Consider the following 65,101-nt stretch of genomic DNA (forward strand, 5'->3'; position numbering starts at 1 on the left):
ACATCTTCCCAGCTTTCTCCCCCAAACATATCTCCCTATACATCTATAATTCCTAATCTTCTAGGGGTTGTGGATTCTTTTACAGTTTTTATAAAAAGCTGTGGCTACTTTCCCCAGAAAAGCACACATATGCACATGTACACTAAACCTCACAACTTCCCCTACCTTCTTTATACATAGGCTCCACCCCCAGACCCCAGAGTAAAAACTGTGTATGCTGTGCTTTTCCAATTCGTCTTCAGCTCCCCAAAACCATAAGCTGGAAACTATTCACCCAGAATCCCTTTGTTGAAAGAGACTACAGAGCAATAGGGTTTTTTGTTTGTTTGTTTTTAAGAAAGGAAAGTTGAAGCCAGGTGTTGGTGGCTCATGCCTGTAATCTTAGATATTCAGGAGGCTGCAATTTGAGGATTAGAGTTTGAAGCCAGCCCAGGCAGGAAAATCTATGAGATTCTTATCTCTAATTAACCACCAGAAAACTGGAAGTGGCACTGTGGCTCAAAGTGGTAGAGTGCTAGCCCTGAGCAAAAAGGTTCAGGGACAGTGCCCAGGCCCTGAGATCAAGCCCCATGACCAATGACAAAAAAAAGAAAGAAAGAAAGAAAGATAGAAAGAAAGAAAGAAAGAAAGATAGAAAGAAAGAAAGAAAGAAAAAAGGAAAGGATATGAAAATAGTTTGTCATGACAACTATTAATGGTTATCTCCCAAAGGCCCATGTTGTGTTCAATACTTGGTCCCCAGACTGTGACACTACTGGAAAGTTGTAGACCCTTTAGGACATAAGGGTAGAAACATTGTTTTTCATTGTTGTTGCTGTTTAAGAGAGAAGAAAATTATAATTTAGCACAATGATGTTATGCTCTGGATTTTAGTGTCCCTCAAAGGCCATGTGTTAAAAGTGTGGTTGCCAACCATTGGGGAAAAAGACTGAGGATCATAAATGTACTGATCTCATCAAGGGTTTGACCCATTAATGGGTTCATAACTTGATGGGCTGTTGGAAGGTGACAAAAACTCTAGGCAATGGGGCCTCATTGGCAGAAATAGGTCACTGGAGACCTTTTGTGTTAGCCAGACATTTCATTGCTATGATGAATATCTGAAAGAAACAACTGGAAGCAGGAAGATTTGTTCTGGTTCATGTTTTCAGAACCCATGTTGGAATCTGGAAGCCGAATGGGACAGGAAGGGGCTGGGGACAAAGTATACCTTTCCAGGACAGGACATGTCTACAGTGAGTGGCTTATTTCCTCTAACCAGGCACTATCTTCCACAAATCCACCATCTCTCAATAGTCATTCCAATTTGGAATTCATGCGGATTAATCTATTCATGTAGTCAGAGTCCTCAAGATCAAATCACTTCCCAAGAGCCTCTCTTCTGAACATTTACTTGCTTGAGGGACCAAGCTGCCAAATGCCCAAGCCTTCTGGAGCATACTTTATATCCAAACCATAATACTTTTTTTTTTTTTTTGTCAGTCATGGGGCCTGCACTCTGGGCCTGGGCACTGTCCCTCAGCTCTTCAGCTCTAGGCTAGCACTCTACTACTTGAGCCACAGCGCCACTTCCAGCTTTTCATGCTTATGTGATGCTGAGGAGTCAAACCTAGGGTTTCATGCATGTGAGGCAAGCACTCTACCACTGAGCCAACTTCCCAGCCCCCAAACTATAATACTTTTGAAGGGCAGATTTTTGTCCCTAACTCCTGGCTAGACTATTTTCTCTCTCTCTCCCTCTCTGCTTCCTTGTTATGATATAAGATGACCATTCTCCACCACACATACTGGCTATCATCTCACCCTATACCCAGATCAATGGAGCTAGCTGACCATAGACTGAATCATCAGAAACTCTGAGCCAAAATAGATCTTTTTTTTTCCTCTAACTTGTTTTCTCTGTGATTTTTTTTCCTGCCACAGCAACAGAAAACACACACACACACACACACACACACACACACACACACACACACACACACACACACACACACACACACACACACACACACACACACACGTACCTGGCATCTGAGTACTTTCTGTGAATAAAAATAAATACCCAGCAGAGATGGAGAACATGGAAAAATGTTGTATAACATAAAGTCCTTTTTGTTTTATTTTTGGTGGTATTGGTGTTTAAACTGAGGACTTTGAGCCATGCTACCATTTGAGTCAGGCTTCAAGGCCAGTAGACAACTTTTAAAAGGAGAATGTAATCTCTTGAGTAGAGTAAATGCCTTCAATTCAGAGAAGGCAAAAGATGTTAGGGTGTCAGCATTTTCTCAATTTCAATACTATCATCAGGAAAACGAATACTTTTCCAATTAGGTGGTGAGATTGGGTGGATAGAGCAGAGAGGAGCTTAGGGAAGGAATCCCTTTAATTTTATGCTTTTGAGAGTACCAGGGTTTGAACTTGACCCTTTGATTGCTTGGCTTGCTTGCTTGGCTGGAATTCTACCACTTGAGCAATGCCTGTAGCCTGGCTTTGTACTGGTTATTTTGGAGCTACAGTCTCAACAACTTTTCTACCCAGGCTGACTTTGAATATCAGTCCTCCCTATCTTAGACTCCTGAATTGTTACTATTACAGATATAAGCCACCAACCAGGTGCAGAAGAATCCCTTCTTATGGACTAGGGCTTGAACTCAGGACCTCTTCACTATCCCTTAGGATTTTTGCTCAAGGCTGCACTGTGCCACTTGAACCATAACTCCAGTTCTGGCTTTTTGGTGGTTAATTGAAGAGAAGAGTCTCACAAACTTTCTTGCTGGGGCTGGCTTCAAACTGTGATCCTCAGATCTCAGCCTCAACTCGTAGCTGACAAGCATGAACCACTGGTGCCTGGTTCTCATGTTCATTCTTCATTTATCTTTTAATTAAAACCAGTTTGATCATTAGAAGTATAAGGAACTCAACTTTTCTAATCTCAAAAAACTCTTGACTGGGCTGGGAAGGTGGCTCAGTGGTAGAGTGCTTGCCTTACATGCATGAGGCCCTGGGTTCAATTCCTCAGCACCACAGAAGCAGAAAAGGCCGGAAGTGGTGCTGTGGCTCAAGTGGTAGAGCGCTAGCCTAGAGCTGAAGAGCTGAAGGTCAGTGCCCAGGCCCAGAGTTCTGGCTCCATGACTGACAACAAAACAAAGCAAAAAAGATCTTGACTACTTTCCACCAAAACATTAAGACCTCAGAATTAGCTATGACCAGTTGGGCAATAGTGTTCTTTTTTTCCATGATTTGTCTCCACATTGTTTTCCAGATACTCAGCACTCATTCTTGTCTCAGCCTCTTTGTTGAAATGATCTCCCCTCTGTGAATTCCCTCCCACTTTGGTTTCAACTTTCCCATCCCACCAGTATGCTTGGGACTCAGCATTATTCTTGCTTACAATGAAGATGACACACAGACTCCAGCAGGAACAAAATACTCTGGGAATAATACAAGTGAAGAAGTGCTCTAACAACTACAGGATGTTCTGAAATAGGAAGTATTATCATTTGAAACAATTAACTGGAAATTAGGTTTGGTCCATTGCTATATCTTCAAGTGTTTCTTGTGTTGTTAATATCACATTACAAAACCACATGAAGCTCATTAAGACAAAAGTCACCTCTTATTTTTTATGTATCTTCATCGTTTCTACTAGTGCACAGCTACATTTGACATTCAATTCTAATGCAATGAATTAATCAAAACAATGGCTTTCTTAACCACAGAGCACCTCACTGGGCCAACTAAGGTCAAGTTTTTAAACACATAAGAAAATTATTGGTTCGTTTATAGAACTGCAAATGAAGTCATGATGGTAGAATAAACTTGATTTCTGCAGTCAATAAAATCCAACCATCTTCTTCCATTTCATTCATAAAGCTCTGAATTAGAACCTAATTGCTCTAAATCAGAGATTCAGACTGAGTACTTTGCTTCATGATATATCCGTATTTTGTCTAAAGGCAAAAGTTCAAGTCCCTGTTCAATGTGGTATTATTTGATTTTTTTCTTTTTCTTAATTTTAATTTTATTTTTAATTTAATTAATTAACTTTTGGCTAGTCCTGGAGCTTGACTGAACTCTGGTCCTGGGCTTTGCCACTCAGCTTCTTTTGCTCAAGGCTAGTGCTCTACAACTTGAATCACAGAGACACTTCTGGTTTTTTTCTGCGTAGTTTATTGGAGATAAGAGTCTCATGGACTTTCCTGCCTAGGCTGGCTTCGAACCACGATCCTCAGATCTCAGCCTCCTGAGTAGCTAGGATTATAGGTGAGCCACCAACGATTGGCTATTGTCTGTTTTCCTATGCTGCCTCTGCAATGAGGTATGCAGCCTTTGTCCTCCGCTCTTTGTTGGACTGATTGATGGATTTTGTTGTTGTTCAAGATCCTAGAAGCGCTGGCACAAAATCTTGGCCAATTCTGGTCACAGCAATCTGCAAAAGGGGAACAGCTCCAGTTCTAGCTGCCTGGTGAATGTGGTTTATTTGATCGATCTGGAGCCTCTTTCCCAGTCTGTTCCTTGGTTAGAATGATCATTACCTCAGTTTATCACAAAGGCTAAGATAATGATGCTAAGTGAAATGATAACGCTAAATAAAATAAGGGAGGATAAATGAAACGCAATGTTATTACAACTGTTGCTTTGGACTCTTCAATCCTGGGACTGATCCGACTAGCCTCCAAAATCCTGCCTCTACAGAACCTGGGAACAGGCACTAAGGTATAGATACCCCCCCCCCCCTCCCGCGCAATCTCCAGGGTGATAGCCAGGAAAGGAGAAGCGGCTCCTCGCAGCCCAGCAACCCAGCAACGCGCCCTCAGGCTACCCTGACCAATGGTCCCCTGGGTTAAGGAGGAAAGGGTGATTGACACTGAGGTAGGGGAGTGGCGAAGCACCATTATCCAATGGAAATCGAGTCTAATCCCAGGACGCACAAGCGCTGACCAATTGGAGGGCATAATGGAGGACGGCGTACCCACCGACTGTACTCGGCGTAGCCTAGAGCCGCGGCAAACATAAACTAATAAGGAGGAAGTTGGACATTGAAAGAGATATGCTGATTGGAGAATCTGAAATAGCTTGAATAAAAGCCCACTTGTGATTTGTCGTAAGTACACGGAAGCCCGTGTGAGTTGGAGCAGGCCAGATTCAGATGTGAGTAGGGGCCGAGGTAACTTGGGGAGCCAGGAGGAGTGGAGCGGGGAGGGGCGGAAGCGAGGGTCCCCGAGCGCTGGTGGAGATCGCAAAAGGGGAGCCTCGGGTTGCGGGGCCTGCAAAGAAGGAGGGAGTTGAAGGCACGAGGGAGGACCCCCCCAGACCCCTGAACATGCTGGACCTAAAGCCTGGCGGCTGATACCTAACAGGGTGCCCAGAAGGAAGGGCTGTTGTGTTTCTGGCCCTTGAGAAAGTAAAATGTCTGCGCCAGATTCAAATGCCTGTTGTCTGACACTTTAACCCATGTCCAACTTCTAAAGAGTAGCCGAGTGAGTGTCCCAGGGAGACGGGCTGCGCCTGCTGTCACCCCTTGGAACGTGCAGCAGGCGGGGAGAGGAGCTCAGGTCCTGGTTGCTAAGGTGTCCCTGGGCCTCAGTACTGAGCTGTGCTCGGTGATGGAGACAGGAGGCCCAGGCCCTGTTCCTTACTAATAATAAAACCAAGAGGTTTTCTCATATTTTCACATTTAGATTACAGGGAAGTGTTTAACATAGAAAAACAAACGTGTGACACTCCCCTCACCCCGGTTTTTGGATGTTTGTTTTTGTTTTTGTTTTGTAAGGATTGAAACAATCTAGAAAGGAAATTGAGAAGGATTTCTGCAGAAGGGCAAATGTCTCCTGTAACCTGTTGTTTTTGTTTTCAAGGGCTTTTGAGTTCGAGTGAAGATCAGCAAATGGCTAAGGTTTCACCCACTACCAGCACCACTTAAGCCACGGTATCCCCTTCTCCGAGTCTACATTTGTTCTGGGCAGTAAGTAAAGTCATCTTAGTATTCTTTGTGAGCCTGTTTGTGAACGGTGTGTTTAATCCCATAAACTTTGGTTGAGGTGTCAATCTTCTCAGTTTGTGCTTTTCTCAATTTTCTCTGTAACTTTTAGCAGGAAGAATGCAAGTCATTTTTGACATTGAACACAGAGGGAGAAAATCAACCCTATAGTTGTTAGCTAGTAAATTGTGCATTCAAATTCAGCTTATTCTTTCCTGAGTTAGGGTACTTCTTTAAATGTCATGGTATCACATAAATGGACTTACTCTTGAAATGAAGTCGGCTAAACCATCAGTTTTCAAAGGTTCTCAATCTGTCAAAACACTTTTTGTGTTGTTTAAATCATACCCAGTTCAAATAATTTAGCTATTCCATAGGGTACATAATCACAAGTATTTTCTCACAGTGAACTAAAAAAGTAAAAATGATTAAGCATTTCTTCTACAGCAGCATTCTATACTATAACCAGCATCTCTTTGTCATGCTTAGTAAGAAAATGTGTGTTTAGGTTATGAAGTGAAGGGCTTCATTATTAGAAGAGCTTGGGTCTATTTAATCATAAAGCCCTACCACCTATACAGATCAATGTCTCTAGTTTTTAAGCTTCTATAGGGTTATTGAGAACAATGTTTTCTTTTTTTCTTTCTTTCTTTTTTTTTTTTTTTTTGGTCGGTTGTGGGGCTTGAACTCTGGGCCTGGGCGCTGTCCCTCAGCTCTTCCGCTCAAGGCGAGCGCTCTACCACTTGAGCTACAGCGCCACTTCCGGTTTTCTAGTGGTTTATTGGAGATAAGAGTCTCACAGACTTTCCTACCTGACTGGCTTTGAACCATGATCCTCAGATCTCAGCCTCCTGAGTAGCTAGGATTACAGGTGTGAGCCACCAGCACCCTGCTGAGAGCAATGTTTTCTTAATCAGCTTCAGTACCATTGCCCTGTATCCTAGGTATTAAAGAATTGGTGTAGGTTTTACAGGTTATGTGTGTGATACCCAAAACCGCACCGAAGTATCCTTAAATCATTTTCTTGAACTTGGCACTGATGACTCACACCTATAATCCTGACTATTTGGTAGGCTTTGAATGGGAGGATCACACTTTGAAGCCAGTCCTGACAAAGACCCACCCCCCTTTCAATGCGCAGCTGTTGATTGCACCTGTCACCCTCAACTCCACAGGGGAATGAGCTTGGGAGGATCATGGGTCTAGGCCAGCATGAGCAGACAACTCTGTGAGACTGTCTCCACAGTGGGAAGCTAGATGATGGTGGGAACTAGATGAGGTAGTAGTGGGACTATCATCCAATAGCAGGAAGCCTAAAATGGACAGACTACAATACCTATGCCACTAGGCAGAAAGTGACAAGCGTAGTCGGGGGCATGGCTCAGTGGTTGAGTGTCTCCCTAACAAATTTGAGGCCTTGAGTTCAGTGCTATGACCAAAAGAAATAGAAAAGTGATTTTTTTCTTTTTCCAGAAGGACCAGTACTGTCAGCTCAGCTAACCAAACTGGAAACCTTTGTCCTCTCTAACACTTTCTCTCTTCTGCAGTTCAGACTCTTACCATTCCCTGTCTGGAGGACTACCATAGTCTAAATGGTGACCTCTGGTCTCTGATCCCAGTACGTATGTGTGCCCTGTCATCACATACCTCTTTACAAATGAATAATTATCCCAAATCCTTAAAAATAAGAGACCATTATTGGGTAGTAGGACAAATATCAATACCCCCGTAAGCCAGATTAGTGAATGTTAGCATACTAGCCATCTGCTTAAATTTTGTCTTGTTTATCATTCTGGGGATCAGACCAAGACCTCACAATGGTCGACAAGCAGTCTTACCATTGACCTACTATTCCAGCCGATGCTTTTTATTGTAAAGAACTGAAAATATCACAGATTCCGTTCAGATCCCTTCTTTTCTCTTTGCTGGCCCCATTCTGCTCCCCTCCTCTCAGAAGTACTCCTGAAATTATCCTATCATCCCTGCACATATTTTTATACTTTTGCTGTATATGTCTATCATCATAAACAATATATGTTATGTAAATTTTTTTCCTTTTTAAAATATAACTATACTGTGGGTTTCATTTTTGCAGCATTTATGTTCATGTGTGTATGTCTTCAAATGAAGAATTGCCTGCATCCTGAACAACCTTTGCATGTCCCACAGAATATTTATTTATAATTCTCCTAGACCCTAACTCCACTTTGTGTATTAACATAATGGTACTCTTTGGGGCACAATTTAATATGGTGAAATTTCCAGGAATGTAACTCAACTGAGGAATGTAAATGAAAGAGAAATTATACAAATTTGTGGTTTGGAACTTTAACAAGAGTTATTCGTTACTCTAGAAAAACCATAGACGTGAAGGCAGGCAGCACAGCTCGTGGTATTTGAGTTGCCAATACAACACACCTGCGGAGTCTGCCTTTGTAGCTTCTGTGCTCGGTGGTGATGCTAAGTTTAGGTGCAAGCATCTGACTACCGTACTTCATTATGTATTCTAGCCCAGTCAGCCTGAACATTCACATATTTAAACATATGCCATTTCATTATGAATTATTTCCATTTAAAACTGGCTCCTGTATATGATACAAAGTAGAGGTCGAGTTTTTATTATTTTCCGGTTGGGTAATCGTTCTTGCTGTCACCCGTCTGTGACATTCTTTGCCCCCGACTCAGCCAGCGCCTCCCTGTGCCAGATCCTCACAAATGCACGACTCGCTCTCTCTCCCTGGCTCTCGGACCATGTGTCTTTGTACCACTCTCACACTGTTTTAATTACCTTGGTTTTATAATATGTCTGCAGCAGTTGGTAACAAGAAGGGCAGGTTGCCATCCTAGTTCTCAAAATTGTTTCAGCTATTCTTGGGTCTTTACTCTTCCGTATGAATTTAGGATTTGTTTTCAAGTTCCACAAGAAATTATTTTTAGGCTTTGGTTAGAATGCACTGAATTGATAGATTAAGAAAAATCGAGGTCTTTTTACTTAACTACCTCATCTAGGAACATGGATTATCTATTTTTCTACTCAGGGTTGCTTTAGTTCTCTCTCCAGGTACTTAAAAAGAAAAGACCTTGAAGTTTTATAATTTTGGCTATAAGACTCTTAGAAATCATTTGTTTATTCATATTTATGTGTATACATACAAACTTATATATGTATACATACACACATCTCTTTGCTCTGAAAGTTTCAGATACTCAAAAGTTTAGAAGCCGGGTGCTGGTGGCTCACACCTGTAATCCTAGTTGCTCAGGAGGTTGAGAGTCCATGACAGTCTTTATCTCCAATGAACCACCAAAAAGCCAGAAGTGGAACCGTGGCTCAGGTGGTGGTGGTGGCTGTCCCCTCAGCTCAAGCCCCACAACTGACCAAAAAAAAAAAAAAAGTTTAGGAAACTATATAACCAACATCCACTCACATATTGTCTAGTTTTCACATCCTCTCCCCAAATAATATGAAATACCCAGAATCATAATTTTTGTTGTTTTCTTTGTGTGTGTGTGTATTATACAGTCTTCAGTTCCGTGTGTGTGTGTGTGTGTGTGTGTGTGTGTGTGTGTGTGTGTGTGTGTGTGTGTGTGTGTGTGTGTGTGTGTGTGTGTGTGTGTGTGTGTGTGTGTGTGTGTGTGTGTGTGTGTGTGTGTGTGTGTACACTCTGGTACTCTGGTACTGGGGCTTGAATTCAGGACCCGTGTGCTGTTCCTTAGCTTTTTTGCTCAAGGCTGGAGCTCTACCACTTAAGCCACAGCTCTACTTCAGGCTTTTTGGTGGTTGATTGCAGATAAGAGTCTTAAGGGCTTTCCTGCCTAGGCTGGCTTCAAAGCTTGGATCCTCAAGTCTGAGGATTCTCCTGAGGATTATAGGTATGAGCCACCAGCACCTGGCTGACACAATGCTTAAAAAAAACTTTTTTTCATTGAAAAAAATAATTCCTTAATATCAAATACCCAGATACTGTTCAGATTTTCCTAGTCATCTTAAAAGGAGTTTTTATAGTTAGTTTGAATCAGGACCCAAATAGTACATGTATTGCATTTGGTCAATAAATTTCTTAAGATTACTACTAAAACAAAGTTTTAGTCAAGTATAATACACATAAAACAAAGTGTATAAATTCTAAAGGCATAGCTAGATACAGCTGACCCAAATAAAGCCAGATGAAGAAACAGTTTAACAGTACCCCAGAACACTCTCCAGTGAAGGTGTTCTACAAGGAAAACATACTCTTGCTTCTAGCCCCCCCAAATTAGTTTGACCTATTTTTGAACATTGTTCATGGCATGCAGTGTGAACTTTTTGATGTTGTTTGAGATAAGATTTCACTCTAAAGACTAGGCTGACCTATAATTCTCTTCTTTTAGCCTTTCCTGGTGGCTTGTGCCACCATACCTGGCTTAGTGTAACTTATGCCCGTATCTTTTAACTTGGTATTTGTAAAATTATCCAGATTATTGGGTATAGTTGTAGTTAGTTTATTTTCATTGCTTTATAATAGTGCATTGTATGAGTGAATAGATTGTTGTACTTTATTCTATTGGTAAATATGTGGATTGTTTCTACTTGGGGCTGCAGTGACCTTTTTGTACATGTCTTTTGTGTGTGTGTGTGAAAATACCATACAGAGGGGTTACTGTACATGTCTTTTGGTGAACTTATGTACACATTTGTGTTGGGAATACATCTAGAAATAGAAGAATAATATTCCATTTACTGTACATTTTTGCTAATCACTACTATTACTATTTTCCTTTTTGCTTTGCTGGTGGATATATAGAGGGTACTACATTTTGGTTTTCACTTGTAATTTATCTGATGACTAATGAAATTTAGCTCCTTTAGCCATTCAGATATTCTCTTTGTTAAGTACTCTTTATTTTTTATTTGATGGATCTCTTAGTAAATAAGTATATTCAATCACTAAATTTGTGGGCTTATTTATTGTAGAGTTATATCAATTTTGGCCTTACATATTTTGTTGTTGTTGTTGTTGGTTGTGGGGTCTGCTGAACTCTGGGCCTGGACCTTGTCCGTCAGCTCTTCAGCTTAAGGCTAGCACTCTACCATTTGAGCCACAGCGCCACTTCTGGTTTTCTGGTGGTTTATTAAAGAGTCTCACAGACTTTTCTGCCTGGGCTGGCTTTGAACCACGATCCTCAGATCTCAGCCTCCTGAGTAGCTAGGATTACAGGTATGAGCCACTGGCACCCGGCCAGTTTTCATTTCTTTTAAATTCACTATGAGAATCTTTGAATAATCATGTGTGATCTGTTTGCATTTACTATGATTGTTGTATTTGTGCTTATATTTACAGTCTTCTATATTTTTATTTTCCTGGCTTTGTTTACCCACCATCACCCCTCTTGTTTCTTTTCTTACTTTTTTCATTCTATTCATGTGAATGTTATTTTATTTCTGTTGTATGGCATTTATATTCATCATCATCATTATTATTATTGGTATTACTTGAGGTTTGAACTCAGGGCTTTGCACTTGCTAGGCAGTTACTCTACCACTAAGCTACACCTCTGGCCTTAAAAAAGTACAAAAAGCACTGATTACTTTTGAGATAGGATCCCTTTTCCTGCCTAAGAATGAGCCTGACAGGAAACAACCCACCTATTTAGGCTTCCTATTATAGCTACAATGAAAGGTACATACTGCCATGTTCACCTTCTTTTGAAATGGAGTTTTTTGTTGTTGTTTTTGCCTGGACCAGCCTGGAACCACAACTCTTCTGATCTCAGCCTCTCAAGAAGCTAGGATTGTAGATGTGAGCCCCTCGTGCCTGGCTTCCTCTATATAGATATAGATATGCTATAACATGTATACTTCGTTTAATAAAACCTACAGGTTATCATTGACAGTTACTCTAATTTCCCTCCTCCTGGGGAAATTAGAGTCAGTCTGCTTTAACTTTGAACTGTTTCCCATCTTGCATGTAATACTGAGTAATATTTTAGTCCTTCCTCTTTTTTTTTTTTTTTTTGTGATGGTCCTGGGGCTTGAACTCAGGGCCTGGGTACTGTCCCTGAGCTTTTGTGCGCAAAGGTTAGTGCTCTACCACTTGAGCTACAGCTCCACTCCAGCTCCATTTATGGACTAGCTTCGAACCATGATGCTCAGATCTCAGCTTCCTGAGTAGCTACAATTATAGATGTGAGTCACCAGCACCTGGCTTTTTACTGAAGGTCACTGTGTGTTTGCTGTTGTATAAAAACTTTCATTGCCCAGCAAATTGACCAGAAGTTACAATCATCTTTCTTCCTTTTTTTTTTGGTTGGTCATGGGGCTTGAACTCTGGGCCTGGACGCTGTCCCGGAGCTCTTCAGCTCAGGATTAGTACTCTACCACTTGAGCCACAGCATCATTTCCGGTTTTCTGGTGGTTAATTGGAGATAAGAGTCTCTCAGACTTTCGTGCCTGGGCTAGATTTGAACCACGATCCTCAGACCTCAGGCTCCTGTGTAGCTAGGCTTACAGGCTTGAGCCATTTGTGCCCAGGACGACAGTCATCTTTCTAAACCTTCGTGTGACCACACTTGATTCTTGCAAGCTTATTCTTCTTGTTTATAATCTCTGTGCTAAGAACTAACAATACCAGAATGAGAAATCCAACGTTTCTGCTTTCCTGAGGTTGGTTGAAGGGACAGAAAATAAACTAGTAAGTGAATGAATAAAAAGGTAGCTCAGTGGTAGCACTTGCATAGCATTCATGAGGCCCTGGATTCAATCCCCAGCACTGGGAAGGAAAAACAAAATGAGTTAGCTACAACTGGTGAAGAGTGCTCTGGAAGAAAGAGAGTGATGGAGAGGAACTTTTGAAGGTTACCTGTGGGCAATGGGAGAAGATGTGAGGAAATGAATTTCTTCTCTGAGGATTGGAAACATGATGAGAGACTGCTCGTGCAGGTGGCTGGGATTAAGGCTTGAATTTAGGCAGAAGACACAACATACTAATACACAGAGGGAAAATGCCTGACATGTAAAGATACTGAGATGAGCCCATGAGGCTTTAATAAGGGGAGAGTGCTCCCCCAATGAGGCTATAGAAATGGCTGGGAAGGTTCGGCGCTGATGGCTCATGTCTGTAATCCTAGCTACTCAAGAGGCTGAGATCTGAGGATCATGATTCAAAGTCAGCCTGGGCAGGAAAGTCCCTGAGACTCTTAGCTCCAATTAACCACCAGAAAACCAGAAGTAGAGCTGTGGCTCAAAGCTCAGGGACAGTGCCCAGGCCCAAGTTCAAACCCCATGACAATCAAAAAGAAAAGGAAAAGGAACTGGTAGGAGCCAGGCCACCCCTAACTCAGCCTAGCATGCACTTGTGGCACTGACCCCCTTTCCAGGAGGGCCCAGTTCTAACAATACGTTTCTTGTCAAATTGTGGTCTCAAGAACATTGAGAAGCTAAGTGCTGGTGGCTCACACCTGTAAGCCTAGCTACTCAGGAGGCTGAGATCTGAGGATTGCTGTTCAAAGCCAGCTTGGGCAGGAAAGTCTGTGCGACTCTGATTGCCAATAAACCACCAGAAAACCAGAAGTGATGCTGTGGCTCAAGTGGTAGAGCACTAGGCTTGAGCTGAAGAGCTGAGGGACAGCGCCCAGGCCCAGAGTTCAAGCCCCATGATCAACCAAAAAAAATATAGAACAGTGAGAAACCCCAGGTGCTGGTGGCTCACGCCTGTAATCCTAGCTCCTCAAGGGGTGAGATATGAGGGTCACAGTTCAAAGCCATCCCAGGCAGCAAAGTCTTGGGTCTCTTTTTCTCCAATGAACCACCAAAAAGTCAGAAGTAGTGCTGTGGCTCAAGTGGTAGAGTGCCATCCTTGAGTGGAAAATTTAAGAGACAGAGCCCAAGCCCTGAATTCAAGCCCCATCTTGTATACACACACACACACACACACAGAAGAGAATTTCATGAGATAGAGAAGTCATGAGATAGAAGATTAAGCCACACTCCTTTGAAATTATATAGCACATACCTCCTCTGTTAATCATAGTCTAAAACCATGATCAAATGAGATAGGTCTGTGAAGTACTTAGCACATAGTAAATGTTCACAATTATTGACGGCTCCTCTTCTCTTAAGGGCCGGAAGTTTCCTCCCTTTGGTGACTAAGAACTGGACAGCAGAGTGGAGATTTGTGCCTGGTGAGTCAAAGTTCATACCATGGATTTCACCAAAACTTCAACTTCTGTTTGGCCTTGGAGCTCCCAGGCCCTGGTACCTTCTACTGGTCCTGGCCAGGGTTTTGTAATGAGGTTCAGCCTTCTTTTATGGGTTGGGGGAAGAAACTCCAGCTCAGAATGCAAACTTGGAAGATGTGTGCAGAGCTGGGAGCAATCTCAGTCAAAGAAAGGCTTTGGGTTCTACACCTCTATCTTCTACTCAGGGACTCAACCTCCAGCAAATGGAAGACCTGGAGACTTGTAGCGACATCCCAGTCATCACATCCCATATTGAGTTCAGGCTTTCTGTGTTTGTCAGAACACCAGGAGCAGGTGCAGTCAGGCCCAGCCACGGCGTGGGCTGGTGTGACCCCTCCCTCCCATCCCCGATGGCTGGCACAGTGCTGGGAGTGGGTGCCGGCGTGTTCATCCTCGCCTTGCTCTGGGTGCTGGTGCTGCTGCTGTGTGCGCTGTTATCCAGAGCCTCCGGGATAGCTAGGTAAGGCATTCTTTCCAGTTGGGAGTCCTAGGTAAAAGCAATTAGAGGCAAAATCGCTGATGCTCATTAAACATTTAGAATTCAGAAGATCATTTTTGTAATTACTGGCAGTTTGAACGAGTTGCATTTTAACCTCTTATCATAAGCACTAACTGTGTTATTTATGCTCTGAGGCAGAGGTGGGAGGAGAAAGGAAGTATATTTTTCAGTTCTTACTGTGGAGGAGATGGCGGAGAGACAAGAGATGACAAGAAAATCTGCTTTCGCTGCCTATTGAATTTCTCAGGGGGATGCACATGGGAGTTTTTCTTAATTGTTGTGATTTATGCCATGTTGCTTGGTCCAGTCTCTTAGGGCTCTAGGCGTAGGCCCAGGCAAAGTAAGAAGCATTTGGTGAGTTGAACTGTCACTCCATACCAGGCACTTGATTTTAAGATCATAAACAGACCCCCAAACACTCCACAGTTGTACTATGGAGAGGACTTGTCAGTAAAGAGCAGAGAGTTACAAATTTGCTAATTTTTCTGGCCAAAAAGCAACCAAAGTGGATATGAATAGAGTTGCCTTGATTTTGTTGTTGTTTTTTTTTCCCTTGAACATGACTTTAGGCAGAAGCACAGATGAAAACTCTGAGTTCTCATTATTAGGAGTTTGGAATAACAGGAACACGCCCAAGATGGTATCTCTAGGAAGAAAGGCCTTGTGTATAACAGGTGTCTGGACATTGTCAGGGGACTGAAACATGTTCACCCCCAGGGAAGAGCCAGGCCAGGCCCAACTAGTTGGGAGAAATTGTAAGCTGAGTTTTTAATACTTTGTCTCATTGCCCCAGGTTCTCCATCATTTTTGTCTTCCTTGGTGCTCTGGTCATCACATCAGTTCTATTGCTTTTCCCCCGAGCCACTGAACTCCCAGCCCCAGAAGTTGAAATGAAGGTAAAACTATTGGTTTCATTTGCCTCCTAATACAAACCTTCATCCTTCTCTGCCACCTGATATGTTAGCACAGCACTGTTGAAACATGTGTAGGGGAGCTCAGAGATAATTTTATATTTTATTTTATTGTTGGTAATGGGGCTTGAAATCTGGGCTTGGGCGCTGTCCCTGAGCTCTTCAGCTCAAGGCTAGTGCTATACCACTTTGAGCCACAGAGCCACTTCTGATTTTCTGGTGGTTAATTGGAGACTTTGCTGCCTGGGCTGGCTTTGAACTGCTATCTTCAGATCTCAGCCTCCTGAGTAACTAGGATTACAGGTGTGAGCCACTGGCACCCAGCTTATTTTTTTATTTTTATTATTTATTGTAAAGGTGATGAACAGGGGGATTACGGCTACATATGTATGGTATGTGCATATCTTATTGAACAATTACCCCTGCTTCCTCATTTTCTCCCGCTTTCAGAGGGAATTTTAAATCCCACGATCTTCTGGCCCCACTTGCAATACACGGTCTGAGTTGGTCTTGTCTTCAACTTAAACTTCATGACAGTGTTGAAAGACTACCTCCTACCTATTATGACGACCAAGCAAGGGAAACTGAGTGAGGAATGGATAGGCACAGGCCTGCCGAGAAGTGAAGCATTGCCATCCTGGTAGCCTCGGCTCAAAACCTCAGATTAAAGGCCAAAATTTATGTGCTCTCAGGTACTGAGCCATGTGACTTTCTCCCTGTGGTAGACTTTTTCTACTTGTGATGTGGAGAGAAGTATCTCCACAGAGAAGAGCAGTGGGGAGCGAGTAGCATTACTATGAGAAGCAGAAGGTAAAGATGCAGTTGAACTCACTAGTAATGATTCCTCTGGTCCTCATTCCTGGGACCACATCTGCCAGCTGACACCTCTGAAAGTAGATTTTGTGTGTGTGTGCGCGCGCGCCCATGTGTATACACACACGTGTGTGCATGCACATGTTGGTACTATAGCTGGAATTTTCAGGGCCTTGTACTCAAGGCATTTTTTGCTCAGGGTTGGCACTTTACTACTTGAGCTGTATCTCTTCTTCCTGCTTTTTTACTGTTTAGTTGGAGATAATCTCTCAGATCTGTCTGTGTGGACTGGTTTCAAACCTCTATCCTCAGGTCTGTCTCCAGAGTAGCTAGGATTACAATTATGAGTCATCAATGCCCAGCTTGAAAAGAGATCTCTGGGGCTGGGAAGGTGGCTCAGTGGTAGAGCCCTTGCCTTGCATGCATGAGGCCCTGGGTTCGATTCCTCAGCACCACATAAGCAGAAAAAAGCCAGAAGTGGCGCTGTGGCTCAAGTGGTAGGGTGCTAGCCTTGAGCTGAAGAACTGAGGGACAGCGCCGAGGCCCAGAGTTCAAGCCCCACGACCGACAAAAAAAAAAAAAAAAAAAGATAGCTCTCTGTCATCGTGTCCTTCTCTGGAGATGCCACTCATGCCTTACCATGATTGCTGTCACAACCATAGGATTTTGATCATTTGCCTTTGGCCATTATTCCGTCTAGTAGCCTTCTCCCTTTCTACCTACACTTTTATCCCCCATTTTTAAATTGCTATTGTTAAGGTGATGCACCGAAGGGTTACAGTTATGTAAGTTAGGTAGAGCGCATTCCTTTTTGGTCAGTGTCACCTCTTGTGTCACTCTCTCCCAGTTTTTCCCTCCTGTCCCCACCCATAAGCTGTATAGTTCATTTTCAACATAGTGTCTGGTGAGTACCACTGCTGTTTGTTCGCCCTTTGTCTTCCAATTCTGTGTCTACTTTGATTTTTAAGTGGTAGTGATAATAAAGGGTTGATAAAGTTATATAGTGATGATAAAAGATTACTGCTGTGCTAGACATGTGTGCATTACCTCATTTAAACTTCAGGACAGCTCTAAGTAGTGTATGAACCCATTTTATATGTGAGGATACGGAAGCTGTAAGAGATTAAGCTAATTTGCTCAAGATCATACACAGGAAGAGACATAGCAAGGACTTGACCTGAGATCTGTCTTTAAAATCCATATTGCTGGTGCCTCAACTGAGTATCAGGGTGAGTCTACAGAACTTTTGCTTTGGGCTGGGAAGGTGGCTCAGTGGTAGAGCGCTTGCCTTGCATGCCTCAGGCCCTGGGTTCGATTCCTCAGCATCACATAAGCAGTAAAAGCTGGAAGTGGCACTATGGCTCAAGTGGTAGAGCGCTAGCCTTGAGCTGAAGAGCTGAGGGACAGCGCCCAGATCCAGAGTTCAGGCCCCACGACCGGACCAAAAAAAAAAAAAAAAAAGAACTTTTGCTTTATTAATTTGGTAGATAGATTATTAATTTGATAGATAACAGTCCACAAATTTAAGACCTTTTGAACTAAAATGGATACACACTTCCCACTCTACCTAGAACTAACCATGGCAAAAGGAAGGAAATTAATTCAGAAAACTTGAAGGAAACCTAGACTTACCTTACAAATTCATGAAATCACTTCCATAGATGCCTGCTTTTTTGTTCACATTTGACAACCACTGTGAATGTATGGGTCCCATGTATAGAGTTAAGGGTGAGTGCCCACCCTGATACTCTTTAAAGGGGCAAGAATGATGGAGGCTGGAGATTTCTAGATTACTGCAGGTGTGACTACTGGAAGAAGGCATGGAGCAAAAACCCTGTTTCACAATCAGTCCGTTTCTGTCATAGGAGTTTCAGACTCAGGAGAGAATGGTGTTTAAGCAAAATCTGTTTGTCAGCATGGCCAGCAGAATTGGAGTTCTCATTTTCAGGATTTGAGAGCTGGCCCCTGCAGCAGTCTGGCTCAATACTGTATCAATAATACATGGGCTGGGCCTTCTGCACCCAAGGCCTGCTAATTGGCTAATTAAAAAGTGAAACAGTCGAACGAGCAAACATGTAGCCCACTAGAGACTTGTTCAGTACCAGAGCCAAGGTCAAAGTTATGTTAAAGTTGTTTTATCAAACTGACCTTTATTGTAAGTTGACTGTTGGGGTAATCTCTGGAGCAGATGGGGTGTCTGCAGCTGCCTCCTTTTTGGCGTCTTTGGATTTCACCGATCATTTGAGTCCCTGGATTTGACAGATACTTTTTGTATCGACACTGTATTTTTCTAATGCTGCTATAATGCATGACTGCAAATGTAGTGGCTCCCACACAAACTTACTATCTTATAGTTCTGTAAGTTATAAAGTCCCTCATCAATCTCACTGGCCTAAAACCCAGGGGTCGGCATGGCTGTATTCCTTGCTGGTGGCTCTAGAGGAGACCCATTTCCTCACCTTCTCCAGCTGTCCAGGATGCCCTCAGTCCTTGGCCTGCAGCCTCCCTCCTCATCTTCAAAGTCGGCACCTAACATCTCTTGGATACTGACCCTCTTTTCTGCCTCTCTTAAAGAGCACTTTTGTGATTACACTGGGTAATCCAGGCTAATGTCCCTATGTAAAGTCAGCTGATTAGCAACCTTAAGTCTCCTTTGCCATGCAATTTAACATACTTCCTAGGGATTAAGTTGTGGACATCTGTGGGCCATTATTCTATCAGAGTTAGTTAAGTATTTTGGATTCTCTCTTACATATGTGGGTTTTCAAGGCTTCTGTGAAGTTACTCGAGGTTTTTTGCTGCTCCATTAGGTCTATACATTAAATTGCTTTTACCTGCCCAATGTTGAGTACCACTGTTTGGCTCTGTGGGGAATAGATTTCTGGCAGTAAACAGCATACAAGTGGGAAGAACCCACTTAACACCAGTTACAGCTTTCTGTCAGTGAAGACTAACAGAACTATGGTATCAGTTTTGACTGGTTACCAGGCAGTCAGCTACATGATTTGAGACAAGCTACTTGTGCTATTCACATTGTAGTATCTCGGGCAAGTTTCCATTTTCCCTCTCCCTTGGTATGCTGGGTAACGAACATTAGGGTTCAGAACTCTTTCGATGAAAGCTTTGAAGAAACACATTCTTGTTTTGAAAATGAACCTTTCTGAATGGTAGTGGCTTGACGATTTTTTTTTTTTTTTGGTTGGTCACAGGGCTTGAACTCTGGGGCTTGAACTCAGCTCTTCAACTCAAGGCGAGTGCTCTGCCACTTGAGCCACAGCACCACTTCTGGTTTTCTGGTGGTTTATTGAAGAGTCTCATGCCCTTTCCTGCCTGGGCTGGCTTTGAACCATGATCCTCAGATCTCAGACTCCTGAGTAGTTAGGATTACAGGCGTGAGCCACTGGTGCCCAGCCTGGCTTGATGATTTTTAAGGTTTGGTCTTAGATACATAGAAATGTGTTGGGGTAGGGGGGTGCAGGGGTTGGGAAGGTGACTCAGTGGTAGAGTGCTTGCCTAGCATTCATGAAGCCCTGGGTTCGATTCCTCAGTACCACATAAACAGAAGAAGCCAGGAGTGGCACTGTGGCTCAAGTAGTAGAGTGCTAGTCTTGAGCAAAAGAAGCTTAAGGACAGTGCCCAGTTTCTGAGTTCAAGCCCCATGACTGGCCAGAAAAAAAAAAAGTGTGTGTGTGGGCGTGCGTGCATGTGTGCATGTATGTGTGTGTGTGTGTGTGTGTGTGTGTGTGTGTGTGTGTGTGTGTGTGTGTGTGTATGCGTGTGTGTATGTACATGTGCATGTTGGTATTAGGTCTTGAAATCAGAGCCTGGGCACTGTCCCTTAGCTTTTTCACTCAAAGCTGGTACTCTACCACAGCTCCATTTCAGGCTTTTTGGCGGTTAATTGGGGATAAAAGTCTTACTTTCCCACCCAGCTGGCTTTAAACCATGATCTTCAAATCTCAGCCTTCTAAGTAGTTCGTGAACCACTGGGACCCAGCTTGCATCCTGTTATATTTTAGTGTCATTAAAATCCTCTATAATGAAAATTGTTGTTTGGGGGTCTTTTTGGTGCCTATCCTGGAGCTTGGACTCAGATCCTAGGCACCAACCCTGAGCTTTTGTGCTCAAGGCTAGCACTCTACTACTTGATAGAGCTGTGGCTCTATTGCCAGCTTCTTTTGGTAGTTAATTGGAGATAAAAAGTCTTTCCTGACTTCCAGCTGTGCTCCTCAGATCTCAGCCTACTGAGTAGCTAGGAGCAACTGGCAATGATGAAAATGCTAACACAAATAATTCATTCTAGGATAAGCCTAGTTTCTTCTAACTCTTTCAGATAACTGATTTCAGAACAGAAAGTCCTCCAAAACATTTATGTATCTTCTAAATTGAGCCATTTGTTCCTGTACCTTATTCATCCTTTTTTTTTTTTAACCTTCTGTCTCCAACTTGGGGATTTAAGAAAAAGACTCTTTTACTCATATATATATACAAAGGGTACCCAAGGCAAGATGCTATGGAAAGATACACATATGCTCAAATAAACATATTTCATCACAGATTAGGTGTGTTCATCATAGATTTCAGATTAGCACAGGCAGGTTGCTGGAGTGGCTGTGATTTCATTTGATGCTTGCTCTCTTCCTCTAGATTGTGGATACCTTTTTCATCGGCCGCTATGTGCTGCTTACTCTGCTCAGTGTCATCTTTCTTGGAGGCCTCTCCTTGGTTCTAACCCACCATGTGCTGGAGCCAATCTATGCCAAACCACTGCGGTCCTGATGATCATTTCTGAGGAAACCAAGACTCTTCTCCTGTCCTTCTTTTTGATGTCATCCTGAAAAAGGGGCAGTTTTCATATCTTCTGACCAAAGGAATATCCACTTACCACTAAGACAAAACTGTCTTGAGTTCTGGCTTCCAGAAACAAATTGCAAAATTGACTCCGAGGCCATGGAATCTCAGCTGACTTCTTAGACCATGTACTTCAGGGTTTCCATCTGTTTTGAAAGGGAAATGGTTACGATGATCTGCTTAGAGTACACTTTCAATCAAATTGTTAGTAGTAGATTTTGGGAAAAAAAATTTTCTTCTGTTGTCCAATAAAAGATCCTGATATTTTTTGGTAGTTTGTAGAATTCTTCATTCTAAGATTGCAGTCACCTAAAAAGAAAATACACTTAAGTCAAGAAGGATGTTTTAATTTGGAAGACATGTTTAGATGTTGGTTATTGATCACTTATGCAGATAGTTCCACAAAACACTATAAAATCAGTAAACAACCACCAGTGGTCTGACTTGGACTTTAAACTCTTAGGCACAGCTTTCTGGAAGCTTGTATTTTTTTCAAGTTTACTTGGTGATTAGGAAAAAGATATAGAATGTTGATTGTCTTTCACCATGGATCTCTGGATTATTTTTCTTCCAAGATCTAATGACCTCTGTGTACCTCATTTAATTACCATAAAAAGCCATTTTAGGTTTGATCCATTTTTGTTGGTGTTTTATTGCATTTTTGGTTTAATTTTGTGACATTTTCACTGTGTTGCTCAGGCCGGCCACAAAACCCTTCATTCTTCTGCCTTAGCCTCCTGAATGTTGGGATTACAGCCCTGTGTCACCAAGGTGAGCTTTTTCTTTCCACCTTTAGTAGCCCTTCTCTAAGCCCAGTAAGGCATGTACATTCAACAGGAAACTATAACTTGACCCCTGAGTCATCTCCCAGACCAAGCAAGATTTGTCATTAGAAGGGTGCTGCTCTGACCTCTGCTTTGGAGATGTCCTCCTGAGCACCTAAAGCTGTAAGCTAAGGAGTCTTGCTTTAAGTTAACAACCATGAGAACAAATTGGGAAGATCGATTAAATTTGTTCTGTATGCCAGTAGCATGCTAATTCCCTTGAAGTTTGCTTAATTTTTATAATAGTCATTATCAGCCCGACTTTAAAGTAGAAACAAATGGAGACTTAAGGAGGTTCACTGACTTACCCGAGATTCACACAGCTGGCAAATCTAAGTGTCGCAGATGCCAGGGCCTATCTCAAACTGGAAGAAAACCACTGAGTTCTGGAACTTGAAAACGTGAAGGGGGTCAGAGTCATTTCTCTACTTTCTGTCCTGGATGCCGGAGAAGAACCCTCTCCTGCCTCCTCAGGGGGATCTCAGGCCTAACTGACTATTTGAAAGTCATTGGTCTCTGGTGAGTGCCAGGAGAAGTTGCCCCCCTCTGAAACTGCCCCCTTCATTATCTTCCTCAGTTAGGAAAAGCTTTGCAGATAAAGCTTCTTTAGAAAGGTTCAAAGGAAATAATTTCTTAAGTCTGGCCTAGAGTCTTAGGGTAAAAAAATAAAAAAGAAGAAGAAAAATCCCTTCCAAACAGATGGGAGGAAAGGGAGCATGCAGAGCCGCTGCTGGAATGGGTAGGCTGCTTACGCTCTCGAGTTTCTTTGCACACCACACTGAAGCTTCTAGGTGCCCATGAGCCTCTGTGCAGTGAACTTGAGCCAGCCCACGTAGAGCATTGTCTCCTCACAACTGCCATTTGCACCCTTCTTGCCAGAGCCTGGCTGAGAAAGCTTCCTGACCATCACCCCATCTTTTTTTTTCTTCCAAATGTCTCCAGCAACTGAGCCAGTGAATTTCAGAGGGTTCAGCATGGGGCACAGCTGTGGCTGTTTGATAGGGCATTCCTGACTCTCAGGCTTTCTTGGAGATGGCTCAGAGGTTGGCCCTCCAATACCAGCAGAAATCATCTTAGTGTTCCATTTAGCTCTTCTCCAGTGAGTTTCTTAAGGTAGATGGTACCACTCTGTTCCTATCAGAGACCTATTGTCCAGAGACTTTAGAAGTTGAGGAGGGACAGCAAAATCAGGCTTTTATATGAGAAATTGGGCTATTTCATGACTTTTTTTGTTGTTGTTGTTGGTCGTGGGGCTTGAACTCTGGGCATGGGCGCTGTCCCTCAACTCTTCAGCTCAAGGAGAGTACTCTACCACTTGAGCCACAGCACCACTTCTGGTTTTCCAGTGGTTTATTGGAGATAAGAGTCTCATGGACTTTCCTGCCCAGGCTGGCTTTGAACCGTGATCTTCAGATCTCAGTTTGCTGAGTAAGTAGGATTACAGGCATGAGCCACGAGCGCCCGGCACACTGGGTAATTTTTTATATATGTATATGTTTTTAAAACTTCTCACATCAGTAAGGAGGCTGTAGTTCAAATGGTAGACTTGCCTAGCAAGCACAAGGCCCTGAGTTCAAACCCTAGTGTCAGTCAATCAGTCAAGTAAAAAGAATTAAAACTAGCCTTTTTTATGCAGGTTTTTACATGTGCATACATGAACTAGAAGAATTGCACATAGCTGTTCATTCAACATTGATTGTGTGCCTGCTGTGGCGTGAGCCAGTTAAAACACTGGCTGAAAGGTCCATGTTGTCTTCCCAACTTCATCTTTGGATGAAGGTATACCAGTTGCCTTAAAAATTTTTTATTCTAATACTACCATTTCTCATTGTTCTTCAGGACACCTAGCCCCGCCTCCCAATGTATTCTGAACATCTCATTTCTTATTTTAAAGATCATGTTGGCTTTCAGACCACTCCTGTTTTTCACAGTAGATATCAATGTATTTTAGCTATTTGTACCCTCTGATTCCCTAACTTATCCCAAAAGGTAAAAGTTCTAATTAACATGAGAAGAACTCTAATTAACATTCTAGGACAAATAACAAAAGATTTTGTTTCAACTCCTTGGCTACAAGTATTTGGCTGTTGTTATGCAGAAACAAATTTCCAGATGTGGACTCAGAACTATAGAAACAAATCTGGAGAAGTGCTGATTATCCTCAAGGGGGCAGAAAGACTCAGGCTTGGAAAGGAGCTTATGGTTCATAGAGTTCAACTTTTAATCTCTAGGTCCACCCACAAAACTTGGAAATAAATGCACTTCACATTGCTTAAATCACAATTTGTATTATATTTAATGAATGTGCCATTTTTTCAATGTTCATTTTTTTTAATGTAAGTATTGACTCATGTTATCATACAGAGGCCCTATGAAGTAGATTATCTTGATGTCCCCATTTCACAGACCGGAACAGGCACAGCCTGCCAAGGTGGTTGGCTTGAGATCACTCAGTAAGGGGCAGGCGGGGGTCAGGATTTGAAGTTCAGTGTTTAAGCTCTTAACTCCTTTATATTTCACTGTGCTGTTCCATAAGGAAAAATGGAGATGGGGAAACCAGGTTGTTCACTTGGAGAATCAGCTACTTTTTATTAATCACCCAGAATCTTAGGAATCGGGTTCAGGTCTTGGGCAAAGCAGTTAAAAGGTTCCTATGACAACTTTACTGATCAACCCTGGGGTTGGGGCAGGGCTCTGTTCTAGTGAGCTGAGGCTTTTCCCTGGCGTAGACATACTAGATGGTGCAACCCCTAGCTGATACAGTTTTCAAGAAGCATGTAAAGGAAGCTGTACCACATGGTGCCACATGGACATCCCCTACTTGTTTTAAGTTTAAGGGATTGTGTATACTTTCCAATGCTCCTCTATGTCTTTTAATTGATCGAGTACCACTTTTACATTGGGTATGTATATTTCCTATTGCTGCTGGAAGAGATTACCACAAATATAAAGTCGTTTAGAACAATATAAACCTTACAGTTCTGGAGGTCAAAAAATGGGAAGGAGTATGAGGGGGCTGCAGTCATGGGTCAAGTGGTAGAACGCTTGCTTTTCCAGCTTCTAGAAGTCACCCATATTCTCTGGTAGGTGGACTCTGACTCTTTCTGTATTTTCAAAGGTATTGGGATAACACTAACTTCCAAACTCTCCCCCTCCTGCCTCACTGATTTCGTTTTTGTTTTTGTTTTTGTTTTTGTCAGTAATAGGGCTTGAACTCAGGGCCTGGGCACCGTCTCTGAGCTCTTTTTGCTGAAGGTCTACCACTTTGAGCCATAGCACCATTTCTGGTTTTCTGGTGGTTCATTGGAGATAAGAGTCTCACAGACTTTCCTGCCTAATCTGGCTTCAATCTGTAATCTTCAGATCTCAGCCTCATGAGTAGCTAGGATTACAAGTGTGAGCCACCAGTGCTGGCAAGCCCCTCAGTGATTTCTAAGGAGCCTGTGGTTAGCTATCAGGCCCACCTGACAAGCCAGGATCACCTCTCCATCTTGGGTTCTTTAATCACATCTCCAAAGCTGTATTTCATTGTACTGTGACCTTTTACTGTTTGGGGAATTAGGATGTGGAGATCTTTGGGAAGGCATTGTTCCTGTTATAGAATGTATAGCCCACGTTCCAGCTATGAGGACTGCCTCCTTCTACCCTTCATCCACCCTCTCCTTGCTCCCACAGCTTTGTGAAGAACAAGGTCTGCTGCTTTGTCCACCTCTCAGCGCTCCAGGCAGCAACTGTCCCCATCCCTACCCTGAACCTCCATGAGTTGAGTTCCTTCCTCATAGTGCTAAGCTTTCTTTCCCTTTCCTTTTTTTTCCCTTCCTCCTCCCACACTAGCCCAACCTCCCAATGGATCTCTAAAGAAGAAACGCAAAGAGTTATTGCTTTTTAATTACAAGTGCTATTGTAGCATCTATAAGGAAGAACATTTTAAGCTTAATTGAGACCAAATGTGAAGTTAAATTAAATGAATAACTAATTAACGTAATGCTCCTGCATTAGCCCCGTGTGAGTGCAGAGGCCCAGAGAGAAGGCAGGTACCAGGTCTCCAGTGAGCAGTCAGTGCCCAGAGCTGTACAGGGTCTGGAACCTGGCACTGGAAGGTGCTGCAGAGGGGCAGATCACCCTTCAGCCTTCGGCGTTTTCTCAAATCCCCCACTGATAGCCCAAACCAGGCTCTGAACTCCCATACATCTTTTGCATGTAATGCCACACTTACCTACTGATAATAGAACACGTGATAGTCCCTAATGCTCCTGACTTGGGAGGGCTTGAGTTGGTTGTGTTAACTTTCTGCCTCACCCCGCTTCTGTGAATTCTTCCTTCATCATCGGTTCACATTGCTTCTTCCTTTTCCCTTTGTGGCTAAAGAAGTCTCTTATCTCCATGGATTTTTTTTCTTGTATAGTTTTTCTTGTATTTTTATATTCCCTATATCATATCACTCAAGGAGACAAGGGCAGGGAGCATGTTTAATACTTATTTTTGTCCTCTCCAATTCTGAGGCAGGAAATGTGCCGTGTTCAACTTGAAGAAACTGGCGTAAGGTTCTCGAGAATGAAACTGGGAATGAAGGCAAGGATCTCTATCCATTTGCAGCAGCAGCAGGGAAGACAGTGAGTATGGGAACTTAGATTCCTGTCTCCCTTTCTAGAAGCAGGACAACACTGCAGGCCCACATGGTGGTGTACCACGGGATTGTGTTGCCACCTAGTGGCTAAGAGAAGCAATGCTGTTTCCCCTTAAGTAATGATGTCACATAAATCTATCTGGTCTTAAGTGAGATTGGTGAATGCTGAGCATCGTACTGTGTAACATAGCTCCTGCTCCTAAGGCTTCTGAAGACACAGAGGTCGCTGACAGACTGCCGCTTTCGAGCCGTGGGGCATCTTCCTTAGCTGTTCCACTGCAGTAAATGCAGTGGTGACATTTTGGATGTAGGTTGTACTCCCCATGTCACCGATGCCATGATCATGGCCTTTGGGATGCCACTTGTCGTGGGCCCCAGCACACCAACCATGCGACCTGGGCTTCCATACCCCATACCAGGCCCTACCAAAGATGAGCACAGGCACAATTGGCAAGTAAAATCTGTATTGGTGCTGATGGGCAGCTCTGGAGGTCAGGCAGAAATGCCAGGAGTCTGGTGTGTCATAACGGGACTTGGGGTAGAGGAGTACACACCACCAGAACCCTGCGTGCGGGGCAGGCTGCAGAGGGCTCTGAGCAACTGCATCTCAGCAGCTACGCCAGAGAACCAGGAAGCACTCTGATTGCTGCTGGTCTCATCACCTTGGCACCTGTGCTCAGGTCAGGGTGTAAGTCCTTCTGTATTCTGTCCATTGTCCATTCCTACAGTAGAGCTGGCATGCAGTAGGAACCCAGTCATCGTTGGTACACATACACTGGTGTTTTCAGCCACCCTCCCCCACCCCCAGCCCAGTCCGTCCAGCACTGACTTGGTATCATGGCCACTGAAACATCAGGTGGTTAAGGACCAGGGTGGGGCAAGGAGGATTCCAGTCAGGGAGCACTCACACGAGCCCAAGAGAGTGCACCTTACATTCTGTGCCTGATGCAGTTCCTTTGCCCCACCCTAGTCTTGGCCTAAAAGAGCAGCAATCCTGTTTCAAAGTGGCTAAGGGAGTTTTAGTAACGAGCAAATGGGAAGGTAGAGGAGTCTCCAACTTGGGAAAAACACAGAGAAAACTGAGGCCAGGTACCTTAGAGACAAGTAAAATATCCCCTGCTAGTATAACTGACTGCAGAAGTGAAAAACTCAACAAGGGAAAGAAAGATGTAACCTTGCCAAGCCTCGATCCTCCTTAGAGTCTGAACAAGCAGGAGTATGAGTTTCTGCCCTCGTCCCCATCCCTGCTGCTGGCAGCTCCCGGACTGCAGGCCCTCAGTCTTGCAGTTTTTCATGTCTGGTCTTTTCCCATGGAGAATCTTCTGTACCCTGAACAGCTCAGTGAGTTGGGCTGGGCTGGGCTGGTTGGTGTTGGATCAGAAGGCTTTGCCTCAGCTGTCAGTGGAAGTTTCCATTGCCTTGCCCTTAGAAAGCACTTTGGGGACCCAGGGGGGACCCTCCATGCTTCTCTTCCAATCAAGTCCTCATATTTCTTTATACCTACATGAAAAGGAGAGAGCAAATGTTAGACAACAAGCTCCTGTCTTTCAGCTCTCTGTAATTAGGGCTTCCTTTACCTCCTGGACAGGGACCAGCAAGGCAGATTAACATGAAGAACGCCGTGTTTCCGCCATGTTTCACAGCTTTACAAAGCAGCATCCATGTCCCAGCTCACCTTAGCTTCAGAGGGTGCTGTGACTCAGCCCGTCTATGCATGAGCACGAGACTCTAGGGTGTGCCCAGGTCTTAGAACTGAGTGAGCAGAGAGGCCAGGATTGTCCAGGAATCCCATTCCCAATGCCCAGCCCGGTGACAGCTCTACTCTACTAAGTCTGTTCACACCTTCCACAGGCTTTTCACGCAGGACTGACTTGGGATGGCAGCAGTGCCCGGAAAAGCAACAGCCCCACAGGTGCCCCACAGCCTCTCTACATGAGTGCCTGCCTCTCAGGGTGACCAAAAGAAAGGTGCGCTCACTAAGTACTTGTTCTTTTCCCTGTATTTTCTTCCTCTGTCAGTCTCCTCTCAACCCTGGCTGGGAGAATCCAGACAGAAGTAGCTAAATCCTGCCATCAACCCCTCACCCCCAACTCCATAGTAGGGTAAGGCAGGTGAGATACTGCAAATGCTTTTTTTTCCCCCTCTTTGTGACACTTTTCCTAAAATGGAAGTGTTTCTGTGAACCCAGAAGGTTCTTCCTCACTTTTGCCATCCAGCTCAGGTCCAGGCTCCAGCCAGCTCCTCATTAACAGTAAGGCTCCTGCTCAGGAGGAGAGCTGGGAAAGGGTCCAGGGAGTTGCCCAGCCCTGGCCCCAGCGGACAGCCTCAGCTCCTAAACCTCTTACCACCTCCATAGCCACCACCGCCAAACACCAGGCAGACAGCACACCAGGCTAGCCACCTTGATTCAGATTTTTCAGAAGCTCTAATTGCTGGCTGATTCCCATCCCCACCCCCTGCCCGCCACCCAACACGAAAGGGCAGAGGAGCCAGAACGCCTTGGTTTCTGACCTTCAGGAGACATTTGCAGCTGGGCCTGAGTTCAGAGGGAAAATGGTTCCCTTGGTCTGCCTCCTCTGCCCTACAGGCATGGCCAAAGCCATTCTGCTGTCCCTCAGGAAAGAGGCTGCCACCTCCAACCCCTTGGGAAGCACTGCCCAAGCACTATGCTCTGCCCAAGTCGAGTCTCCAAGACCTGGCTCCCAAGAAAACAGAGAAAGTTGGAAAACAAAATCACACCATGGAGGAGAAGATTTGCATGCAGCCCACAGACTTCACGACAATACTCACAAAGGTCATGGGACTTGAGGAAAATACTATCACGGGTGGGTTAGGGCCAGACTAGAGCTATGGAGACACATGAGGACAACAGAGGAAGGTTAGCAGGGCTGGGGCGGGGAGGGTGGAGGTCCACAGCTCACATTAGGAGAGAGGGTTGCTTCCACAGCCCCACGGGTCAGGGCTGGACCAGCCTTAGACTGGAGCATTGGATGGCTTCCTAAACGAAGTGAGTTGGGGAGAGGTGGGACCTGCAGAGCTGGTGGACTTACCCTCTGCTTCTGCCCAGGGCTGCCTTCCAGGCCACGATCTCTTTATACACCAGCCGGCAGAGGAGCTGCAGGAGCCCAATGCAGAGAAAAGGGTCAACCCTGGGAAGCAGTCATTCCGAGCAAAGAGCAGCTGTTCCAAAAACCCTGATGCTTTGAAACATTTGGTTCCAGCTTGCAGAGACAGAGCCCCCCCGCAGCACCTACATGGATACCCCAAGAACTCTTACCAAGCAAGCCAGGATGTCAGCAGAGATGAGCATATAGAACACGTTGTTCCAGCCCGTGGGAGAAATGAGCCCAGCCAGCAGAGGCCCCAGCGCCGCGCCTGTAGAAAACGCAACGTCATCAGAGGGGGACCTGTTCACCTTGGGCACCCAGAGGCCTGCCCAAGACCAGGCTCGACTCCAGCTGGCAACAGCCAAGATGAGAACCACAGACCTATGGAGCCGGTGCCGTCGATGATGGCTGTGACGGTGGAGAGGGCTTTGGCGTTGCCCTTGAGGCTCTTGTGAGTACCCTGTGGGGGAGAGCAGAGCGCGCACCTGAGCTGAGCAGCGCCAGGACTGGGGGAGGGCAGACTTGTGCATGGAGAGTGGCACTGAGGGGTCGGGGGAGAGGGAGAGGGTGCTCAAGGGTTTTGAGGGTCTTATCCCTAGAGGACAAGAGAGGAGAAAGGGATCCAGTGAAGTGAAGCTGGAGACAAAAGGTCCTGACTATGCTCCCAGAGTGTCCCAGACACCCTGGGGTGGCCAACTTACCAAGTCGGCGGAAACCGCTGTAGTGATGAGTGCATACGGACCGTTGACCAGGATCCCACAGATAATGAGCATCACTGGGCAAAGGCAGAGACAGCACCATTAGAGAGGAAAGGCCCCTCCCAGCCCAGGCCACGCCCCCTCATCTCCCACAGCCACCTCAGCACCTGCACCCATCCTCACCTATGGAGCTAGTAATCCCATTCTGGCCTATGTAATTGTACAGGAACATCTGTGAGAGGAGGAAGGAGAGATGAAGTCGTGGCCCACTTTCCAAACCTGGCTGGTCTGGAGCCCCCATGTCTGAAACTGTCTCCGCCAGATCTGGAAGCTCACAAATCACTTTATTCCTCCAGCCTCACAGACCGAGCCTTCAGGTATTTAAGTGTACCGCAGGTAGAAGTCCAAACTGTGGTCATCTGTTATTTCCCTATCCCCAAGAAATCTCTCCTATCTAACCTCAGTTTCTTTCCCTTTTTGTGCTCTTCCTCTTCTCCTCCAAGGCCAAATAAGCTTAATCCCTTTCCCAGATTTCTTAGGCCTAACCTTCTGCTGACTTTCACTACTCAACCAAGGTGCACACAAGGGTGTGTGTGCACATGTATAGAGACAGCAGCATGCACAACACAGAGAAGGGTACACAGCTCTCAGAGCACGCGCGCTTTGCACTGAGTTCATACGTACCATGGGGGCGGCCAGGATCAGCATGATGCAGCAAGTGGTGGCCCTGCCGTTGGTGTAGTCAGAAATGAGCCCCGCCATGATGCCGCCTGGAACACGTACGTATCACACACTTCGCAGACAGGATCGCCCCTCCATCCCCTCGCCTGCTGCCCAGTATAGGCCTGGCCTTGGGAAGACCTTCCCCTTTTTAGCCTCTCCTGCAACCCTCACTACAGGGAACCAAACAAGAGGGCCATCTTTCTTAGGCCTGCACCAAGCAGGTGCAGAAGTGAGTGTACACCAGGAGCTCTTTCTCAGGGGGCCACTGCTGAGGTTATAACCTGCTGAACAGTTTATTTCTTTCTACAGAAGGAAGAGAAGCAGCCCGCCAGGCCTTACCTATGATGCCACCAACGTCAAACAGCGTGGAAAGGTCTCCAGCCTCTTTGGCACTGAAGTGAGCTGTGGAAAAACACAGACACTCAGTGAACATCCAGAAGAAGCCCTTCAGGGCATCGGTCCCAGCACGGCCTCCTCAGAGGGTCGACTTGAAGGCATTGGTCAAGGCCACATGGTGGGTCTGCGTCAGTTTGTATGTACTGCCCACTGCCCCTGCAGAGTGGTCTTGACCTTCAGAAAGCCTTCCTGCCCTCCGGGGCCATCTTGCCCCTGGAGCACAGTCACTTCCACTGAGCCTCCGCCCATCCAGCCACTTTCCCTGCTCTACTCCTGACCTGCTAGCCCGCCTGGCTGCCTTTGGTCTCTGCTGATGCAGAGCCAGGAGGAAACCAGCAGGAAGTTGGAAACTCTGGGTCAGACTCTAGTGCTGAGTTTAGAAAAGGGAACATCTATAAGTCTAACTGTGTAGCTTCATCTGCAAGGTTGACTCATACTCTGAATTCAGCCACAAGACAAAGGGTCACAAGTGTCTACAGCACTCAATCACACAGGGCCTGTCACATACAGCCCCAGACATGCTGCAGCTACAGGTCGGGTTGTGACTAATTCCCACTCCTTTCCAGAGCAAGCACGTGTGAGGCAGGGCTAGGAGGGAGTGAGTGAGAGGTGGGGCTCTGAGGCTACTGGGGTTGGGAAGGCGGAGCAGGCTGCTCCATAGTAGACTCACCCTCCCTGTGGAAAAGCAGAGACCCAGGACCAATGGACTTCAGCCTTTATCAACCACAAAAATGATCTCGTTGCTGGGTGCTGGTGGCTCATGCCTGTAATCCTAGCTACTCAAGAGGCTGAGATCTAAGGATCATGGTTCAAAGCCAGCCTGGGCAGGAAAGTCTGTGAGATTCTTATCTACAAATAACCACCAGAAACTGGAAGTGGTGCTGTGGTTCAAGTGGTAGAGCACTCACCTTGAGCTGAAGAGCTAAGGGACAGCACTCAGGCCCAGAGTTCAAGCACCATGACAAAAAAAAAAAAGTGATCTTGTGTATGTCCCAGCTCCCCCAACCAGTGGTCACCACGAGGCTCCACATAGGCCAAGTACTACATAGCACAGGGGTGCTCCGGGCCCTTCCTCAGCCTGGAACTGAGTTCTCAAGGCAGATCCTTTTGTAACACCTTTACCTACCTCTGAACCAAACAATATGCACTCAGGCTAGAGAAAGAGCTGGAGGCCAGCCGACCAGAGCTTTAGGTTCCTAATGCCCAACTCAGCCCCAAGGAAGGTAAGGGGCAGTGCATGGGACTCAGTTTCCCACTTAACACAAGTAACTAAACGAATCCACTGAGTAGCTCCACAGAACCCCTGTGGTGTCCAGGAATCACGGTCAGCACCAGCATGGTGTCCTCCCCCTCCAGCTGCGGCCTTGGCCTCCTCAGAGCTGCTTATTCTCGTGTACTCACCCACATTGAAGATGTACAAGGGCAGCCAGTAGAGGAAGGTATAGCTGACCAGCTTGGCAAAGAGTAGACACAGTGAGAACTCGATCACACCCTGGGGAGTGCGGCAGACAGACCATGGAACGAGTGCAAACAGGATGTCGTGCACAGTACTCCCATCTCCTGATACCCAGTGGGAAAATCTAGAGGGCCCTGCCCTTCCCTCTAATCTATGGGCTTCTCACCGGAATCTTAAGGGCTCCCAGGAAGCTGATGGCAGCAGGCTCAGGGCCTGGCTCCTTGGAATAGCTGGCTGATGTCTCTGTGCTGCTGTCTCTGTGACCATAGGGACTGTTCCCAGCATCCTCAGCATTGTCCTGGTCCTTGTCTTGTTCGCTCTAAGCAGAGGAGAGGAGCTTTCGCTGTGAGCACAACCATGCACCACCTCCCCCAGCCGGAGGATGGACGGCAAAAGCGAGACATACACGCACATCTTCCTCTCGCACTCAACTGACCTTCCGGGCCCATTGGGTTATGGGTGAGCCAACCCAAGGAATACAGCTCTCCCCTCCCCTCCTCTCCCCACAAGTCTATTCCCTATGATGGAGTAGGCAGGCAGGGACAGATAGGAGGACTCACACTTACATGGTGCTGTGGAGGGGTGCAGTCCACATCTTCTGGGTCTGTGGGGGACAAAACCCATCTGAAAACCTCATCGAGCCAGGCTTTTACTTTATACTGGGCCTAAGCTGGTGCAGGAAGCCAGCCTGACACCTGCCAGCACCAGGGAGCGAGGCCTGACCCCTAGCATCCATCTGGTGTGAGGCTAGGGTAGAACCTGGTTTTGCCAACAGACAGGTCTCAGAGAATGGGAAAGACAGCGGTGCTCTGCACGGCCCTCCAGCCCCGCCGGCCCCGCTCACAGATCTCAGATCACCTGCTTTGGACCAAGTACTTTACATTTTCCCCTTAAACCTTCTGAAATCCTGGGGTTGTAGATACTACTGTTGTGGCTCAGAGTTGCACAACTGGCCTTTCAACCCCATGAATGTCCAGCTGTCTCCTCAAACCAGACCAGTGGGGCTCCCTGGTGTGGGCGTGGGGAGGGTGGGGTGTGCTCACATTCAATGAGGAAGAGGAAGGTGGTGACACCCATGATGGCCGTGATGATGCCCGGCACGATGAAGGACAGACCCCACTGGTGGTTCACCCAGACGCCAGCGATCAGCGAGCCCAGGATGTTGCCCACAGACGTGTGTGAGTTCCAGATGCCCATGATGAACCCGCGCCTGCAGGAAAGGGAGGGAAACAGGTAGCAAAGGCAACTGCAACCTCCAAAGCCGTGCCCTCGGCCTCCAGGTGGTGCCTTGGCTGGTGTTAAGCAGGAGACAGCCTGGCCCGGGGTACCCCACCGATCCCCACAGAGGGTGCAGAGCCCCACTCCTGTTTTACTATGTGATCTCAACTGTGGGGATGATTCACTCCCACCGCCCCTCTCCCTCCCCGCCAACATCTGGGAGCATCTGGAGGTTTTGTCACTGGTGTCAAGTGATAAGATGCCAGATATATACATACCCTATGGGGAGTGATACGCCCCCTACACAGGAATTTAATAGCACCCCAGAGGTCAATGCCAGGCATGAGAAATCTGCCTCGCAGGCAACTTTTGTTCCCCCCACAAAACCAGTTCAAGAAGAGCTACAGAGGCCTCTCTGTCTTCATCTATATTATGCGAAGCATAAGTACGGCTGCCAATTCACGAGCTGCCCTTCTCCAGGAGAAAACCAGTCATGCCCCTTAACCACGGAAATATCTTCATCTCCGCACGTGCAAATAACAGTAAGGGAATTTTCTCATCCTTTCCCTTGAACATGCACCAGAGGGTGGCGGGGGACCGGCAGCCCTCCCTCCCCACCTCACCCTCCCGGCTCCTCCCTCAGTACTCACTTCCCCTTCCCGAACCAGTTCCCAACACAGGTCACCACGGAGGGCCAGCCCGTGGTCTGCACAAGTCCATTGCAGATCTGCGGAGAGCAGGGGGGGGCAAGCCCGGGAGGAGGGGGTTCAGTGTCAAAGCTGAGGAGCCCTCTGCACCCCACACTGCAAACCTTGCCCGTCCCTCTCATGCACTTTCGTGCACACGCCAGTGTCACGAGCTGGCTTCTCCCCTAGTTCAAGATCATTTGAGCCAAGACCAAGCCTCTCACACAACTGAAGTAATCTATTTTTTTTTGGGGGGGGAAGGGGGCTCTGGTCATGGGGCCTGAACTCTGGGCCTGGGCGCTGTCCCTCAGCTCTTCAGCTCAAGGCTAGCGCTCTACCACTTGAGCCACAGCGCCACTTCCGGCTTTTTTCTTTTTGCTTATGTGGTGCAGAGGAATCGAACCCAGGGCCTCAGGCATGCAAGGCAAGCGCTCTACCACTGAGCCACCTTCCCAGCCCTGAAGTAATCTTGTTGAAATGCGCAAGGCAGGAATGAGCCAATGACAACGTGGCTCTGGACCTGGGAGTGCACTAGGAGCCTACGGGTGCCCAGGAAGGACCCGTGGCCTCAGGGTGCTCTCTGCAGTGAGGGCCAAGGCCTCAGTATTGGAGTTCATACCTGGATGAGCACAAAGTACCAGAGCATGTGGATGTTCCAGAAATATCCCAGGCCGAAGAGGGAGGTGAAGAGGCCACTCAGCAGCATTCCACTTGAAAGGTAGTAACGGAGGGGGAGCCGCTCCCCAAAAATCCCACTGGAGAAGAGTTGGGTTTGCACTTAAATCTGTAATGTGCACTCGGCCGCTGGTCTCCGTGCCCTGCAGCTCCGCCCACTCAGCTGCTGCTCCCGTGGGGATCGCCTCGGCCCCCCCCTTCCCATGCAGTGCTCTGTGGACTTTGCTGCCCGTGATGGTTCTCTTGCCCATCTTCCCCCCTTTGGCTGAGCATGCCCAGAGCCGCCATCTTGTGCTTCATTTTTATGATGTTAACTGCCAAAGGTATATGCCACACAGTCTCTACCTGCCCCCCCCCATTCACCCAACCTCAAGGACATCTTTATCTGGATGGCCATCAAGCATCTGAAATTGAATAAAACAATTCTAATTCCTCTTCCTACCATCCTGCCCCTCCTCCACTGCTGACCTGAGAAGAGAACCTCCCTCCACCTGAACACGGAAGCGAGGCTCAGGAGCATCCTCAGGCCTGCCTCTCCCCACCCCCCATTCAGCTCCCAAGGCCCACCCAGCCTGCCCCTTGCATCCTTGTCCAGCGTGCCAATCCCATGCATGGGAACTTCCACTCTCCTCCCTCCCTCCAGCTCAGCAGCTCAGGCTGCTGGCAGATAGGTCCTTTGGCGTGACCCAGCCTGGCCCTCCTTCACATGTGCAGTACTGCCTCAGATGATGTTTCTGACCTGTAAATCTGGGTAAAATCCTCCAGCCCCCCCCCCCCAGCATGAAGCACAGGACCTGTGCTCCATCCCTGTGAACAATGGGAAATCCTACCCCCCAGCCCATGCTGTCCCTCACTTGCCGTGCTTGGCTTGATCAGTACCTGGATCCCCTTCTCCGCTGCCATGGAGGGCATCGCTCCAAGAAGCCGTCCTCAGCCCTCTGCTCTCCCCGCAGCTGCACTGAACAAGCACCTGAGAGCTCCCGCACCCTTCTATAATGGTCACCCACTAGTCTGAGGGCCCTATGAAGCCCGCGCCTCGCCTTTTCTGTCTGTGCTTCCTGGCAATGAACTCACTGAGCTAGTCTACACGTGGAAGGTCCTCCTGGGCATTTCCGTGGCCACTAGTGCTACTCTGAGTGGACAGACTCCAGGGGAGCACGGAATACGCCTTTCTGGAAGGGGAGCTGCTATCAGTGCATGGCCACCGGGTGAATGAGCGGCCTTGGCGCCCATGGTGCCGCCGGCCCTGGGCTGATGGGCTGGGCGGAATCTTGGCCTTGTTCCCACAGCTCGGTCAGGAGCAGCAGCGGCTCTGAGCCATCTCCTCGTGGAGGGGCCGGCACGCTGCATTCTCCTTACCTGATAAACATGCCAATGGCATAGGCCACGAGGAACGCGTTGTCCACTGCCCCCAGCAGCTCCTTGTAGTCATCTTTGTCTAAAAGCAGGCAGGAGAGACAAAGTTGGTTTCTTGACTGCGCCTGTGGAAGCCCTTTCAGGCTCTCGCGTGGGGTGGAGAAGGGCAGACTCATTCTTACCAAATGGACTCCAGCTGCACCATGTGGTGTCATTCAAACTATGGGTGTCGTTGACTGGGTTGATGAGCTCCGAGCAATTCTGGTGCAGCCGGCTCTGGCCACAGGGGAAGGTGGTCACATGAACACAAAGCCCAGGCCTCCAGCACTCTCACCCCATCCACTGACTGGGCCTACTGGGCCTAGGCTACTGACTGGGCTAGGTGAGGAAACTCAAAAGGAAGGGGCACCCAAGGAAACATTGCTGGGAGGAAAAGAGCTACCAATGGTGGGTGTGGCCAGGAGGTAACCATGGTAACCCAGTGCCCAGGGTAGCAGGATGCCATCCTCGTCCCGTGCACTGATTGGATGGAGGGTGATAGCCTGAGATTCAGACCGTTCCCTGCACGTAGTGCTGTCCAATAGCCTCACCTTGACGATGCTGATGGGCTTCCTGGACATGTGGTAGCAGGTGTATATGAGAAAGGTGAGCACCAGGGTGAAGCCTCGGAACCTGCGGGAGAAGAACAGCATCCGGGTCAGCAGAAATCCAGCCCAGGCGTCTCAGCTGTGCCATCTCGGGCAGCCCAGGGCCTTGGCCCCACCACTCTTTCCCTTCAGGTTCTTTATTCAAGCTTTTGGAGGCAGAAGCCAGGGGGAGACTCAGAACCAAGGGCCTCTGAGGTTCCTGAACAGCCTACTGCTTGCTGGCTGGGTGTGACACTCTGGTATGACCTGCCTGCTAACCGGTACCTCCCATCCCTCTCCTCCTGAGTCCTCCACAGGGCAAGGGGCCTGTCTGTCTGGAGGTGTGTTGTAGAGGTAGGTGGCCACAGGGAGTTGAGGTCATTTTCTAAGTATCAGAAATGATTGGTGACTATCATCCTACCAACGTAGAGGCTGAGATCTGAGAATCTTGGCTGGAAGTCAGCTCAGGCAGGAAAATCTATGGGACTCATCTCCAATGAACCACCAACAAGCTTGAAGTGGAGCTGTGGCTAAAGTGGTAGAGTGCTAGCCATGAGAAAACAACAAGGATAATAGCATTCAGGCCCTGAGTTCAAGCCCCATCACTGGTTTTACAGAAGGAAGTAAGAGAGAAGCTGAAGGGGGAGGAGAATCTGTCTTCAAAGTGAAGCTAAAAGGCCACTTAGGCTTAGAACACAGCAGACGGAGCTCAGCCACATCTGGAGATGATCAGCTGGGGATGGAACTCAAGATGACTGCCCCATAGGTCACAGACAGAAAGATCATTCTTTCTGGTGGCTCACACATCCTGTCCTGACCCCATGCACTTGTCAGATGGAAAGAACAGCCAGGCAGCCCTCAGAGTTTCCAGGGTCTGGGGAAGGCGCTCCATGGCCTGCTTGAGTCACCATCTGCTTCCCCAAGGAAGTTCAAGGAAAATAGACCTCAGAATGGGGGCTGGGGTGCAGCTCAGTGGTCAAGCAAGTGTTCAGTCTTCCATCTCCAGCACCACCAAAAAGAAAAAGAGGCCAGAGAGACAGGGCCAGGCTTCAGAGGAAACACAGTGTCTGAGCTCTTCAGAGATCTCATGGGGAAGTGGAGGAGAAAGCTAGGAGCTTCCTGGCGCCCTTTCCTTCCCTCAGCTCCCTGAACCTGAGGGTGACACTCCATGCTCATTCTGTAACTCGTGGGAATCTGCCTCTGAACCCCTAAGTAACTTTCCTGTAATGTGACAGGCTACCTCTTGTGAAATAAATGGTATTGCAGCAAAGGCTTGAATTTGGGTTGGGCTCTTCCTCACCTCAGCCCTTCAAATGACCTTTCTACATGCACCTTAGCCTCTGTACTGTTCCCCTCAGTTAATCTTATTAAGCAAAGGAAGCTGAATGTGCTCCTTTCTTCATTGCTTACATTTCCCCCCTATGTTTTTCACTTCAGCAAGAATGAAGTTCCAAGTCAGGTGTGGTAGTGCCTGCCTGTAATTCCAGCCCTTGGGAGGCTGAGGCAGGAGGACCACTAGTTGAGACCAGCCTAGGCTGCATATTAAGACTGTCTACAGGAGAGAGAGGAGAGGGAGAAGGAGAGAGAAAAGAAGGGAGGGGAGGGGAGAGAAACAGGAGGGGAAGGAGAGGGGAAGGGAGAAAGATTCCACTCACATAGACCCAGCTACTGGCTACTAATTCCCAAAGGCTCTTGGCTGGATCACAGGTTCTCTAAGGACTTGAGTTCTACCAGGAAACTGGGGCTACCCAAAGAGCCCTCACAGTGATTGGTACCAGCAAACCTGATGACAGGAAAGTTTTCGTGCTTCTAAATGGTTGCCAAATTGCTCTGGACTCTTGAGTCCAGGGATATATGAGACGCAGAGAACTGTAAATGATGCCCAATAGGGCTTTTTGTTGTTGTGGGTTTGGGTTTTTTTGTTTCATTTTGGTTTTGGTAAGTCATAGGGCTTGAACTCCGGGCCTGGGCACTGTCCCTGAGCTCTTTTGCTCAAGGCAAGCATTCTACCACTAGCAGGTTTCTGGTGGGTAACTGGAGATGATAGTCTCACAGACTTTCCTGCCCAGGCTGGCTTTGAACTGCCATCTTCACACCTCAGCCTCCTGGGTAGCTAGGATTACAGGCGTGAGCCACTGGCACCCAGTCGGCTTTTTGCAATAAATCCAAGAACACTGCAGTCCCCCAGAGAACATCGCCCAGAGCACTGCCAAGAAAGCCGTGAGGGACACCATTCAGTTGTTTCTGCCTCAGATTTCCTTACTAGCTGGAAGTCCCCTGTCCATGGCACAGGTCATAGCACAGTGTCACTCCTAGCCCCGCCCCTAGGTCCTGGGTGGTGCCACCTGTGAGAGCCCCCAGACCTTGGCTAAGCCTACCTTGGCTGACCACGTGGCGGTGCCAGGCCCTGGCCAGGCTGTGTGGCTACTGACCATAGTGCCAAACCAGATCGTCTCTGAACCAAGACTCCTGACAGGCCAGGCAGTGAGGCCCTGGCCAGCTCTGGAGCCTGGGCTGGATTAGGAAGCCAAGCTGCACCCGAGCACACATGCTGAGCGCTTTCAGAAGCGGGGCAGAGCCAGAGTGCCCAGCCGGACAACTGGGCCGCTGGCAGCCCTTTACCGCCCATCCCGACTACCACGCAGCAGCAAGGGGGGCCTCGCTCACCCCTTCCCCTCTCCCTGCCTTTCCTTGCTTCTCCGTCTCCCAGACTTTTCCTTCTCCCTTTCATCTGGAATTTTGTCCTGCCCAACCCTGCGTAGGCATTATGTGCCACAAGACAACGCCTTATGCCCATCTCTCACATCCCATTCACTTGGCAAAAGCAAGGCTGCGCTTCCCTCTGCCTGCCGGGTACCCTGCACACGCTAGGGATCAAGAGACAGCAAAGGAAATCGTACGAGGGATCTCGGAGTCAGGTAGTGTATGCCTGTAATCCATTCAGGACACTGAGACAGGAGGATCGCAAGCTCTAGTTAGTTACAAACAAAAACAGAGGATCTCTGCCTAACTGGCGTGCACAGATCAGTGGGAAAAAAGACATACAGAACGAGTGTGACCGTGCTGTGAGAGGCCATGTGTGACGCGAAGGCAGCGAGGGACACGGGGGGCCGGTGGGATTGGAACTCAGTCAGGAGAGGATTCCCAGAGGTGTGACTTTAAAAATAAACAGGAGGCGGCCAGGCTGGACAGGGCTGAGCAGGAAGCAGTATATGGAAAGGCACAGAGGCGTGAAATAACACTACCTGTTTGGGAACATTGTATGGGTCAGGATATCTGGGGCTGCCAAGCACAGGAGGAGACATGGCTGGAGCAGGCCGGGCCCTGGGTACCACCAAGCGGTAGCAGGCTGGCATCTCTTGAGGATGATGGGAATCCTCAGAGGGCCTGGGCTTTCCTACGCCAGGGTGTTGCGTCACATGGGAGAGTTGCCAACCCCCTCCCCCGTGGTTTATTGCCAGGAGTTGTTATGTATAAGAGAGAACAGCAGGGCCCTAGCAAGCAAAGCTCATCATCTTTCCAGTGGACCAGCCGCTGGGGTCGTGAGGGCATGAAGTCACGGCCCGTGGACACCTGTCACCGGGTGGACACTTACAAATGGCCGCTGATATTCTTTCCGATTGGCTGGAGTGAAGGCAGCCTTTTGCTGCTGTATTTTAAAAACCAAGACTGGACCCAACCTTGATTGGACCAGCAGAGTTCCCTTCAACTCACCTGAAAGGTAGAGATTTGGGGATACCCTCTACTCTCCACCAACCCACGGTATATTACCCGGGCCCGCAGGGACACTGCTAGCGCGCTGGCCGGGCCTGAAGCAGGTGGAGGTCTATGATAAGGGGAAGTGGCTCTGGGGCCACCCCATGGCGCCCTCACGGAGCAGACGAGAGGATGAGGACGGGTCCACACCAGCACCCTGCCCTCCTCTCAGGGCCTGCCCCACCGCGAGATCTCAACTTCCCACAGAACCTGACTCCCACCTGGAACGGCGGCTCACGCTTGCAATCCCACCCAGGAGGCCGAGATCTGAGGATCACAGTTCAGAGCCAGCCCAAGCAGCGAAGTCTGTGAGCTTCTCATCTCCATTTGCCCACGAGAAAATTGGAAGCGGGGCTGTGGCTCAAAGTGGTAGAGCGCTCAAGGCTAGTGCTCAGGGACAGCGCCCAGGCTGTGAGTTCAAGCCCCACGACCCATTAAAACAAAAACAGAACAAAAAAACAGCTAACTCTGCCAAGATTCGCAGGAGAACATGATTCCTGGAGCTCTGTGGTGTGGTACAGGACTCCAGAGGATGGAAGGATGAGTTCAAAGTCACACCACTGCTGGGAAGGGGCTCTTAGGGGCCGGATCTCTTCCTGCTCCAGTGTTGCACTTGGTCAGGTGTTCGGAGAAGGCCCAGGTGCCATTGTTCACTGGGGACGCGGGGCCGGTTAAGGACTGAGCTCACATTCGCCCTGAGCTGGGTAGCTATGGGTTTCACTTCTCCTCTCACAAGTCCGTCCCTCGTGAATTGAGAGGCCCCAGTGGGGAGCAGGGTACAAAATGTGTAGAGCCCCTGAGCGTGCGCATGCACGGGGCTGGGCCTGGCAAGCAGGCCAGGGGCCAAGGGACACGGGGGGCATGGTGCTTGTGGTTCCAGGTGGGGCCAGATGCCCCATGACCCTCCAAGTCTTTTGTTAGTGAGAGGAGGCGCCTCTTAAGAGTCCTACCCCCCCTTGCCCAGATACTGGTTACTGAATAACCAGATGAGATAGCGAGGGGGACTGGCTATCTCTTAGCTAGGAGCTGACAGTTCTTACTCTTTGGAAGGAACACGGTAGTGGCCTCGTTGACCTTGTTAAGACTTTGCACTAAGAATGCTGCTGAGGTAGGGACAGGGAACAGTGTGTGCTAAATTAGCAATAGATTAACAACAACAACAACAACAACAACAACGTCTCCCCCTCTCCCAAGGCCTGTCAATACCACCAGAAAACAAGAACCACACAGCAGAGGGGCTCTGGCCTTGTAAGAAGTGGACACAGAGCTTTCCCTGATGCCCCGCATCATCCCTCTTCTTGGCTTGGCCAGCTGCTGACTGCGGCTGCGGGTGACTTTGGCACTTCCATTATGGAAATGAACCTGCTGACCTATGCTGGGGTCAGCAGGGGTTTTTTTTTAATTGGTTTTTTTCTGAGACAAGGTCTCATCATATAATACAGGCTGACCTTGTACTTGTAATTCTGCTTCAGCCTCCCAAGTGCCAGGATTACAAGTGTGACCTACCACATGTGGCTCTTGGGGGGTAGTAGATCTGAAAAGGGAAAGAGGTTTGGGCACAATAAGGACCAAAGCAGGGCCAATGGCTCCAGTACCATCATCCCTGCCATCCTGGCTTGGGGGGAGGGAGGTGGGCCATAGGGGAAATATCCCAGTGGAGAAAGGGTTTCCCTCAGGCAGGAGTGCTGAGCCATGTCTTCAGAGGACAGGACAGGACAGAGGCAGGCCAGGTGTGGGAAGGCCTCTGAGGACAGAAGGCACAAACTTCTCTTGGGACAGGAAATCCTGTGTGTGTTGATCCTCTTCATCTAACTGGCTGAGAGAAATCAAGTTGACTCAGAGCTTAGACCCAAGCCACTTCTTAGAGAAGCTACCAGACCACGGTAGCCACAGGAACCCAGAACTTTCTAGATGAATGTCACAGCTAAGAGGATGGTCTTTTTATTCTGATAGAGGAAAATACAGATCCTTTTGCTCTGAGAAGAGAGCTGTGTAGGGAACCCTGCGTGCTCTGACCGATGACTCAACATGGCCTTGTATTACATCATGAGGGTTTTCTTAGGCAACCAGGATGACGATGGAAGACTTAGTTCTTAGGCTTCAGAAGAAGCTGCTCAGCAGGTGTACGCCCCGCTGTCTCTGAAGGAAGGCATGCTGGGAGCGCAGTGAGCATGGCAGAGCTGTGATCCCGTCCAGGGAGCTAGGCAGATGGCCTTCTGGAGGCCTAGCCCGGCTCCAGCCTCCACGGCTCCCCAGCCGTGATTCCTCCAAACTCTCCCCTTGGTGTCTTATCTCCAGTTCCGTTCATCCTTGGGGATTGCCTGGTTTGGGTCTTGATATTCTGAGGGTACAGCTTGGCTGAAGAAAGAAGGCTTCAAGCAACCATGCAGACAATTGTAAACCCCTTGCTGCCCCCCTAGACTGGTCCAGGCAGCCTGAATCAGGCGGCTCCACCCAAGCCACACAGATGAGGGGAAAGAGGAAGCAGCTGCCCCGGAGAGGAAGTACAGGAGCCACAGTCATGAGGGGGTGGGGGCAGGGACCTGCATGGTCACATGCGCAGTGCAGGGTGTGAGAGAATGGGGCGGCTCTGGGCCCTTTTGGCGTTAGCTGGATGTACTCTAGTAAAGAGGGTTAAAGTAGGGAGAAATGGTGAAGAGAGAAAAACGCCTCCCAGACACCTGAAATATCTCAGAAGGCTGAGATCTGAGGATCAAGCTTCTGAAGCCAAATCTGGGCAGGAAAGTCCCAGAGACTTTTATCTCCAATAAACTATTCAGAAAAAGCTGGCAAGTTGGGTGGGGTTCAAATGGTAGAGTACTAGACTTGAGCCAAAGAAGTTCAGGGACAGCGCCCAGGCCCCGAGTTCAAGCCCCATGCCTGATAAAAAAAAAAAAAAAAGAAAAAGAAAAAGAAACATTCCCTGCTTCCCATGCAGAAAATAGGAGTTGACTGAATGGCAGTTCCTATCTGTAACTGCTGTACTCTGTGTGTGTGTGTGTGTGTGTGTGTGTGTGGTGTGTGTACACTTGAACTCAGGGTCTCATGCTCTCACTAGGCTTTCCCACCCACGACAGGCCCCCCATGACTTGAGCCATGAGCTTCCCATGGCAGCCGCCTGAGTAGCTAGGATTACAGGCATGAGCCACCAGCTGCTTTTATACTTTTTGAACAGGGTGAACACAGGTGGCAAAGTCATCTAGCAACTCCTAATCCTGAGACCTCAGTTTTGGGTGGATGAGATGGGTGAGGTCCACCCAAAATACAGGTAACCTTCAGGACTTCCTTCTGCCACACAAGCCTTTCTTTCTTTGTTTTTACCCAGCCAAGACAAGCTCCCAGTATTTTCCATTTCAAAGGAGGAGGCCATTTAGACAGCTTCCTAGATCTCCTAACCTCACAAGTTTAACTTTTACCGGGAGGTGCCGTGGGAGGGGAGCTCATCCGCTGTCAGTTTGCTTCCTGATTTTGACTTCTGACTTTTTGACAGTTGTTGAATGATAATTTCCAGGTCTTTCTACCCTGCTTAATCCTGCCCTGCCCCCGCTTTCCTTCTGTCAGGAGAATGTTCATCATTGCTCATCTTCAGCAGCTTTCTGCTGCCCTTACCAAGTATGTCTGCAGGAATTGGGAGAATTAGAGAAAGCTTAGTAAGGCCGCACTCAGGGCCGGCATGGAACAGGGAAAAAGACATCAGACTTAACCGAAAGAGGCTGAGTTTTCATTTTTGGTTCTGTTTCTTACTCGGGTAACTTGTTTAGCCTAAGGCTCCAGGGTTTTCTGTTTCGTTTTTTAGTGGTGGTAGTGGTGGTGGTAGTGGTGGTATGTGTATGTGTGTGTGTGTGTGTTTGTGTGTGTGTGTTGCTGGTACTGGGTCTTGAACTCATTTGACTTTTTTGCTCAAGGCTGGCCCTGCTCCACTTGAGCCACACTTCCATTTTTTTTTTTTTTGCTGGTTAGATGTAAGCGTGTCACACAAAGACTCCCCCCCCCCCCCCCCCCCTTTAGCTCTGAACCTTCTTCCTTAGATCTCAGCCTCCTGAGTAGCTCAGATTACAGGCCTGAGGTACCAGCACTCAGCCTGGGCTTCTTTGAATGACAGAATAAACAATGGTACAAGATTGTAATTGGATTAACAGACGTCCTGGTGTGTATTTCAGTGTCTTTCTGCTTCAGCCAACTCCAGGGGACAGAACCATTTGTCAGCCTTATTCAGTCCCGGTGGAAAGATCAGGGTGTGGGGAAGCTGAGGCAGTGTGGGAGTTCTCGGCTCCAGTCCTTCTCCCCGTCCGATCTGCGCCCCCTCCACACCCATTCCTGCTTATCCAGCCGCTGCGTCATCCTGCTCCCTCCTCCCACGGGCTGCTCTTCTCTACCTCCTGAGTCCGGCCCCCACACCCCAAGGCCCCAGGAAATACACTCAGTCCCATAAGCAGCAGCCGCAGTCATCTTTCTGGAAAGTTGCCTGTGTTACCAGCTGCCACCAGACATGGCCCATTCGGATCTTGGCACAGAAGGATTTAATTGGAAAGGGCCAGGGACCTTTCAGGTGCTTGGTACCTCTGAAATGCCATGGCAGCTGCCTGCCCCGCATCCTGACAGGAGGAGTAACCTGTGCCCGGTAAAAACCTGGCAGAGCTGTGGACAGAGCTTGGGTGGCGCTGTCTCTGCACCTGCTGCCGGCGTCCCCAGACTCTGCCCGCTAGACAGAGGGTATCCACAGACAAAGACTCCAGGCCCACCATTTCCTCCCTATGGTCTAGCAGATGCTGGACAGGCTACAAAGCTTCTCTGTGCCTCATTTTATCTCTGTGATCCATGGGGAAAAACTAACTTGCAGTTCTATAAAAACTACAAATTGCTAAGTGCAGGAGGCTCCCACCTGTTATCCTAACTACCAAGGAGACTGAGATCTGAGGATCGAAGTTCAAAACCAGCCTGGGCAGGAAAAGTCTGTGAGACTCTCATTTCCAATTAACCACCAAAAAGCCCTAAGGGGAGCTGTGGCTCAAGTGGTAAAGCACCAGCCTTGAGTGGGGAAAAAAAACTAAGGGACAGTACCGAGGCCCTGAGTTCACAAAAACAACACAAATAACAATAACAAAAATGACAAATTAACCATTTCCACTGGAGATGGAATCCCTTCCACCACAGAAATTTATCAGCACTTAGTAAATACCAAGTATGTTGAATGCTAGGCTAAGTACCTTTTTTTTGCTTTTCTTTTCTTTTCTTTTCTTTTTTTGCCAGTCCTGGGGCTTGAACTCAGGGCCTGGACACTGTCCCTCAGCTTCTTTTGCTCAAGGTTAGCACTCTACCACTTGAACCACAGTGCCACTTCCAGCTTTTTCTGTTTATATGGTACTGAAGAGTCAAACCCAGGGCTTCATGCATGCTAGACAAGCACTCTACCACTAAGCCACCTTCCCAGCCCAGTACTTTTAATTTCCTTCGTGCCTTCCTTCCTCCCTCTCTTCCTTCTTTCCTCCCTTCCACCCCCTTTTTGTAAACTAGGATTTGAACTCAAAGCCTTTTGTTTGCTAAGTGGGTATTCTACCACATGAGCTAGTCCACTAGCCCCTAAGTAGTTTCTCATTTAACTAAATTCTCTGATACAGGTAATCATTTCCCTTATGTAGCTAACCAGAAATGGACTCTCAGAGTGATGAATATGAGGCCAGTTTCCCCCAGCACACACTCTCATGAGGACAATGGGATGTGATGGCCAACCATGAGCTTAGGAGCTGCGCTGCTCCGACCCAAACGCTACCTCCATCATCCAGCAGCTACCTGATGCTGGACAGGCCACGCAGCTTCCCTGGGTCCCATTTTTACCTTTACTGCAAGCTAACCTGCAGTTCTATAGAGATTACAAATTAACAATACCTGAGTCACAATAGTAGGAAACTGAATAATAGTACTCTGTGTGCTCACTATAAGCTGGGCTCCTATCTACACGAACTATTAACCTCATTTACATTTTACCCAGGTAGGCATTATTGTTGATCCCCATTTTATACACCAAGGGTCCAAAGCCCAAAGCCAGTTGACTTTCCAGCCTGTCCCCCTGATCCCACGCTGCTGTTTGCATGCTCTCTTTGGGGACACGCAAAAGCAGGTAAGTTCATTTCTCATTGTATTCGGGCTGTAAGTTTTTATACTATTTGTCTCCACCCTAATCGACATTTTGTTTAGCCTAGGAAATTCGAATAGGATTAAGCTCCATCTGTAATATTATATAATAACGTAGCTGATAATGAGATTATCGCTAATAATGCTCGTAAAAGCCAGCATTTATCTAGTACTTCCTGAATACCAGGAAATTTACACCTACTTAATCTCTAATACTTCATGTGTCAGACATGCTCCACGAGGCAGCTTTTCTTCAAAACCAATTCACCCGACCTTGAAGAGACATAGCTCATAGAAAGGTCACCCTTAAACCCTTTAATACATATACTTGTGCCTCCTAAAATTGCTGACTTGGTCTGCATTGTTGCTACGTGGTAGAGGGCTTGCTCAGTATGTGTGAGGCCCTGGGTTTGGTTCCATCCCCACCATAGCTAAATAAATACAAATTGCTGACCGGGCCCCCCTGCGTGCTGCTTGCACACACATGCACGCGCAGATACACACACATACACATACATATACACATACACATACACATATACACACACGCCTGCCTTCTCCAGCTTCACCCTTTGTTTTGAGAAGGTGAGATCAGGTCTTCATTGTCTCTACAGGCCTCAAAATTCGGCCCAGTAAGAGCCACAATCCAAACCCTTCCTTGGGAGGGAAGGATGAGAAGATCCATGGAGGAACCCTGCCCAAGTTCAGAACCAGCACACAGATCCTCAGGAACCACCTGCTGACTGATAAGGAAACTTGAGTCTCCACAGTGTTCACTACTGACAGCACACACTGGTGGAAAGATTCCAGTCCGGTGCTGTGTTGAGTTTTGGAGAAGCTGGATGGAGAGCACAGTAATGGAATTTACGCTTTGCAAGAAGTGTGTAAATTGTTGTCTGTAGCTATAGAAAGCTGTGCGTGACAGATTGTTTACAACAACGATCCACCTTCTCTCTGCCTCATTTGATCTGAAATGTAAGTAACTTTGGTTAAGTTAAAATTAAGAGCCAGGCACTGACGATTCACATCTATAATCCTAGCCACTCCAGAGGCTGAGATTTGAGGATCAAAGTTCAAAGTCAACCTCGGCAGATGAGGCTGAGACTCTTATTACCAACCAAGTAGCAAAAATGTGCAAGTGGAGGTATGTCTCAGGTGGTAGAGTGTCAGTCTTGAGTAAAAAAACTTAGCAAGAGCACAAGGCCCTGAGTTCAAGCTCCAATACTAGAAAACACACACACACACACACACACACACACACACACACACACACACACACCAGAGTTGGAGCTGTTACCTCAGTGGTAAGGCACTTGCCCAGCATGTGCAAGGCCTGAATTTCAATCCTTAGCTCTATAAATAAAATATACTATATATGAATGAGACCCTACTAGGATGAATAGTGGCAGAGAGGTACAATTACGATGAAATAGTAATGAGGTGTGTTTTTGTTAAAAGGGGAAAAGAGAAGCTTTTTTTCTAAATGACTAAGAATTCCAGAATAAGATGAGGGCAGCAAAACACAAGATCTGAGTGGCAGGTTTATAAAATAGGGGTTGGTTTGATCTGGATTATAGTTCGTACAAATAAAGGATCTCAAATGAAACTGTGAAGTGTGTTAAAATGGTGTTGAAGCTGGCTCGGTTTTGATGAATGTGTTCATATTCTTAAAAACAGGGTCCCTGCAAATCAAGATTTGTTCTTTCACCCTTTAGAAGGAGAGGTGCTGCTGGGCACTGGTAGCTTACACCTGTAATCCTAGCTACTCAGGTGGTGGATCAAGTTTAAAGCCAGTTCAGAAAAGAAAAGTCTGTGAGATTCCATCTCTAAAATAAACAGCAAAAAGAACTGGGAGAGTGGCTCAGGTAGTAGAGCACCAGCTTTGTAAATATGAGGTGCTGAGTTTAAACCCACCTTAAGTTTATCATGTGTGTGTGTGTGTGAGAGAGAGATGGAGAGAGAGAGAGAGAGAGAGAGAGAGAGAGAGAGAGAGAGAGAGAGAGAGAGAGAGAGAGAGAGAGAGAGAGAGAGTGCATGTTTTGCTGGTCTTGGAGCTTGAACTCAAGGCCTGAGTCCTGTCCCCGAGATTTTTTTTTTTGTCTGTTGTAGGACTTGAACTCATGCTGTCCTTGAGCTCTTTTGTTCAAGGCTAGCACTCTACGGCTTTCAGCCACAGCTCCACTTCCAGTTTTCTGGTGGTTAATTGGAGATAGTCTCACGGATTGTCCTGCATAGGCTGGCTTCTAACTGTGATCCTTAGATCTCAGCATCCCGAGTAGCTAGGATTACAGGCATGAGCCATTGGCTCTGGCCCTGAGCTTCTTTATCTCAAGGCTAGCACTCTACCACTTGAGCCACAGCTCTACTTCCAGCATTTTTTGAGTAGTTTATTGGAGATAAGAGTCTCATGGACTTTCCTGCCTGAGCTGGCTTCAAATTGCAATCCTCAGATCTCAGCCTCCTGAGTAGCTAGGATTATAGACATGAGCCACAGGCACCTGGATGATATGTACGTTTTTTAGACAATTATTTTATTTTTGAATTACCATACATTTGTAGTATACGGGTATCTCATTGTGATATTTCCATACATGAATATAGGTGATGTTATTATTGAACAAGCATAGAATTGTGAAATTGGAAGAGATAGCTTTAAGTTTATATACATACTATTTACATAAATATTTCAGGAAGTTCAGAATATTGCTACTTTATTAAAAGCTCAGATTTCTGAATGCCTTCTCTGTCCACATTGCTTTCTTTTTTTGGTGCGGGGGGTGAGGGGTCCCGTCAGCTCAAGGCTAGCGCTCTACCACTTGAGCCACAGAGCCACTTCCGGCTTTTTTTTTCTGCTTATGTGGTACTGAGAAATTGAACCCAGGGCCTCATGCATGCAAGGCAAGTGCTCTACCACTGAGCCACCTTCTCAGCCCACACATTGCTTCGTTTTTGAACTCAAGGTTTCATGATAGCTACACAGGTGCTCACTGCTTGAGTAGGAGACTGTATGTCCACAGTGTGTCTGTTGATCTGCATTCTGACAGGGCTTTGATGACAACATAGAGAGGTATTAGTCATGGTTTCAGTTACAACTAAAATGTTTACCTGAGCCAGTGCCAAGGGATCACATCTATAATCCTAGCACTTTAGGAGGCTGAGATCTGGAGATTTCATTCAAAGCCAGCCTGGGCAGGAAATTCTATGAGACTCCTATCTCCAATTAACCACCAGGAAACTGGACGTGACCCTGTGGCTCAGGTGGTAGAGCGCTCGCTAGCATAAAAGCTCAGGGACAGTGCTCAAGCTCTGATTTCAAGCTCTAAACTGACAAAATATGGTATACAGCTTTTTTAACTTAAATCCAACATCTTCCAGTCCAGACCATTGTTTTCACCTGTGAGTGTGAAATATTAGCGTTTTATTTAAACTCAGATGTTTAAGGTTTATTCAAAACTTACTAAATCTCTTTAGTTGACTTTTTGAATATTATGGAAATTTTGTCTCAATTTGGTTATAGCTTAAGCTTTTTTTCTCTAAAAATTATGTTCATCCATTTTTGATGTACTACTCATTGTCTTCTTTGAAATTAGACATATACTATGCTTCTAAGATACTGTCTAAATGTTGTCACTGACTTCATGTTATAGTATAGGAGTGAACAAATCTCATCATAACTTTTATAATGTCAGTACCTGAATTTGAGCTCAGAGCCTGGGCACTGTCCCTGGGCTTTTATGCTCAAGGCTAGCATTCTACTATTCGAGCCACAGCTCAAATTCCAGCTTTTTGGTGATTAGAATAAGAGTCTCATAGATTTTCTAAACCATAATCCCCATATCTCAGCCTCCCTCGTAACTAGGATTATAGGCATGAGCCTCCCACTGGCCCCTAGAGACAGCATTCATTTTTAAATTAATAAGTAGTAAGTTAACCAGAAACTTTTATATGTTCCCCCCACAGATTGTGTCAGCCATAGGCCAACATGTTTTACTGTTAATCATCTCAGCAAAGCATTGCACCAAGCATTTACTCTTGGGCACAGGGTTCTAATGGTATCACCTGATCAACTTTAAGAACACAGGGATTGAGTTAGGAGTTTCTAGCACTCTAGTCAAGAGGAGATGGATTTCAGAGACTGCTAACCCTAGATTCAGCCGATCAGCACCACTGATTAAATGAACTGGTAGTAGATGACTGTCCTTTTTGTTTGAAATAGTTCTAGTGTTCCACTTTCAGGGTATCAACACAAAGAAGACTTTTCTCTTTCCTCTGAGGTGATCCACACAGCAATTTAGTAAATTGCACTTTTGTGATGGTACAGGGCCTTGACTCAAGACCTTGAGCTCTCCCTCAGCTTTTCTTCTCAAGGCTGATGTTCTAATACTTGAGCCTCACCTCCATTTCTAGCTTTTTGCTGGTTACTTGATTTTTAGAGTCTCATGGAGTTTTCTGCCTGGGCTTTATTTGAACCCTGATCCTATGATCTCAGATTACAGTCATGAAACACCAGTGCCCAGCAGAAGTGAAAAACTTTCATTGGGTCTTCTTGATTTTCATGCTAGTATGCTATTTGCAAAGGTTCCATCCCTCCACTTTTTTTGGTAAACCAGGACATATTTGGAAAAGTTATATAACCAAGAACTTACATGAAGTATTGTGTTAGACAAGGATGCCCATTTATCCAGATGTAACCAGCTCCTTTAAGGAACTAGGCTTCACTGTACAGAGCCAATACTAATAAGACACTCCCAAGAAAAGTGGCTTACTGGCTCCTCAGCCTTACAGGCACAGGAAGGTCACTCATTTTTGGCTGGCCCAGGAGCCTTAGCTTTGGGAGACTCTGCAGAAAAAGGAATTTGTCTAAATTTATAGGTATAGCAGGTCAAACCCAGCGAAGATGGCTTCTTGGTATGGCTTCTTGGTATGGCTTCCTGATCTCACAACAATAAACAATAAAATGAAATGTTGTTTTTAAAGCCTAAGATTCCATATGAAAACTTCAGGCAAAGTTAGCATGGCCAGTCTGTTAATTACCACTCTCACTGTGCTTACGTAAATCATAAGATCAAATCTAATGAGATTAGCTTTATTTTATGCTTAAAAAATAATAATTTCCCTCCCCCATGGTATAACCCCTGCTTTCACTGTATTTGATGTCGGCATAATTTGTGGAGGGGACAGGAAAAAACAAATCATTTAAATAGGGATTCATGTGGACCCATTGTAATAATGAGATGTACAAGTCGTTATGTCGAAAAAGAACTTTACAACTTTGGTGGGGGGGAGGAGGAGGATGGGGGGGGCGCCGAGGATGGGAAGGGATGGGAAGGGGAAACAAAGGAGGAGGCTACAATGCTTGATAAGAAATGTACTCATTATCTTGCCCATGTAATTGTAACCCCTCTGTACAGTATTTTCACAATAAAAAAATAAAAAATAATAATCTCTAAAATAGATTGCTTTTGATCTTCAAGGGAGTCTTTAGAGAAAAAGAAAAGACTGTGTATTATCTAGAGGACACCCCTCCAAGTTTTTTGAATCTAGCATTTCACTTATCCTGATTCTAGCTTTTCATGACCTTGAGCTATTTCACAATTCTTTGAAGTGGTAGCTAAGTGATAAGTCATGTAAAATATGTCTATAAGTGCTATTTGCAATCGTTTTCCAGCCTAACTTGTGGGAAAAAACAGTGTGGCTTTACAATTCCTGAACTTTAAATGTGTATTTCTTTTGGATTATGTTTTTTAATTGTGATAAAAGATACATGACAAAATATATCACTAGTCTTGAGCACAAAGTGCTCAGGGACGGCACTCAGGCCCTGAGTTCAAGCCTCATGACAGACAAAAGAAAAGAAAGAAAAGAAAAGAAACTGTAAACTATGAAGATGGAGGTCCAGGCCGGCTAAGGCATAGATGAGAGATCTCAAAAATAACTAAAACAAAAAGGGTTGAGGATGTAGATCAAGTGGTTGAGTGCCTGCCTGGCAAGCACTAAAACCCTGAGTCCTATAAATAAATAAAGAAATTTATTTATAAATTTATTATTATCAATTTATCAATGTTATTTTAAGTGTGCTCAGAGGCATTAAACACATTTGCATTGTTGTGCATTTGTCCTCACCATCTAGCTCCACAACTGTAAGCTGAAATGTCCTGGATTTTTGAAAAATTTGTTATTAGCCAGGCGCCAGTGACCCACACCTGTAATGCCAGCTACTTAGGAAGTTGAGATCTGAGGATCATGGTTCAAAGTCAGCCTGGGCAGGAAAGTCTGTGAGATTCTTACCTCCAATTAATGACCAGAAAACCAGAAGTGGTGCTGTGGCTCAAAGTGGTAGAGTGCTAGCCTTGAGCAGAAAAGCTCAGGGACAGCGCTTAGGCCCTGAGTTTAAGCCCCAAGATCAACAAAGAAATAAAGTATTATTATTATAAAGGTGATGGTTTGAGGGGTTAGAGTTATGTAAGTTAGGTGAACAGTACCTTTCTTTTTGGAAAATGTCTCCCCTTCCATTGTACTCTTCTGGTTTTTGGATCCTTTTTTTGATCTGACTCTAACCCCTTCTAGTCCTTCACTATGAGTGAAATACAGTTTTTCATGGTACCAGGGCTTGAACTCAGGGGCCTCATACACATTCAGCTGATGCTCTAGCATGGCTCACCATACCTCCAGACTGGTTTTGTGTTGGTTAATTGGAAATAGAATCTTGGAGACTTTTCTACCTGGGCTGGCTTCAAATCTCCATGGACTTCTGAGTCTCAGCCTCCCAAGTTGCTGGGATTATAGATGCGAGCTATTGGCACCTGACTGTTAAAATACAAATCTTCCAACACTTTTATTTTCATATTCTGATGAGACATGATTTTATCTCTGAAAAAAATAAAAATCTTTTTAACCATTCCAAACTCTGGCACCAAGTTAGTAACTAAATGAGTGAAGTGGGAAATGAAGAGCAATGTCACTAATACACTTAGCCTAAAGTCACCAAGTGCCCTGATTTGTCCAGGAACCAAGAGCGCTGAGAAAGAATTGTTTTGTTTCCTTTGAGGGGGGGGGGGAGCACTATTTGAGCTCAGGGCCTTGGGCTCACTCGTGTGTTATTCTATTTGAGCCATGTCTTCAGCCTGGAGACTTCAAGACAAACGGACCACAGCAATAGCACCTGCCCCATCTAAACAAGACTCCCAACTCCCACGGGTTACATCCTGTGTGTGTGTGTGCGTGTGCGTGTGTGTGTGTGTGTGTGTGTGTGTGTGTGTGTGTGTGTGTCCAGCCCCTCCCCAGGAGAAGCCAGACATGGAGCTATTTTTAATTACTTGTAAATAATGGCAACGACTTATTGCAAGCCCACAGGCAGCCCATGTAAACGGCTCCACACCGCCCTGAGAAAGAGTGGCTGAAACCTTTCCACCCACCCCAACCCACACGGGAGGACGGCTGCTGTGAAGGCGGGCTCGTCGGTTTCGGGGGTGCCCCCCCGTCTGTGAAGCCGCTGAGGCTCTGCTCTCCCCATCGCCCACGAACTGGAACCCCCCAGGCCCACTGAGCTCCGAGCCCCCCAACAGATCAAACAAACCAGAAGCCACAAGTCCTCCAGCGCCCGCGGCCGGGCTCCCTTCCCCAGCCAGCCGGCTCAGGTGCGGGGGGGGGGGGGCGATCAGAAAGCCGAGGGGGGACCCCGTTGTGCGCAGGGTGTCTGGGGGTGAGGATGCCGGGGGCGTGGAGGCTCTAGCACCGGGGGATGGCGGGGGGGACGTGGAATTGGGGTCTGTGCTGCCAGAGCCCCACGGGCCCGGTCCGCTCCCCCAGGCCGCCCCGCCGTCCGTCCGTCCGTCCGTCCGTCCGCGCGCCCCGCCCGGCTCTGCTCACCAGCTGTCCCTGGAGAAGGCGCGCAGGAACCAGATGCCCGGAGCCAAGGAGGAGCGCATCTTGCCCGGCGGGTGCCCGCGGCTGGCGTCCCCGGCGCCGGCCTGTGTGTCGGGGCGGGCGGCGGCCGGGTTTAAATGCCCCGCCGGGCCGGCCCGCCCCGGCCGGCAGCCCGCGGCCCGAGCCCCCGCCCCCCGCCCCCGCCGCGCCGTGGGCCGGGCCGGGCCGGAGCCGCGGGCCAGCCCCGGGCCGCGCGGCCAGCGCCGGCGGGCCCTTCTGGGGCGCCCCCGGCTGCCAGGCACATGGTTTATTTTGCGGGAGGGGGAACCGAAAATAGCACCTCCGGCTGTCAGCAGCCCCGGGCTGCCGTCCCTGCGCGGCTGGCCCGCGGTGCCCCCTGGCCGGCCAGGCCGGGCCGCCCGGGCTCGCAGCGAGCCCCGGTCTCACGATCTCAGCGAGGGCGCCCTCGGGGAGCCCCTCTCTCCAGGCTTCGGGCCTGCCCCCCTCGAGGTCTCCGGGACGGCTTGCTGAGCCGGCAGGGAGCCCCCCACCCACCCACCTCCCCCCCGCCGCGGGCTCCCCTGCTCTGGCTTTCTGGAGGGAGAAAGCCAAGCAGCCCCGAGCTGCTACGGGGCCGGGACTAATGTGCTCATGGAAGTGACTGGCTCTGGCGTGAACATTTCAAGGCATTTTCTACCTATAAAAAGCAGTTATGGGGCGGGGGGTGGGGGTGTAGCTCAATGGTAGAGTATTTGCCTCATGTATTAGGCCCCAGGTTGAGGAAAACAAAGTTTTGTGAGAGCCTTGTGAACTCCAGAGGATGGCAAGGGAAGGTGCCCATGAAAAGTAAACTTAACAGAATATAAAATGGGAATGTGTCAGCCCTTACTGCTAGGAGTGTCCAGGTCTGCAAGCAAGATCGGGGAAGTGAATCAACAGCCCCGCCAAGCAAGGGAGGACCCAGAATAATGGGCTGGGCTGGCACCAGCCCTGGCATCAAGCAAAAAGAGAGTAGGCAGACTTGTAAAACCCTAGGTCAATGCTAGCAGTCAAGGGCACAGATCTACTGCCAGAAATGAAGAGGGCACAAAGCCAAGGACAGCGGTAATGGAAGAGAGAAAGAAAAAAGGCAACAGACACAAATAGCAGGCCATGTAAGGGGCTGAAATGCCTGGAGAGAGTTAACACAGCAGCTCAGCCAGATCCTAGGAGTACAACCATTTAAGTCTTTCAAGTCAGTGAGGTATTATTCAGGGTAGATGACTTGTGTGCCCGCGGCAATCCCAGAATGTATGATGGACACCTCTGGGGTTGGTACCTCCAGGTTAACCCCCCTGCCCCCACTTATTAAAGGATTCTAGAGTGAGCTGGCATCCCAGCTCAACCATCAGGCTGGAGTACAAATGAACCAAAAGTTGGCACTGGTGGCTCATGCCTGTAATCCTAGCTACTCAGGAGGCTGAGAACCAGGGTTCAAAGCCAACTCCAAGCAGAAAAGTCTGTGACTCATCTCTAACCAGCAAAAAGCCAGTTCATGATTATTATTATTATTGTCTGTTGTGGGGCTTGAACTCAGGGCCTGGGGGTTCTCCCTGAGCCTCTTTATGCTCAAGGCTAGAGCTCTACCACTTAAGCCACAGCACCATTTCCAGCTTTTGAGTGGCTAATTGGAGATAAGAATCATGTGTGGAATTTTTCTGCCCAGGCTGGCTTTGAACTGTGATCCTGAGATCTCACCCTTTCAAGTAACTAGTTACAGGCGTGAATCACCGGCATCCAACTCATCCTATCTTTTAAGGCTGTCTGTATGCATGTGTGCGTGCGCATGCACATGCACAAGCGTGCTCCTGTGCACATGCTGGTCCTGAGCTTAAACTCGGGGCCTGGGCACTGTCCCTGAGTTTTCTTGCTTAAGACTAGTGTTCTACCACTTGAGCCACAGCTTCACTTCCACCTTTTTGGTGGCTAATTGGAGATAACAATTTCATAGGCTTTTCTATCTGGGCTGGCTTCCAACCACCATCCCCAGATCTCAGCCTCCTGAGTAGCTGGGATTACAGGCACGTGCCACCAGTGCCCAGCTCATATTAGGCCTTTTGATACCAAAAAGAACATGTGCTTGGAGTCAGAGCCATTTCTGTCTCACATACTCACTTACTTCTATGAACTCAGTTCCCATTTCTTTCATACAGATATCAACCCTACAAGTTGGCTGTTAAGAATGTATAATAGTGCCTGGCCATATTATGTACATTTGATAAGTAAGGAATCATTAAGTGTGCATGAGCTTACATATTATATTAGGGTTAGCTATGACTACACTATGAGAAAACCCAATGGCCATAATAAATGAAAACAGAATATAGGGTTCAAAAGATCAGAGTCCTTAAAAGAAGTTAATGAGTTTAACAGGTTTGACCTGCAAAATCTTTTTTCTTTCTTTTTTTTTTTTTTTTTGCCAGTCCTGGGGCTTGAACTAGGGGCCTAGGCACTGTCCTTGAGCCTCTCTGTGCTCAAGACTAGCACTCTACCACTTGAACCACAGCACCACTTCTGGCTTTTTCTGTGTATGTGGTACTGGGGAATCAAATCCAGGGCTTCATGCACTCTAGACAAGCACTCTACCACTAAGCCACATTCCCAGCCCTGTAAAATCTTTTTTTTTTTTGTCAGTCATGGGGCTTGAACTCTGGGCCTGGGCGCTGTCCCTCAGCTCTTCAGCTCAAGGCTAGCGCTCTACCCCTTGAACTACAGTGCAACTTCTGGTTTTCTGTGGTTTTATTGGAGTTGTTTCATGGACTTTCCTGCCTGGGCTGGCTTTGAACCGGGATCCTCAGATCTCAGCCGCCTGAGTAGCTAGGATTACAGGAGTGAGTCACCAGCTCCTGGCTTCTGTAAAATCTTAAATAGCATGTGTTTATATACATCGTAACTCATTGATGATTGTAAACATGTGCTGAACATAAAAGAAGCCATTGTCTTAAATGCCAGATGCTGAAATCTCATAAGAGTTCCTGTTAAATTCCTCCCAACCAACACAGTCAGCAGATAAGCAAGGTGACAATGTATCCAAAAGGATTTTGTTTCTTGATGAATGTTAATGATCTTAGCTTGCTCGGTAACCTTGATAGAGTTAGCCAAAAATAGAGGGTCAGCTTACTGAAGATGACAATGATGATTAATAATGGCCTGAAGAAGAGGCTTTAGAAATCTCATAAGCCAACCACAAGGCAACTTCGTTTTCTAGATCATCGTAGGATGCCAGTGATAGAAGAATGTACATAAGAGCACAACCTAAAAGCAAGTAGTCTTTACTGAATGGAAGAATAGGGGCAGGGAAATGTTTGTTATAATTTTCCAATGTTTCTTTGTTTAGAAGAGAGATAACAAGGACTATATGGCAATAAGAAAAGTGAAGGCGCCTCAGACAGCCTGTCCTCACAAGCTGGGGATCATTTTTGGTGGCTCTAGTCCTTTCATCATTTACTCATTTAACAAACATTTGTTGATTGTCGGCTATGTGCTAAGGATGATGCATGGATGAATAAGATAAGCATTCAAAGATTAAGCCAGGAGCTAGTGGCTCACACCTGTAATCCTAGCTACTTGGGAGACTCAGATCTGAGGATCAAGGTTTGAAGCCAGTCCGGGCTCACAAATTGGAGAGATTCTTATCTCCAATTAGCCAACAAAAAGCCAGAATTAAGAGCTGTGGTACAAGTGGCAGAGCACCAGCCTTGAGTGAATAAAGCTAAGGGAGAACACTCTGGTTCTGAATTCAAGCCCTAATAATGGCACAATTGTTTACTTATATTTATTTATTCATGGCTGTGGGGCTTAAACTCAGGGCCTGGGTGCTGTCCTTGAGCTCTTTTGCTCAAGGCTAGTGCTCTACTACTTTGAGCCACATCTCCACTTCCAGTTTTCTGGTGGTTAATTGGAGCTAAGAGTCTCACAGGGACTTTTCTGCCTGGGCTAGGTTGGAACTGCGATCTTTAGGTTCTCAGCCTCCTGTGTAGCTAGGATGACAGGCGTGAGCCATGGGTGCCCCGCTTTTTTTTTTTTTTTTTTTTTAATTACCTAACACTTCCTCTGCACTTCTGGATGATAAGGAGATAGCACACATCCCATTCTTCAGATAAGGAAATGTAACTTGCAGAGGAAAACAGACATGTCTGAGTCACACAGACAATAATGATGCAAAGATATCAGCTTTTTCATAGTCACTCCTCTTGGAGGATCAGACTCCCCCTTAGCAATGGGGTCGGCTTGTCACTGGGACCCATTCACCCGCAGACCTGTGGACATGCCTTTCTGCGCTACACTAGCACATTCTTGAATCTACAGGTCGGAATACACTCTTAGTGTCATGTTGTTAAGCAAAAGGAATCAAACAGGGACAACAGGTTGAACACATCAACATTGGACATTAGGTTTAGCAATCAAAAGCATAGGACTTAAAACCTAGGAGGCGCCACATAAACAAGGGTCCGGAGGTCTCCAAGGAAAGAGATTTACTAGCAAGATTAAAGGTCTGCATATACAAAGCAGCCCTTCAGAAAAAGGGCTGACACTATTCCTGCAGCCCCTTGATGTCTACAGCCGCAGGCAGACTCCAGCTCTGGACACACTCTGACCATTTTTTAATTTCCTCTGGTCTAGCAAAACCATCTAAATTCTCTAAAACCAAGTGGAGCTGTAGTTCCAAGTGGTAGAGTGCTAACCTTGAGCAAAAAAAGCTAAGGACAGCACCCAGGCCCTAAGTTCAAGCCCCATGACCCAATGAACCTGCTAGGTGTTGGTACCTTACATCTAAGAGGTTGAGCTCTGAGGATCACAGTTTGAAGCCAGCCCAGGCAGAAAAGTCTGTGAGACTCTTATTTCCAATAAATTTCTCAGGAAAAGCCAGAAGTGGCACTGTGGCTTAAGTGGTAGAGTGCAGGTCTTAAGCAAAAGTTGCCCAGAGACAGAACCCATCCCTAAGTTCCAGGACCTGCTCCCCCCCCCCCCCCCCGGCTTCCAACTCCCTCCCCACCAAAAAAAATTCTCTAAAACCAATCTGAGAGCTTCGTCTTCCTACTTTATCACTGGCATTCTTGGCTGTAAAATATATACAGGACAAGCTGTAGGACTTAGAAACTAAGTCCAGTGTTGCAACTGAACTCAGGGCCTGGGTGCTGTCTCTGAGATAGATGTTTTGCTCAAGGCTAACGGTCTACCACTTAAGCCATCGTTCCACTGCTGGCTTTATGGTGCTTAACTGCAGGTACACTTTGCTGCCCAGGCTGGCTTTTAACTGCAATCCTCAGATCTCAGCCTCCTGAGTAACTATGATTACAGGCCATAGGCGTGTTCCCTTCTTTAAATTTCATCTCAATGTTTACAATATGTCAAAGTATGCCCATTTTCCCCTATTTTATGAGCACTTTTTACTAAATCCTTTCACTTTCCTCCCTAGAATTGGAACAGGTTCTTTCCAGTTAATAATTGAGCTTTAGCCAGAGAAGTAGACAGGCTCAGCTCTAGAAAAATTAGAAAACACATCAGTGTCTTTCAAGTTCTTTTTTTTTTTTTTTTGGTTGGTCATGGGGCTTGAACTCTGGGCCTGGGTGCTGTTCCTGAGCTTTTCAGCTCAAGGCTAGCTCTACCACTTGAGCCACTATGCCATTTCCAGTTTTCTGGTGGTTAATTGGAGATAAGAGTTTCATGGACTTTTCTGCCTGGGCTAGTTCTGAACCTCGATTCTCAGATCTCAGCCTCCTGAGTAGCTAGGATTACAGGTGTGAGCCATCAGTGCCCGGCTTTTCAAGTTCTTACCATGTCTTGTTAAGTCCTTGTCTCTTGCAGAGTGAGATTTAAGGCCCAGATACACCCCAAAATTTAAAAACCTAATTGTGTTTAAAACAAATGAACTATGAATTAACATATAAATCCAGTCAATTAGTGAACCAAAGCTGAGATTACTTATAAAAACTTCCCACAAACCAACACTTTTGCTGCATCTATAGAAATAAATAGATTTGATCTATTGAAAATAGGCTTACCTTGGTTATCAAGCTTTTCTTTGATACTTTTTTTAAATCAAAACTTGGGGGGAGCAGTAGAAAAGTTTTATATTTTGATAGAAAATCATGTCTTCCCTGGAGGAAACTCATCCAAAGTAATCTCATTTTAAAACTATTTTACAAATCTTTATATTGCAGAAAACTGGAAAAGGGCCGTTTGCCTCCACCTGGGCATTTCATTCAGCATTCCTTTATCCACATTAATTTCTATATTTTCTTAAAATCAATTATAATATCTACTTACTTCATGAATGAAGTCTTTAGCATTGATCATTTTTGACTGTGAGTCATAAACTATCTTTTTCTGAATTATCTCTTAGCAATTATGGGCAATTTTGTAAGACAGAAACCTATGTGCTAAACAGTTGTAGGTGGAATACTACAGTTGGACAGGTCATTGAGAAAACAAGTAAGTTTCCATACAGCTGGAGGTGGTAGTATTTTGTCTTGAGAGTGAGTAGGGCTTTCAGGCTAATTCAAAGGACATTTCAGGCAAGCAGAAGGCCAGTTAATTCTAAGGGACACTCCTGCCAACTAACATAAATGCTAGCATTCAGTTCCTGTCCTAAGGAAAAGCCATTAACCCCATGAGACTGAAGTATGGTCAGTACCCAACTCGGTACTGATCTCAGTGAACCTCCCTATAAATCATCTTACCTGGCAAAGCCCAGGCCAACTATGTGAAACATAGGCATGAGGCATAGCAGATGAGTGGGATGAGTGGGTCATCAGTTCAAGGCAACAAGTCCTGAAAGGATTCAATGGTCAAAAGAAAAAGGGGGTAGAGCAGGGGCTTCAGACAGTAGAAAACAGAAAACACATATTTACAACCATGTTCCTTGATCAACAGTTTTTCCAGGCTGAGCCACCATATGTAAATCTGTTAGGCTAATAACAAATATCACGAAGTCTTCAAAGACCAGGACTAGCATGAACTGCAGATTCTTATCGTGTTGCTTCAAGCTTCAATCCTGTATTACTTCTCTGGATCCATGGTTAATCTCAGGTCTCCTCCTTCCCTGTGATCCCCCTCCTAGACTTACTTGTTCTAGTCTCTTTATTTGTTGCTAACCAAAGTTCCTTACATTAAGAACAAGGGGTTAGAGCTACATTGACAAAGCAACCTGATCTCAAGCTCTTGTATAGGATATAAGTTTTATGTATAGGATATAAGTCCAATGAGCTTTATGTATAGAATATAAGTCTTAAAAGAATGTATTTGTTACCTTTATGGTAAATGCTTTGAACTCCTTGAAGAAAACCCTATGCCCACCTGGGAACAGAAGGCAGGCATGTTTTCCTTTGAACTATAAGTCAATCCTAGCAATATGATAAGGTGGGTGGATCTCAGTTAGATGAGGGTACCTAGAGCTTTGAACCAGGAAGGATTTAAACACAAACATCAGTTAACCCTCTGGTTGAGCAAGAGAGAGGGCCTGACTTACAATTTAAAGACACACCCATCTATTTGGCAAATCTCTTCCCTTAATCTTCAAAAGTCTTGTACAGACTTTTAGTGTAAGATGGAGCAATGAATAAAATCAAATAACCAAATGCAAATCAAATGCTATGTAACCTAGGGACATAAAAACTTCTCTTAAGCTGCAATATAAAAGACCAAACGGGATGTGCCTATGTTTCTATACTCAATTAGCTCATTCCCAGCAAAAATATCTGAACCAGCAAGGATTCTATGTACAACCAACCAATGTAGGAGAAAAAAAGCTTTGCTTCTTGAATGTGAAAGAATAGTATCTACAATGACTGACAGGGAACATACAATGGTAGTGATAATAAGGATAATGTAGGTAGTAGTTCAGATATTAGCATTTAATACTTACTATATTTACCATGTGCCAGACCCTTGGCTAGCTATTATACATGCACCATCTCACAGATTTCTCATAACTCTATGAATTAGCATTATTAGTCCCATTTTACAAATGATGCAGTTGCAGTTCAGAGAGCTTCAGTAACTGGCTTTAAGTCACATAGCTGTCATGTGATAGAAAGTAGGACTTAAATGGTGACCACAGTCTGTGTGTGTCTGTGTGCGCTGCATGCATGTGCTGGTCCTGAGGCTTGAAGTCAAGGCCAGCGCACTGTCCCTGAGTTTATGTGCTCAAGCTCGCATTCTACCACTTGAGCCATGGTGCCACTGCAACTTTTTTTGGCGATTAACTGGAGGTAAGAGTCTCATGGACTTTCCTGCCCAGGATGGCTTTGAACTGTGATCCTTAGATCTCAACCCCTTGATTTGCTAGGAGTACAGGTATGAGCCACCAGCATCTGGTATGACCAGTCTTAACCACAGCAGAAAGTATGGCACAGCTATAGAGTCTTCGGAGAGCAAGAAAAGAGCTCTGACATCAAAGAGCAACTTTGTGTGCCAGTAGTGGGGCTTGAACTCAGGACTGGGGTGCTCCCCCTAAGCTTTTTTGCTCAAGGCTGGCACACTACCACTCGAACCATACCTCTACTTCAGCTTTTTGATAGTCAGAGACAAAAATCTTTCAGATTTAGCTGCCTGGGCTACCTCTGAACCTCAATCCTCAGGACTCAGCCTCCTGACTAGCTAGGATTATAGGAGTGAGCCACTGTTGCCTGGCTTTCAAAGAACAACTTTCCCATCTCTAGAGAGTCTATTCAATGCAATTGTTCTTTTCTGCCATTCCTGAATTCAATGGCATAAATATACTCAATGACATAAATATACTCTCTCACCTAAAAGTTTCAAGCTGCCTGTACTAAGTTACCATTTTGTCCTTTCTGTCTTCAATTCCTCATGCTCTCTGTGGCTTTGCAGCCTTCCTCCCTTCACTTTTGTAGATCCAAGAATGTTCCACCAGATACACTCTATAAAACCAGGTGGCAAGCTGGTTATCTGACTGCTCTGGGTGTGAGCTACGTAAAGGCGCTTCCATGCAGACCTTGTCTCTGGAATGAACCTCATTTATATTTAATGAGTTTTTCTTATAGAAAGGCCATAAAAATGTTGTGACCTCTAGGGTTAGTCACGACCTAACAATAACTATGTCAAAAGTCTCAGGACCGAGGGGGAATGGAAGACAGTGATGGTGGTAACATTCCAGGCACAAGGTTTTGATTTTTTAATAAAATGCCTTTTCAATCCAAACAAACATGACAGTGAACAGTGTAATGAGCCCTACAAAGTTGTCAACAGAACTATTATCAAGATTCTGCTTCACGAACTTCATCTACTTTTTTGTCCCATCTTATTAAAGTAAATCTCAAGGCATAAATTATTTCATCCAGATATACTTTACTAGCTACCAAAAATCTCTGTATAGATGTTTTCTTATGTATAACCACACACCATCAACACACCTGACCAAATAGTTTACACGCTATTAAAATTCTTCTAGTGTTTCCAACCTACCCTTCCAGACTGTTCAGTCACATCAGGATCCAAATAAGGGCCATACATATTTGGTAGCTACTGCTACAAATCTGTTTTTCTCTAGAACCATCTCCCCATTGAAAAAACTTAGGCCACTCACAGACAAAACTTTATCAATTTCCTAAAAAATGACTCAGGTTCTAGATTTCTGCTTCCTTAGGGTATAATTTGTTTCTCCCTATTCCCTACAAATGGAAT

The 65,101-nt window shown here is 46.5% G+C and overlaps 2 protein-coding genes and 1 long non-coding RNA gene across 8 annotated transcripts; 2 read left to right on the forward strand and 1 right to left on the reverse strand.

Annotated features, from left to right (window-relative positions):
- The first annotated feature begins 5,006 nt into the window (after positions 1 to 5,006).
- LOC138821302 (transmembrane protein 218) lies at positions 5,007 to 21,538 on the forward strand. Of its 4 annotated transcripts, none has more exons than XM_070013434.1 (6): positions 5,007 to 5,104; positions 5,859 to 5,965; positions 14,079 to 14,140; positions 14,478 to 14,657; positions 15,490 to 15,592; positions 21,068 to 21,538. In XM_070013434.1, the coding sequence occupies exons 4-6, from the start codon at positions 14,548 to 14,550 to the stop codon at positions 21,197 to 21,199; spliced, it is 345 nt and encodes a 114-aa protein (XP_069869535.1). In that variant the 5' UTR covers positions 5,007 to 5,104; positions 5,859 to 5,965; positions 14,079 to 14,140; positions 14,478 to 14,547; the 3' UTR covers positions 21,200 to 21,538. The 4 variants fall into 4 exon arrangements, with proteins under 4 accessions (XP_069869535.1, XP_069869532.1, XP_069869534.1 ...); XM_070013431.1 differs by having other exon boundaries at positions 5,046 to 5,151; XM_070013433.1 differs by lacking the exon at positions 5,007 to 5,104 and adding an exon at positions 5,135 to 5,167.
- Positions 21,539 to 26,321: 4,783 nt separating this feature from the next.
- Positions 26,322 to 29,776, forward strand: LOC138821332 (uncharacterized). The gene is made up of 3 exons (XR_011370133.1): positions 26,322 to 26,708; positions 28,574 to 28,689; positions 29,310 to 29,776. It is a non-coding gene; the product is annotated as an uncharacterized lncRNA (long non-coding RNA).
- Positions 27,170 to 55,536, reverse strand: LOC138821331 (glucose-6-phosphate exchanger SLC37A2). 3 transcript variants are annotated; one of them, XM_070013477.1, is made up of 19 exons: positions 55,421 to 55,535; positions 37,628 to 37,709; positions 37,220 to 37,313; positions 37,041 to 37,119; positions 35,626 to 35,761; positions 34,971 to 35,047; positions 34,146 to 34,312; positions 33,669 to 33,706; positions 33,269 to 33,421; positions 33,048 to 33,138; positions 31,590 to 31,652; positions 31,212 to 31,297; positions 30,711 to 30,759; positions 30,531 to 30,604; positions 30,211 to 30,289; positions 30,000 to 30,097; positions 29,773 to 29,837; positions 29,513 to 29,569; positions 27,170 to 28,222 (listed from the first exon to the last, which is right to left on the reverse strand). In XM_070013477.1, the coding sequence occupies exons 1-18, from the start codon at positions 55,477 to 55,479 to the stop codon at positions 29,542 to 29,544; spliced, it is 1,518 nt and encodes a 505-aa protein (XP_069869578.1). In that variant the 5' UTR covers positions 55,480 to 55,535; the 3' UTR covers positions 27,170 to 28,222; positions 29,513 to 29,541. The 3 variants fall into 3 exon arrangements, with proteins under 3 accessions (XP_069869578.1, XP_069869576.1, XP_069869579.1); XM_070013475.1 differs by having other exon boundaries at positions 33,663 to 33,706; XM_070013478.1 differs by lacking the exon at positions 29,513 to 29,569 and having other exon boundaries at positions 33,663 to 33,706; positions 55,421 to 55,536.
- Between the last annotated feature and the right edge of the window lie 9,565 nt (positions 55,537 to 65,101).

The sequence above is a fragment of the Dipodomys merriami genome, unplaced genomic scaffold (assembly GCF_024711535.1).
Source record: "Dipodomys merriami isolate MVZ:Mamm:240054 unplaced genomic scaffold, mDipMer1.0.p SCAF_91, whole genome shotgun sequence".
Classification (NCBI taxonomy): domain Eukaryota; kingdom Metazoa; phylum Chordata; class Mammalia; order Rodentia; family Heteromyidae; genus Dipodomys; species Dipodomys merriami.

Bases quoted from the DNA above. Each gene is read 5' to 3' on its own strand.
- LOC138821302 (XM_070013434.1), top strand. From the start codon at position 14,548: ATGGCTGGCACAGTGCTGGGAGTGGGTGCCGGCGTGTTCATCCTCGCC. The intron at 14,658-15,489 runs GTAAGGCATTCT...TCATTGCCCCAG, and splicing joins AGAGCCTCCGGGATAGCTAG to GTTCTCCATCATTTTTGTCT. The intron at 15,593-21,067 runs GTAAAACTATTG...CTCTTCCTCTAG, and splicing joins CCCCAGAAGTTGAAATGAAG to ATTGTGGATACCTTTTTCAT.
- LOC138821331 (XM_070013475.1), bottom strand. From the start codon at position 55,479: ATGCGCTCCTCCTTGGCTCCGGGCATCTGGTTCCTGCGCGCCTTCTCC. The intron at 37,314-37,627 runs GTGAGGCTATTG...CCCTGTGGCCAG, and splicing joins AGCCCATCAGCATCGTCAAG to AGCCGGCTGCACCAGAATTG. The intron at 31,298-31,589 runs GTAAGGCCTGGC...TACGTGTTCCAG, and splicing joins TGACGTTGGTGGCATCATAG to GCGGCATCATGGCGGGGCTC.